At 32.7% G+C, this 72,089-nt stretch overlaps 1 protein-coding gene and 1 pseudogene across 1 annotated transcript; both read right to left on the bottom strand.

The window, feature by feature from the left end:
• Positions 1-3,139: 3,139 nt before the first annotated feature.
• Positions 3,140-3,565, bottom strand: LOC142335550 (E3 ubiquitin-protein ligase MIB1 pseudogene; annotated as a pseudogene).
• A 10,651-nt stretch (positions 3,566-14,216) lies between these two features.
• Positions 14,217-58,922, bottom strand: LOC142355520 (uncharacterized). Its single transcript, XM_075407655.1, has 6 exons — positions 58,551-58,922; positions 53,023-53,341; positions 49,195-49,644; positions 43,155-43,949; positions 41,074-41,299; positions 14,217-15,495 (listed from the first exon to the last, which is right to left on the bottom strand). Exons 1-6 carry the CDS (start codon positions 58,899-58,901, stop codon positions 14,436-14,438), a joined length of 3,201 nt encoding a protein of 1,066 aa, XP_075263770.1. The 5' UTR covers positions 58,902-58,922; the 3' UTR covers positions 14,217-14,435.
• Positions 58,923-72,089: the final 13,167 nt, after the last annotated feature.

Raw genomic sequence — 72,089 nt, 5'->3', positions numbered from 1 at the left:
AGAAGAGAAAAACCTAATGAAAAAAAGATTTTTGTACACAAACAATTTCAAAGTGCAAACTATTTTTTGATGTCATTCGTTCTGATGGAGCTCAACATACTGCTGTTTCTTAGTAAGACAACACAGGGGCTAATATAAATACAATAAGCATTAGAGATGGTAACTAAGAACAAAGTTCGAGTAACGGGCATCTAAAAATGGCTTTATGGGTTTATCCCGCTTCTATTTCTTATTTCGTTTTTTATACTGATTCTGTTCATTTCGAACTGCTTTGCTAAGCGACTGCTGTCTAAAAACACTTTTAGCAGAATGAGATGAGGGAAACTAGCCTAGAGAAGTCAAAAAGATTTCATGCAAAATGCTGAAACTGTGAATTAAGGTAAAGCAGAAAAATTTTAGCATGACGAAGTAAAAAACATAGCAAGAGAAGTCCTGACGTACAAATCCAAAATTTTTTTTTATTGACTGAACAAAAAATAGTCACAGAACGGACCATGAGTGAATTGGAAAAACCATTTCCAAAAAATCAGATAAAAATTTGAAATTGCCGCATGTGAACAAAAAAACCAATAGCGAGAAAGAGAGAATTGTCTCAAAGAAAAAACTAGTCCCAGAAAGATCTATTAATGGATTGGCAAAATCATTTAGAAAAAATTTGATATAAAAAATCAAAGTGAAATTGCCGCATGTGAACAAAAAACCACTAGCGAGAAAGCGAATTTTTGTTCAAACACCCTTTTCTCACTCTACTTTAAATTAGAGCAAAAAAATTCACGCCGCAAAACCACTCGCTTTTTCGCTCTATTTAATGTTTCGGTGTGACCAAAAACAATACTCCAATTTGACTTCAAAAATCATGAAAATGTGTGAACAGATCTTAAAAACATAGCCGGAAGAATTCCGGAAACGACTCGAAGTTGAAATCCACTTAAACGCCATCCAACTACTCATCAGACAAAACGTACCTCCACTAATTTATGGTTATCTTGAAAACCGTTAAGCAAAAAAGTAAAAACAAGAAAATCAAATCTGTTAAAATATGATTAAAAAATCGGATCAAATTTTGTCATCAATTGAGATCGAGAAACCTATCTCTGTCAAAATTACTCCATCAAAACAACTAGTACCACTAAAATCACTTATGAAATTTTTTTAAACAAAAAATTGAAGCCAAATCATGAAACAATAAGCTCATACAAACAACTTGGACTAAAAAACTTGAGAAGGTTATTTTATTAAATACTAAAGCACATAAATCAAAAGAAAATTTCCTTTCAGCCAATAGGGTATCCAGACGCTTGCAAAACAACAGGCAAGGGATAATAGGCTAATAAACTTGTCTAAAAACAGAAAAAAATTAACAAAAACTGCAATAAAAAAGGTAAAAAAATTTAATTTCCGCCATTTTTGTCATTTTCAACAACCAAAAAATGCTTCAAATCCACAAAACTGTAACCACTTGTTATATAAAAATTGCTCGAGTAATAGGGGTCTTTTCAATACCCATTCTAGGCAGTAAAACAAAACAATTGTCAAAAATTAGCCCAAAAATCTGCAAAATAAATGAAAAACCTCCGAATTACCCTAAAATTAATATGAATTTCCAGAAACCTAACAAATCACTACCAAAACCAGCCTAAAATTAACACAAAATCATAACCAAACCTCTTAACCAAAAAGATGAAAAAAACTGCTTCAAAATGCTGCACGTGAATAAATTTTGCTCGCTTACAGAATTTTTTTTTCACACCTCAATTTTTCGCCCTCAACGATATGAAAACAGCGATATGAACAAAAAACCACTCTTTTCGCTCCACTCTTCATTTTCTTCAGCAACAAAATCACTCCAAATCCTTCACGTGTTTCATTTCCTGCTTCAAAATTCACTCCAATAAAAGTGATTTAAAAAAAAGGACTTCTCCAATACTCCTCTTCGAGTCGTGAAAAAATACACCGCTCCAATACAATTCAAATTCTTTGAATTGTAAAAAGACAGCGCCCAAATACAATTCAAGTTCTTTGAATTGTAAAATTTCTTTGAATTGTAATAAAAAACTAGGAGGGCTATAATAGCCGGCTGAGAAGCTGAGGCGGCTATTCAAAAATTTAACGATCCCAGTTCTTTTCCGTAATAAAATTGCGCCATAAAGCGAACTTGTTCTGCAAATCTTAAATTTAGAACATCCTCAATATCTCAGAATAATAAACCTCAAGTTACGGCATCTTACCTTGTTTCCATCGGTTTTATATCCCTGTTGAACATCGATTTTTTCCTGTAGTATATAAAAAGAACCAACAATGGAGTGCTCAAAAATCTAATCATTGGAAAGCTTTTTGTTATCATGACGCAACCACTAATGTTGAAAACTGAGATTTTCATCTTTTTCCATTGAACTCAGAAATTATTTCAGTACTATTTTGCAAGATTTCATAGACAAAAAAGCTAGATTTTTTTTGCGGATTTTCCACGTCTTTGTGAATTTCGAAGGATTACTCAAGTCTATTTTTCCGATATTTAAGTGGGAATCAAATGTGACAGAACAAAAAAGCCATAAGTTCCTCCCCTCATTAAATGAGGACAGATCAATCAACATAAATTGCAGTCCAACGAGCGCTTATATTAAGGGCGACTTTATCACGCTCAGTCTTCACCAGTTTGTCCCGCTTTTCAAGACCAACAATCAGGAGGTCCGCCGCTCCGGCCAAAAATCGCTTTAAAAAGTCCAATAGGACTGAAATAACTGGTGCTGAGCAAATTTCAATTTCAACTAAGATTGTTCTGTTTGAGCAAACTAATTGTGCTATTCAAAATTTTCTATTTAGTAGAACAAAAAGAGACCGCTGGCACAATTCCACGGCTAAAGGCATTAGAGAAAAAATGATCTCTTTGAGACAAATTTGAACTCCTGGGCATCAAATGAAGAGGGCCTCTTCTCTGGTTTTGAAGTGACGAAATATTAGTAGTCTGTACAGCAAGTGTCAGAAGACGCATTTAGAGATTCTCGATTTCGCGAGCTTAAGGCTAATTGCTGTAGCATTTCACCATTTTAGGCTTTCCAATAGAATGTTGCATTCTCGAATCAAACGCGAATAGAACCTATTTAGACCTAACCTCAAACGTCATAACTCAAACACTACTTCAATTACCAGCAGGTGCTGAGTCGTACACTCTGAGATCAAAAGCACCCCCACATCTGTAGTTAGCCGCAGTGCCATTGTCCCACACAACAACCACCTCCTCAGGTGACTCGAAACTGCGAACAGTTCCCAGATGCCCGTCTCCTCCGTCCTGTTTGCCCCACTTCCAGTCAGGACCACGCACTACCCGACAGCCGACGCCCTCCATGACGTCCCACTCTCAAGTGCCAACGATACAGTCTCGGTATAGTTATGATGATTTCGACTAATAGTTTGGTTTCTCTTTATAGTCAATAGAGAATAGCCGAAGCTGAACCAGAGTTCACTATAGTATCTGTCAGTTGATTAACAGAATTAACAAATGTTGATGTTTTCTACATGTTGAATGGAACAAATCATTGCACAACTAGAACAGCACAAAAAAGAAATGGTTGCCAAGAATAGATACACAAGCCAATTTTCCAAATCTTCCCGATGTTCCATCAAAACTTTCCCTGTGATCGCTAGAGATTATTCCCTCAATGAAACTGATCATTTCTGTACTTCACGAGGTTCTGAGCGTCAATAGACGAGGTTCTGAGCGTCACGAGGTTCTGAGCGTCAAATTCGTGAAGATTTATGTTACTTGCATCTTGAATGTTACCAGACAGAACAACCGTACCATTCAATCAGTTTTACTCTGTACCAAAAGTAAGCATTACAAAAACATAGCCGGCAGATTGCCGGAATAGCTGCGAAAGAATAGACCTGCGTGCCATATAATAGAGATAGAAACCGATACAGATCTAAATTGAGAAGAAAATCGACGCCTCTCAAAAAACTAAGTAAAAAAAATTCAGCGATAAATTAATAAAGCTTGTTAAAATTGATTCCGCAGAAGCCTCTTATTAGGGTCCTTTACTGCACAAATAAGTTCCTTTGACCTTTAGCAAATTCAAACTAAACTTAAGTTTTAAAGTGCAAAAGTCACTTTATTGAGTGAGGTAAGTCACGTATGATCAAAATCTAATCACGCAAAAAAGTTTTATTAGAGAGAGTGAGAAATGACGTCACGCGCACGAAAACCGTTAGTGAGAGGAAGACGTCATTCAGAAAATGTGACTTTTTTAGCTTTGCTGTGTGAACAAATGTAAAACGAAAAAGGGCGTCAGACGACAAAACAAAAACATAGCCGGAAGAATTCCGGAAGCGACTCGAAGCGTCAAAACTTCATTAACAAAACCATAATTGCACCGGAAGTCACTACCTTTTGTATTTAACCATTAACTCACTACCTCTCCAGGTCTGCTATAAAAATTGGTGAAACTTAAAGCACTGTCACCAAGAAACAAAATGCAGCAGAATTTTATCACATAGCTGGCAGATTGTCAGAAATGCGCCGCAATAGCTTCGTAGATCTGCAGTCTAAAAAACAGTAAAAAAAGGCAGACCAAAAAAATCGTCTTTTCATTGAAGGCTGATATGTATACTTTGATTAAAAATCTGTATAAGTTTTTGCTGCCTCTATTAGCTGCTCTCAAATAACCTTCATTTAGAGTGACACACACCCATTTGACCTTATCTATTTGAATTAAAGTAAATAAAAGTCAATTTCAAAGTGAGGAAGTCATTTTTGAGAGCGAGGTAAGTCAAGTGTGACCAAAAATTTAATCACGCCAATGAACAAAAACTCGCTCCACTAAGAGCGAAAAATGACGTCACAAACGCACTTAAGTTGAAATTGCATGAACGAATGAACAAAAAGCAGATTTGAAGTGGTTGTGACGTCATATGGTCGTAACAAAAATCATGCCGACGAAATAAAAAAAACAAGAGAAAGCCAATAGTAGCCCCAGCTATCGCTGTGCGGCTATTTATAATTGAAACCGTTTGGTAACGTTAAAAAAAGCGAAATAATCAAGGTGGTCAAAAAAGTGATAGTCTGAAAAAATTGGCAAGGTTATCAATTGCGCTCAAATAAACCATGATTCTACTCTGAAAAAGATCGCGAAAGCAAACCGCAGACAACAATCTTAGAACTAAGTTAAGTCTTTTCAAAACAAATATCAAATTTAAGAATCAGAATACACCTATACTTACACTTCTATTCACTGCAATTAAGACAAAAAACAAAACACATTTTTTCCTCGTTGTACATATGCTAGACAACATGATTTTAATACTAATTCGAAAATTAAATTGATCATAGAAAAGACATAAGCAGCAGAAGCATATTCAAAGGCAAAAAATCGTTTAAATTAATACCAAGGCCGGAAGAAAGTTGCAGTAAATAGTCATAAGTGGAAATTTTGGAAAAGGATGGCTATCAAACTCTCAGTACTGCCTTGTTGAATGAAATCAATTGCAAACCAAAGAAATGACGAAAATCTAAGAAAAAACCGGAATCATTCATTTTTAACAACTGAAAAAATCAATATACCGAAAATAAATGTAGGTTCCACGACAAAGATAGAATGATACTAACTAGAATGTGAAAAATATGGGCACAATGTAAGGAACACCGTAACAAAAAGACATTCTTGACTTTTGAAAGTTAAAAATCAATTTAAAAAATTCAAGAAAAACAAATACATTTCATTGTTCAGCATTCAAGACATAAAAAAGATAACTAGTCATCCGAAACAAAGATCTATCCTCCTGAAGAGAACAAAAAATAGGAAAAATCAGAATTCATAAATACGAAACATTAAAACATTTTGCAAAAAATGGTCAAAAAACTTTTAAGACTGCATTCATGAAAAAGTTTTAGCTTTTTTAAAAACCTAACGCCAAAAAATGATTGAATTTTTATTGAAACAAAATTAAATCCCTCAAGTTGCACAAAAAACTATTTCTAGCAATTACAACCCAAATACAAACGAAAAAATGACGAATATCGGAAAAAACTACTAAAATTGGATTAGCGTATGTACAATTTTTTAAAACAAAATTACATCGAGGTAGAAAGAGGCGGTGAGTATATGAATTATCAAAGAGAAGTTGCCATATTAACAGATTTTTGAAAAAAAGACGCTTAAAAATCCAGAAATCAAGGTATTAATAGAAAAAAAGCCAAGAATTAAATACAAAATCAAGAAATATATGCCAATTTTCAACATGAAACGCATTTTCAGTCTCTGCAAAACACTGTGGCATCGATTTCCGAGGTTGACATTTCAATATAGTATCGAATAAACTTTATTTCTAAAAGAAACCCAATTAAAAGCAAAAAAATTGGGCCACTTAGACAAAAAAACGGCTAAACACGGTTATCTATATGCGCCATTCAGTCAAAAATTACTTTTCAAAGTCAAAAAGTCATTCACTGAACGCAGCGCATGACCAAAAAACTTCTCTCGCTTAGCGAAAATCTGTTCACCAAGACAGCTTTTCTCGTTTTTGCTTCTAGGTCAAAATGTCGCGTGAACCAATCTACTTCCTGTAAAAAACATAGCCGGCAGATTCCCGGAATAGCTGCGAAACAATAGACCTGCGTGCCATATAATAGAGAAAGAACCAGATACAGACCTAAATTGAAAAAGAGACGCCGCTCAAAAAAACTAGGTAAAAAACATTCAGCGATAAATTAACAAAACTTGTTAAAAATCATTCCACAGAAGCCTCTTATTAGGGACATTCACTGCACAAATGATTTCCTTTGATCTGAAACAAATTCAAACTAAACTTAAGTTTTAAAGTGCAAAAGTCATATTATTGAGTGAGGTAAGTCACGTATGATCAAAATCTAATCACGCTAATAACCTAAAAATTTTTGCTGAAGCGAGTCAGAAATGACGTCACGCGAGCAAATTACGTTAGTGAGAGGAAGGAGTCATTCAGAAAATTTGACTTTTTCAGCTTTGCCGTGTGAACAAATGTAAAACGAAAAAAAGGCGTCAGAGGACGAAACAAAAAACAGCCGGAAGAATTCCGGAAGCGACTCGAAGCGTCAGAACTTCACTAACCAAACCGTAATTGCAGCGGAAGCCCCTACCTTTTGTATTAAACCATTAACTCACTACCTCCCCAGGTCTGCTCTAAAAATTGGTGAAACTTAAACCACTGTCAACAAGAGAAAAAATGCAGCAAAAATTATTAGATCATTGAAAACGTTTGGTAACGTTAAAAATCCAAAATAATTGAGGTGGTCAAAAACCTGATAGTCTGAAAAAAATGACAAGGTTATCAATAGACCTCAAATAATTCATGATTATAATCTGAAAAAGATCGCGAAAGCAAACGGCAGATAATAATCTTAGAAACTACGTTAAATCTTTTCAAAAAAAGCTCAAATTTAAGAATAAGAAAACACCTATAATTATACTTCTAATCACTGCGATTAAGACAAAAAAAACACACACCTGTTCCTTCTTGTACATAAGCTAGATAACATGATTTCATACTAAATCAAAAATAAAATTGATCAAAGAAAAGACATAGGCAGCAGAATAATCAAAGGCAAAAAATTCTTTTAAAAAAAACCAAGGCCGAAAGAGAGCTGTAGTAATTAGTCTTAAGTGGAATTTTTGGAAAAAGCTTGCTATCAAAAGCTCAGTACTGCCTTATGTTGAAAGAAATCAATCGCAAACCAAATAAATGACGAAAATCTAGGAAAAAACTGAAATCATTCATTTTTTACAACTGAAAAAAATCAAAAGACCGAAAATAAATGTAGGTGCCAGGACAAAGCTAGGATGATACTAACTAGAATGTAAATATGGGCACAATGTAAGGAACACCGTAACAAAGACTTTCTTGATTTTTGAAAGTTGAAAATCAATTTAAAAAATTCAAGAAAATCGAATACATTTCATTGTTCAGCATTCAAGACATAGAAAATGTAACCAGTCATCAAAGACCTATCCTCCTGAAAAGAACAAAAAATAGGAAAAATCAGAATTCATAAATACGAAACATTGAAACATTTTGCAAAAAAATGGTCAAAGAGTTTTAAGTTAAGACTGCATTTATGAAAAAGTTTTAACAGTTTTATCAGAACTTAACGCCAAAAAATGATTGAATTTTTATTGAAACAAAATTAAATTTCCTCATGTTGCACAAAAAAACTTTCTAGCAATTACAACCAAAATACAAACGAAAAACTGACGAATATCGGAAAAAAACTACTAAAATTGGATTAGCGTATGTACAATTTTATAAAACAAAATTACATCGAGGTAGAAAGAGGCGGTGACTATATGAATTATCAAAGACAAGTTGCCATATTAACTGATTTTTGAAAAAAAGACGCTTAAAAATCCAGAAATCAAGATATTAATAGAAAAAAAGCCAAAAATTAAATACAAAATCAAGAAATATATGCCAATTTTCAACATGAAACGCATTTTCAGTCTCTGCAAAACACTGGCATCAATTTCCGAGGTTGACATTTCAATATAGTATCGAATAAACTTTATTTCTACAAGAAACCAAATTAAAAGCAAAAAAATTGGGCCACTTAGACGAAAAAACGGCTAAACACGGTTATCTATGTGCCATTCAGTCAAAAACTACTTTCCAAAGTCAAAAAGTCATTCACTAAACGCAGCGTATGATCAAAAAATTTCTCTCACTTAGCGAAAATCTGTTCACCAAGACAGCTTTTCTCACTTTCCCTTTTAGGTCAAAATGCCGCGTGAACAAATCTACTTCCTGTAAAAAAAACATAGCCGGAAGAATTCCGGAAGCCACTCGAAGCCTCAGAACTTCACTAACAAAACCGTAATTTCAACGGAAGCCACTACCTTTTGTATTAAACCACTAAACCACTACCTCAGGTCTGCTCTAAAAACTGGTGAAACTTAAACCACTGTCAACAAGAGAAACAAAATGCAGCAAAATTATTAGATCATTGAAAACGTTTGGTAACGTTAAAAAATCCAAAATAATTGAGGTGGTCAGAAATCTGATAGTCTGAAAAAGCTGACAAGGTTATCAATAGCCCTCAAATAATTCATGATTCTAATCTGAAAAAGATCGCGAAAGCAAACGGCAGATACTAATCTTATAAACTAAGTTAAATCTTTTCAAAAAAGAAAGCTCAAATTTAAGAATAAGAAAACACCTATAATTACACTTCTAATCACTGCGATTAAGACAAAAAACAACACACACCTGTTCCTTCTTGTACATAAGCTAGATAACATGATTTCATACTAAATCAAAAATAAAATTGATCAAAGAAAAGACATAGGCAGCAGAATAATCAAAGGCAAAAAATTCTTTTAAAAAAAACCAAGGCCGAAAGAGAGCTGTAGTAATTAGTCTTAAGTGGAATTTTTGGAAAAAGCTTGCTATCAAAAGCTCAGTACTGCCTTATGTTGAAAGAAATCAATCGCAAACCAAATAAATGACGAAAATCTAGGAAAAAACTGAAATCATTCATTTTTTACAACTGAAAAAAATCAAAAGACCGAAAATAAATGTAAGTGCCAGGACAAAGCTAGGATGATACTAACTAGAATGTAAATATGGGCACAATGTAAGGAACACCGTAACAAAGACTTTCTTGATTTTTGAAAGTTGAAAATCAATTTAAAAAATTCAAGAAAATCGAATACATTTCATTGTTCAGCATTCAAGACATAGAAAATGTAACCAGTCATCAAAGACCTATCCTCCTGAAAAGAACAAAAAATAGGAAAAATCAGAATTCATAAATACGAAACATTGAAACATTTTGCAAAAAAATGGTCAAAGAGTTTTAAGTTAAGACTGCATTTATGAAAAAGTTTTAACAGTTTTATCAGAACTTAACGCCAAAAAATGATTGAATTTTTATTGAAACAAAATTAAATTTCCTCATGTTGCACAAAAAAACTTTCTAGCAATTACAGCCAAAATACAAACTAAAAACTGACGAATATCGGAAAAAAACTACTAAAATTGGATTAGCGTATGTACAATTTTATAAAACAAAATTAATCGAGGTAGAAAGAGGCGGTGAGTATATGGATTATCAAAGAGAAGTTGCCATATTAACTGATTTTTGATAAAAAGACGCTTAAAAATCCAGAAATCAAGATATTAATAGAAAAAAGCCAAAAATTAAATACAAAATCGAGAAATATATGCCAGTTTTCAACATGAAACGCATTTTCAGTCTCTGCAAAACACTGTGGCATCAATTTCCGAGGTTGACATTTCAATATAGTATCAAATAAACTTTATTTCTACAAGAAACCAAATTAAAAGCAAAAAAATTGGGCCACTTAGACGAAAAAACGGCTAAACACGGTTATCTATATGTGCCATTCAGTCAAAAACTACTTTCCAAAGTCAAAAAGTCATTCACTAAACGCAGCGTATGATCAAAAAATTTCTCTCACTTAGCGAAAATCTGTTCACCAAGACAACTTTTCTCACTTTCCCTTTTAGGTCAAAATGCCGCGTGAACAAATCTACTTCCTGTAAAAAAACATAGCCGGAAGAATTCCGGAAGCCACTCGAAGCCTCAGAACTTCACTAACAAAACCGTAATTTCAACGGAAGCCACTACCTTTTGTATTAAACCATTAAACCACTACCTCAGGTCTGCTCTAAAAATTGGTGAAACTTAAACCACTGTCAACAAGAGAAACAAAATGCAGCAAAATTATTAGATCATTGAAAACGTTTGGTAACGTTAAAAAATCCAAAATAATTGAGGTGGTCAAAAATCTGATAGTCTGAAAAAGCTGACAAGGTTATCAATAGCCGTCAAATAATTCATGATTCTAATCTGAAAAAGATCGCGAAAGCAAACGGCAGATAATAATCTAATAAACTAAGTTAAATCTTTTCAAAAAAGAAAGCTCAAATTTAAGAATAAGAAAACACCTATAATTACACTTCTAATCACTGCGATTAAGACAAAAAACAACACACACCTGTTCCTTCTTGTAAATAAGCTAGACAACATGATTTCATACTAAATCAAAAATAAAATTGATCAAGAAAAGACATAGGCAGCAGACTAATCAAAGGCAAAAAATCGTTTTAAATAAAACCAAGGCCGAAAGAAAGCTGTAGTAATTAGTCATAAGTGGAATCTTTGGAAAAAGCTTGCTATCAAGCTCTCAGTACTGTCTTATGTTGAATGAAATTAATTGCAAACCAAATAAATGACGAAAATCTAGGAAAAAACTGAAATCATTCATTTTTTACAACTGAAAAAAATCAAAAGACCGAAAATAAATGTAGGTGCCAGGACAAAGCTAGGATGATACTAACTAGAATGTTAATATGGGCACAAAGTAAGGAACACCGTAACAAAAAGACTTTCTTGATTTTTGAAAGTTGACAATCAATTTAAAAAATTCAAGAAATCGAATACATTTCATTGTTCAGCATTCAAGACATAGAAAAGGTAACTAGTCATCAAAGACCTATCCTCCTGAAGAGAACAAAAAATAGGAAAAATCAGAATTCATAAATACGAAACATTGAAACATTTTGCAAAAAAATGGTCAAAGAAGTTAAGACTGCATTTATGAAAAAGTTTTAACTGTTTTTTCAGAACTTAACGCCAAAAAATGATTGAATTTTTATTGAAACAAAATTAAAGTCCCTCATGTTGCACAAAAAACTATTTCTAGCAAGTACAACCAAAACACAAACGAAAAACTGACGAATATCGGAAAAAAAACTACCAAAATTGGATTAGCATGTGTACAATTTTATGAAACAAAAGACGGTTAATAGATCCAAAAATGAAGAAACTAATATCAAAAAGGCAAAAATTAGTTAAAAAATCAGGAATTATGTGCCAGTTTTCAACTTGAAACGCATTTTCAGGCTCTGTAAAACACTGGTATCAATTTCCGAGGTTGACATTTCAATATAGTATCGAATAAAACTTATTTCTACAAGAAACCAAATTAAAAGCAAAAAAAATGACCACTTTAACGAAAAACGGCTAAAAACGGTCATCTATATGTGCAATTCAGTCAAAAACTACTTTCCAAAGTCAAAAAGTCATTCACTAAACGCAGCGTATGATCAAAAAATTTCTCTCGCTGAGCGAAAATCTGTTCACCAAGACAGCTTTTCTCACTTTCGCTTTTAGGTCAAAATGCCGCGTGAACAAATCTACTTCCTGTAAAAAAAACATAGCCGGAAGAATTCCGGAAGCGACTCGAAGCCTCAGAACTTCACTAACAAAACCGTAATTTCAGCGGAAGCCACTACCTTTTGTATTAAACCATTAAACCACTACCTCAGGTCTGCTCTAAAAATTGGTGAAACTTAAACCACCGTCAACAAGAGAAACAAAATGCAGCAAAATTATTAGATCATTGAAAACGTTTGGTAACGTTAAAAAATCCAAAAGAATCGAGGTGGTCAAAAATCTAATAGTCTGAAAAAGCTGACAAGGTTATCAATAGCCCTGAAATAATTCACGATTTTAATCTGAAAAAGATCGCGAAAGCAAACGGCAGATAATAATCTTAGAAACTAAGTTAAATCTTTTCAAAAAAGAAAGCTCAAATTTAAGAATAAGAAAATACCTATAATTACACTTCTAATCACTGCGATTAAGACAAAAAACAAAACACAACTGTTCCTTCTTGTACATAAGCTAGACAACATGATTTCATACTAAATCAAAAATAAAATCGAGCATAGAAAAGGCATAAGCAGCAGAATATTCAAAGGCAAAAAATCGTTTTAATTAACACCAAGGCCAAAAGAAAGCTGTAGTAATTAATCATAAGTGGAATTTTTGGAAAAAGCTTGCTATCAAACTCTCAGTACTGCCTTATGTTGAATGAAATCAATTGCAAACCAAAGAAATGACGAAAATCTAGGAAAAAACTGAAATCATTCATTTTTTACAACTGAAAAAATCAAAAGACCGAAAATAAATGTAGGTGCCAGGACAAAGCTAGGATGATACTAACTAGAATGTAAATAAGGGCACAATGTAAGGAACACCGTAACAAAAAGCCATTCTTGATTTTTAAAAGTTGAAAATCAATTTAAAGAATTCAAGAAAAACGAATACATTTCATTGTTCAGCATTCAAGACATAGAAAAGATAACTAGTCATCCGATAGAAAGATCTATCCTCCTGAAGAGAACAAAAAATAGGAAAAAGCAGAATTCATAAATGCGAAACATTGAAACATTTTGCAAAAGAATGGTCAAAGAACTTTTAAGTTAAGACGAGCATTATGAAAAAGTTATAACTGTTTTTTCAAAACCTAACGCCAAAAAATGATTGAATTTTTATTGAAACGAAATTAAAGTCCCTCATGTTGCACAAAAAAACTGTTTCTAGCAGTTACAACCAAAATACAAACGAAAAACTGACGAAAATCGGAAAAAACTACCAAAATCGGATTAGCATGTGTACAATTTTATGAAACAAAATTACGTAGAGGTAGAAAGAGGCGTTGAGTATAGGAAATATCAAAGAGAAGTTACCATATTAACTGATTTTTGACAAAAAGACAGTTAATAGATCAAAAAATGAAGAAATTAATATTAAACAAAAGCCAAAAATTAGTTAAAAAATCAAGAATTATGTGACAATTTTTAACTTGAAACGCATTTTCAGGCTCTGCAAAACACTGTGACATCAATTTCCGAGGTTGAAATTTCAATATAGTATCGAATAAAATTTATTCCTACAAGGAACCAAATTAAAAGCAAAAAATGGGGCCATTTAGACGAAAAAACGGCTAAAAACGGTTATCTATATGTGTAATTCAGTCAAAAACTACTGTTCAAAGTCAAAAAGTCATTCACTAAACGCAGCGCATGATCAAAAAACTTCTCTCGCTTAGCGAAAATCTGTTCACCAAGACAGCTTCTCTCACTTTCGCTTTTAGGTCAAAATGCCGCGTGAACAAATCTACTTCCTGTAAAAAAAACCGAGAGAAAACCAATACTCCTCTTCGAGTCGTGAAAACCAAGAGAAAACCAATACTCCTCTTCGAGTCGTAAAAAAAACCAAGAGCACCGCAATATAGCTTCGCTCAGCTTATAGCTTCGCAGCTATAAAAACAATACATCAAATTTTAAATATATTATTCTTCCTCAAACAACTCGGATTGCCTTTCAACGAACAGCAAACACAACAGTCTCCAATCTGTCTACGAGTAGAAAAAAATCAGTCATGAATAAAATTAACTTGGAAAAGAAAGAAGAGCCGTGAACAAAGTTTTAATGACAGAAACATTTGTCAAATTCTGATCTTACTCTAATATATCAACATCGATTGTTCTCTCGCACATCTCGCTGATTCTACTGCTCTTAGGCATAACCAACATGGCCAAAGCCCCACAAACACTTCGTGATTGTTTCACAAGTACAACTCATTTCCTCTTCATTCTTCACCGACTGGATTCACTTTGAGGAGTTACTATTTGCCCACTTGTTCCCCGGGTGTTAGCTGACGTGCTTCCGGTAGTCGAGCCCGTTCCCTTTCTCGAGTTGCCTCCATGAACCACAATTCGTCTCCAATTCCCACCACACTGGCACACGCTTTGCCACACTGCCTCCCACAGAGGCCACCTGAACTGCTTTTTGGCCCTCAATCCCTGTCGCATCCCACATCGCGTGCACTGTTTAAAATCAGTCACAGGTCGAACACCCATCTTCACAAAGCGAACATCGTCAAGAATCATTGATTCCGAATGACTGCTCGGGAACCCTCTGGAAGGCTTGCTGACATCATCACATGAGAAAATCATTTGCTTGCCCCCTCTATTGTACAAATAACAGACGCCTGATACAAGACACTTGGGTTCGAAACTAACCGGCCTAAACATTTTGAGAAAAGTCACAATCTCTCTGTAAACTTGTCGCCCAGCGTCGCTTGGTGGTTGATTCTCGGTTGCCGATTGTGCTAATACAACGCTCAATACTTGACAAATCAGGGTGAAAAATTTCTTCACATCTAGCGACTGAACATACTTTTCAAAAACTGGGTGATGCTTGACTCGAACCGTCGATTGATTTATCCACAAAGTTTGCAAAAACAGCAACTTTTTCAATATTTGCAAAATTTTAGCGAAATTGACCAAATAAACGTGCTTGCGCTCACAAATTAATCTGAAGACGAGAAAAACTTGATCATACACTGCTTGTATAATCGGCAATAAAAGCATAAATTCAGATTCCTTCAATTGGAAAACTTCAAACTGGGCAATATTTTGTGAATCATCGAATTGAATGTTGGAATTGTCCATCAAATTGTCCAGCTCACTCCATTTATGTTTGCCGAGAGACTTGAACATGAGATGGTAAAAAGTCTCAATTCTACTCAGTTTCAGTTCAAGGTTGAAGCCGAACGAACAAACAACTGATCCCATTGTTTCATTGAGGGGTCTTGAGGACAAGAGGGCGCAGAAAGCAAGAGCTTTTTCGTACTGACAATTGTCGCACCAATTCCTGAAAGAATGTAAATCCATTCAATGCAGTTCTTTGCAGATAATAGTGTTCATGCTTAAACACCTTTTGTTTCCCAACAGTGGCAGTGAATTTTATTTTACTAAGTCCTTTGTTTGTTAGTATTAGAGTCACTCTGCCCTGTTTAATTTAAAATGGGATTTTTGGGCTTTTAGCGTCAAAAAGGTGACGATATGTTTATAAAGACTTCAGTATATAGTCACGAGTATTAATGACTTACACGTAAAAATTAAATGGAAAAGCGGCCATTTTGAAAAATGATTTTGCGCTCTAATTTCTTTTTGTCTTTGTAGGGTGATGGGGTCTGCTGACAATAATCAAAGTCTATTCACAAATAAAAGTCTATTGACATTTATTTCTTCATCAGCACCACGCATGCCATGTCGGATATGCTGTCACAGAAATCATTGCAACTATATTACATGGCTTTTGTCCATTATCTTATTAACTGCCTCTATACTGTTAGTGCCACCAAAAATCTTTATCATAAGTTTTTAAATTAACATCTGACTGTTCTGCGATTATTTTAAACGGAACTCTTGATCGTGCACATCGTCATTCTTTCTTCCAAATTTTCACAGGATGACTGTTTTGCAAGGAAAAACTTTTATTTTCTGTCGCTTACAAAAGAGCCTAACAAGATCACCGTTTGTAAAATATAGCGTAAAAGTAGTGGAAAGGTGCTATTCCGCCACTTATTCCTATTCCTAAACGCTATTCCTAATCGGAAGATGACTAAATACCACCTTTTTCCCACTACTCTATATATCTACTACTTGCTTATACCCCCAATTTTACTCACTACTATATATTAGCTTGTTTTATCCACTACTACATATTACCTTTATATTCACTCAAAATCTATCATATCTTGTCTCACTTAGTGCAATCCACTAGTACAGAGTTAAGCTGGTAGTTGTCCATTATCAGACGGATAGTTCGGGTTCTATCAGTGAAACTGCTTCGCAGATCCCCACTGACTCCAGTGGACGTCCCCAGATACTAGTATAAAACTAGTGAGACCGTGTAAAAAGCACGTAAAACCAACTTGCGAAAAAACTTGAACAAAAAAAACTTGAACAAAAATTGAAAGAAATATTAAAATAATAAAAATTTTCATATATCCCCTAATCAATATTTAATCAACTTAAAACTAAAACTTTCTGTCTCACTTGGCGTAGTGGTTAAATCATCGAGTCTAGTTAAGTTGCTTTAGCAAACGGAAGGTTTGGGGTTCCTTCCTCACTGACTCTAGTGAACGTCCCCCGATCGGCGATGCCGCCTTTCAGGATTTGATGAAATACTATAAAACTAAGTGAGATAAAAAACGAAATTCACAGTTCTTAAAAAGGATGATCCCTGCTGTGAGACTGTATATGGGACACACTGTGATGGGTATACAGTCAAAAACACTGAGATCGGTGGAAACACGGTGATCAGTGTTTTTCAGTGTAACTTGAACAAAAAAAACCAGCTTAACTATTTTGTAAATTTTAAATTTTGATAATATTTATATAATATTAAGATCCTTGTTTTTATTTACTACTTGGTCAAGTCATAACCCAAAGTAATAGCAAAATATAATAATTTAATAAAAAGAAATAAAGCAAATTTCAAAATAAGAGCGAAATCCCTCTTTTAAGAGTGAATCACTCTTTAAGAGCGATTCACTCTTATTCGGGGTGATCCCTCAGTAGAAAGACCGCTCTTTTTCGCTCTTAAAGAGTGATTCCCTCTTTTTTTGATATTTTTTATATTTTTTTATACTTTTATTTCAAATTATCTATACTCTTCAATAAATTTATATTTGCTTTTAGTTTTTCTATATTTAACCCATTGTTAATAAGAAATGATACAAAATTATAATATTTACACGAACAACTTTCCTCAGTTTGGCTAATAACTAAAGGACTTACAGTCTTGCTTTGCCAATTAGGATTAATTGTTTTCTCACTCAAATCAGGGAACCTGCTTCGCAGATTTCTACTAAATCCTCTAATTAATTCTACATTTGTCCATCAAATTGTCCGGCTCACTCCATTTATGTTTGCCGAGAGACTTGAACATGAGATGGTAAAAAGTCTCAATTCTACTCAGTTTCAGTTTAACGTTGAAGCCGAATGAACAAACAACTGATCCCATTGTTTCATTGAGGGGTCTTGAGGACAAGAGGGCGCAGAAAGCAAGAGATTTTTCGTACTGACAATTGTCGCACCAATTCCTGAAAGAATATAAATCCATTCAATGCAGTTCTTTGCAGATAATAGTGTTCATGCTTAAACACCTTTTGTTTCCCAACAGTGGCGTGAATTTTATTTTACTAAATCCTTTGTTTGTTGGTATTAGAGTCACTCTGCCCCGTTTAATTTAAAATGGGATTTTTGGGCTTTTAGCGTCAAAAAGGTGACGATATGTTTATAACGATTTCAGTATATAGTCACGAGTATTAATGACTTACACGTACAAATTAAATGGAAAAGCGGCCATTTTGAAATGGGCGATTCACTCTTATTCGGGGTGATCCCTCAGTAGAAAGATCGCTCTTTTTCGCTCTTAAAGAGTGATTCCCTCTTTTTTTGATATTTTTTATATTTTTTTATACTTTTTTTTCAAATTATCTATACTATTCAATAAATTTATATTTGCTTTTAGTTTTTCTATGTTTAACCCATTATTAATGAGAAATGATACAAAATTATAATATTTACACGAACAACTTTCCTCAGTTTGGCTAATAACTAAAGGACTTACAGTCTTGCTTTGCCAATTAGGATTAATTGTTTTCTCACTCAAATCAGGGAACCTGCTTCGCAGATTTCTACTAAATCCTCTAATTAATTCTACATTTGTCTATCAAATTGTCCGGCTCACTCCATTTATGTTTGCCGAGAGACTTGAACATGAGATGGTAAAAAGTCTCAATTCTACTCAGTTTCAGTTTAACGTTGAAGCCGAATGAACAAACAACTGATCCCATTGTTACATTGAGGGGTCTTGAGGACAAGAGGGCGCAGAAAGCAAGAGCTTTTTCGTACTGACAATTGTCGCACCAATTCCTGAAAGAATATAAATCCATTCAATGCAGTTCTTTGCAGATAATAGTGTTCATGCTTAAACACCTTTTGTTTCCCAACAGTGGCGTGAATTTTATTTTACTAAATCCTTTGTTTGTTAGTATTAGAGTCACTCTGCCCCGTTTAATTTAAAATGGGATTTTGGGCTTTTAGCGTCAAAAAGGTGACGATATGTTTATAACGATTTCAGTATATAGTCACGAGTATTAATGACTTACACGTAAAAATTAAATGGAAAAGCGGCCATTTTGAAAATTGATTTTGCGCTCTAATTTCTTTTTGTCTTTGTAGGGTGATGGGGTCTGCTGACAATAATCAAAGTCTATTCACAAATAAAAGTCTATTGACATTCATTTCTTCATCAGCACCACACATGCCATGTCGGATATGCTGTCACAGAAATCATTGCAACTTTATTACATGGCTTTTGTCCATTATCTTATTAACTGCCTCTATACTGTTAGTGCCACCAAAAATCTTTATCGTAAGTTTTTAAATTAACATCTGACTGTTCTGCGATTATTTTAAACGGAACTCTTGATCGTGCACATCGTCATTCTTTCTTCCAAATTTTCACAGGATGACTGTTTTGCAAGGAACACCTTTTATTTTCTGTCGCTTACAAAAGAGCCTAACAAGATCACCGTTTGTAAAATATAGCGTGAAAGTAGTGGAAAGGTGCTATTCCGCCACTTCCTAATCGGAAGATGACTAAATACCACCTTTTTCCCACTACTCTATATATCTACCACTTGCTTATACCCCCAATTTTACTCACTACTATATATTAGCTTGTTTTATCCACTACTACATATTACCTTTATATTCACTCAAAATCTATCATATCTTGTCTCACTTAGTGCAATCCACTAGTACAGAGTTAAGCTGGTAATTGTCAATTATCAGACGGATAGTTCGGGTTCTATCAGTGGAACTGCTTCGCAGATCCCCACTGACTCCAGTGGACGTCCCCAGATACTAGTATAAAACTAGTGAGACCGTGTAAAAAGCACGTAAAACCAACTTGCGAAAAAACTTGAACAAAAAAAAACTTGAACAAAAATTGAAAGAAATATTAAAATAATAAAAATTTTCATATATCACCTAATCAATATTTAATCAATTTAAAACTAAAACTTTCTGTCTCACTTGGCGTAGTGGTTAAATCATCGAGTCTAGTTAGGTTGCTTTAGCAAACGGAAGGTTTGGGGTTCCTTCCTCACTGACTCTAGTGAACGTCCCCCGATCGGCGATGCCGCCTTTCAGGATTTGATGAAATACTATAAAACTAAGTGAGATAAAAAACGAAATTCACAGTTCTTAAAAAGGATGATCCCTGCTGTGAGACTGTATATGGGACACACTGTGATGGGTATACAGTCAAAAACACTGAGATCGGTGGAAACACGGTGATCAGTGTTTTTCAGTGTAACTTGAACAAAAAAAACCAGCTTAACTATTTTGTAAATTTTAAATTTTGATAATATTTATATAATATTAAGATCCTTGTTTTTATTTACTACTTGGTCAAGTCATAACCCAAAGTAATAGCAAAATATAATAATTTAATAAAAAGAAATAAAGCAAATTTCAAAATAAGAGCGAAATCCCTCTTTTAAGAGTGAATCACTCTTTAAGAGCGATTCACTCTTATTCGGGGTGATCCCTCAGTAGAAAGACCGCTCTTTTTCGCTCTTAAAGAGTGATTCCCTCTTTTTTTGATATTTTTTATATTTTTTTATACTTTTATTTCAAATTATCTATACTCTTCAATAAATTTATATTTGCTTTTAGTTTTTCTATATTTAACCCATTATTAGTAAGAAATGATACAAAAAATTATAATATTTACACGAACAACTTTCCTCAGTTTGGCTAATAACTAAGAGACTTACAGTCTTGCTTTGCCAACTAGGATTAATTGTTTTCTCACTCAAATCAGGGAATCTGCTTCGCAGATTTCTACTAAATCCTCTAGTTAATTCTACATTTGTCCATCAAATTGTCCAGCTCACTCCATTTATGTTTGCCGAGAGACTTGAACATGAGATGGTAAAAGTCTCAATTCTACTCAGTTTCAGTTCAAGGTTGAAGCCGAATGAACAAACAACTGATCCCATTGTTTCATTGAGGGGTCTTGAGGACAAGAGAGCGCAGAAAGCAAGAGCTTTTTCGTACTGACAATTGTCGCACCAATTCCTGAAAGAATATAAATCCATTCAATGCAGTTCTTTGCAGATAATAGTGTTCATGCTTAAACACCTTTTGTTTCCCAACAGTGGCAGTGAATTTTATTTTACCAAATCCTTTGTTTGTTAGTATTAGAGTCACTCTGCCCTGTTTAATTTAAAATGGGATTTTTGGGCTTTTAGCGTCAAAAAGGTGACGATATGTTTATAAAGATTTCAGTATATAGTCACGAGTATTAATGACTTACACGTAAAAATTAAATGGAAAAGCGGCCATTTTGAAAATTGATTTTGCGCTCTAATTTCTTTTTGTCTTTGTAGGGTGATGGGGTCTGCTGACAATAATCAAAGTCTATTCACAAATAAAAGTCTATTGACATTTATTTCTTCATCAGCACCACACATGCCATGTCGGATATGCTGTCACAGAAATCATTGCAACTTTATTACATAGCTTTTGTCCATTATCTTATTAACTGCCTCTATACTGTTAGTGCCACCAAAAATCTTTATCATAAGTTTTTAAATTAACATCTGACTGTTCTGCGATTATTTTTAAACGGAACTCTTGATCGTGCACATCGTCATTCTTTCTTCCAAATTTTCACAGGATGACTGTTTTGCAAGGAAAAACTTTTATTTTTGTCGCTTCCAAAAGAGCCTAACAAGATCACCGTTTGTAAAATATAATGTAAAAGTAGTGGAAAGGTGCTATTCCGCCACTTCCTAATCAGAAGATGACTAAATACCACCTTTTTCCCACTACTCTATATATCTACTACTTGCTTATACCCCCAATTTTACTCACTACTATATATTAGCTTGTTTTATCCACTACTACAGATTACCTTTATATTCACTCAAAATCTATCATATCTTGTCTCACTTAGTGCAATCCACTAGTACAGAGTTAAGCTGGTAATTGTCCATTATCAGACGGATAGTTCGGGTTCTATCAGTGAAACTGCTTCGCAGATCCCCACTGACTCCAGTGGACGTCCCCAGATACTAGTAAAAAACTAGTGAGACCGTGTAAAAAGCACGTAAAACCAACTTGCGAAAAAACTTGAACAAAAAAAACGAACAAAAATTGAAAGAAATATTAAAATAATAAAAATTTTCATATATCCACTAATCAATATTTAATCAATTTAAAACTAAAACTTTCTGTCTCACTTGGCGAAGTGGTTAAATCATCGAGTCTAGTTAAGTTGCTTTAGCAAACGGAAGGTTTGGGGTTCCTTCCTCACTGACTCTAGTGAACGTCCCCCGATCGGCGATGCCGCCTTTCAGGATTTGATGAAACACTATAAAACTAAGTGAGATAAAAAAAACGAAATTCACAGTTCTTAAAAAGGATGATCCCTGCTGTGAGACTGTATATGGGACACACTGTGATGGGTATACAGTCAAAAACACTGAGATCGGTGGAAACACGGTGATCAGTGTTTTTCAGTGTAACTTGAACAAAAAAAACCAGCTTAACTCTTTTGTAAATTTTAAATTTTGATAATATTCATATAATATTAAGATCCTTGTTTTTATTTACTACTTGGTCAAGTCATAACCCAAAGTAATAGCAAAATTTAATAATTTTTTAAAAAAAAAATAAAGCAAATTTAAAAATAAGAGCGAAATCCCTCTTTTAAGAGTGAATCACTCTTTAAGAGCGATTCACTCTTATTCGGGCTGATCCCTCAGTAGAAAGATCGCTCTTTTTTGCTCTTAAAGAGTGATTCCCTCTTTTTTTGATATTTTTTTAATTTTTTTATACTTTTAATTCAAATTATCTATACTCTTCAATAAATTTATATTTGCTTTTAGTTTTTCTATATTTAACCCATTATTAATAAGAAATGATACAAAATTATAATATTTACACGAACAACTTTCCTCAGTTTGGCTAATAACTAACGGACTTACAGTCTTGCTTTGCCAACTAGGATTAATTGTTTTCTCACTCAAATCAGGGAACCTGCTTCGCAGATTTCTACTAAATCCTCTAGTTAATTCTACATCTGGATGTTGTTTCTTTACATGAGCCCGTATCCCATCATATCTCAGAACAGAAGCACAATATGGACAATTAACTTTAGCTGAAGTACAACTTCTACATGTATACTTACTCTCATCAAAATCAGTTAGTGGTTTTACATAATTACATTTATTACAACTTCTAATTAAGACTTCTGGGCTAAGGTTAAGGTTAGGGTTAAGGTTAGGGTTGGGGTTAGGGTCTGAGTTAGAGTTAGAGTCATAGATAGAACTAGAACCAGAACTAGAGCTAGCACTAGAGCTAGAACTAGATTCATTTTTTAAAGAACAACCCCATGGAGAAAAATTATTAGCACAAATACCACTTAGTATTATATTACCAGACATACATTTATCAGTTTTATCTTTATGACATGATTCATAATGATATTTTAAGACAGCAATGTTTCCATATTTATAGTTACACTCTAAACATTTTAAAAGCATTTATAATAGGGTAAACTTAAATATTTACGTAATCATTTCGCAGATCGGTGTAACCGCTTCACGGATAGGACTTTGCCCCTGTTTCACCATCGTTGTAACCGCTTCGCAGATAATATTTAACCATGATTTCAATTAAATCTTTAGTAATATCTTTAGATGTGATACACTCTGCTAAATATTTATTTCCTAACGTATTGAGTGTATTAGTTTTACGTCTCTTATCTAAAATCAATTCAAGGTCTAAATCTTTTTTATCTCGAACAAAATTTATAATACCTTCTCTAAATTCTTCATTATTTCCATATAGTCTGGTTAAAAACTTTCCCCCCTTTCTATTCAAAATTACCATCTCTTCATTTATATATTCTTCTTGTAGTTTTAATAAGGGTGTAATAAGTTTACGTGCCTCAATAACTAAACTATTTTTTAGATCAGTGAACGAACTTTAATCATGGTTTACCAAACTGCTTCGCAGATAGGACTTTGTCCATGTTTCACTATCGGTATAATCACTTCCCATATAGGACTTTGTCCATGTTTCTCTATCGGTATAATCATTTCCCAACCTGCTTGGCATATCTTCTCCATATCCAACGTTAACCAAAGTGTCTGCTCTATTCAACATATTGCTTGCACCCATTGCCACGGCTCCAACAGTTTTTATTATTGAATCAGGATAAATATAACTAGTTATAACTAAACCCCAACTTATAATTCCACCAATATTTGATAATTGTTTAAACCTTTTGCTTTAACCATCTCTTTTGTTAAAACATCATTCTGAATTTTAATACTATTTAAAGTAAGAAGTTCATTAAAATAAAACTGATAATTATCATGATTAATGGTATTTCTATCTGTTGCATTTATCATGAGTGGTTTCATATATGCTATAAGTTTATTTATATCTTCTCTTTCTAATTCATCTTTTAAACTAAGAGCTTTTAAATCAAGGAAACCAACTCCTGAATCATATATCATTGTTCTATTACTATTAGTAATGATAAAAGTATTTTCCTTCTTATTATATTTAATTATACCATAACGAAGTTCAGCTGACATTCCATCTGTACGATTATAATGTTTACTACTTAACTCACTAATTATTTTTACTAAAGTCATGTTCACATTTATATCTCATTAAAGTTTTTAAATAGATCAGGTCCATTATAAGTTAATAAAATAAATAGTATCACAGCTCATTCTTGCTGTATTAATTATTTGAACTGGTTTATGACACATTACAATCATTTGAATATTATAATGTCTTCCTTCTGTGAAATAACAAGCTATATCCTTATTTAACCTATCACCCATATCATCAAGTACTATTACACAATTTTGAAATTTATGCATATTATTTTTTGTGATCATATTTATATCACATTTATTAAACCCAGTATAAAACTTATTAGACTCAGGATCTATCCAGTCTCTATCATCTTTACACACTATAACTATATTTTTAGCTTGGTCTTGGTTTTGGTCCCGGTTTTGGTTTGATCAATGAAACTGCTTCGCAGATCTTGGTTTTGAACTGAATATAATTTTAAGTATTGTCTAATAAAATATGTTTTCCCTGTGCCAGTTCCACCATAAACAGTATGTAATGGTGACTTTTGATATTAAAATCTAACTAGACTCCCATTCATAAATCCACCAAAACAAAGCTTTCTTCTAGTTTTGTATATTTACTTGGTATTGAATCATATATTATATATCAAATTCCAATTAGGAAAATAAAAATTATAACTACATTACCCGTCTCCATTTTTATATATAAAATAGAGACTTGATTTAGAATTAGACCTAGACTTATTAAATTTATATATAAAATTGCTTATCCTAACTTTTGAGGAATTCACTAATAAATTTAATATTGATAATAGTGATATGAGCGATATCAGAATAAAAGATATAGGAAAAGATATAAGTCTAACACCAATTGAAATAGTGATGAGAGATCAAAGTCCTAAAACAATCAGGGAACCTGCTTGGGGAACCAAGGGCAAAGCCCCTTCGCAGATCTATGAACCTAACTTCAACATTATTGTGAATCTACATCCAACTGATGGTACACATTGGGTTTTAGTTATAAAAAGAGAAGGTGGTCCTGTGTATTACTTAGATAGTTTTGGTGTAGAAACCCCACCATTATTCCTAGAAGAATATGTTGATCTAGGCTCTAATGAAAGAATACAACAATATGATGAATCTTATTGTGGGGCTTATTGTTTATATATGATCTATCTTATTGATAGAGGATTTAGAATTAAAAGTGCTTTGAATATTCTAGTTAATCAATGTAAATATCCAGGAATATATAATGAGTATTTTTGCTTAAGTTGTAATGTTAATGTTTATGTTAATGTTAATGATGTTATTGATAATGTTAATGAAAATGTCATTGATAATGATAATGATAAAGATATTGTTAATGATAATGATAATGCTAATGATAATGTTAATGATAATGATAATGTTAATGATCTACTAAGTAGCTTTGCTAATAATATTAATGATAATGATAATGTTAAGGATAAAGATAATGATAATGTTAATGATAATCAGGGAACCTGCTTCGCAGATGATAATGTTAATGATAGTGATAATGATAATGTTAATGATAATGATGATTTTATGTATCTATTGGATGAAAAACATGGTGAAACGTGGCAAGCCAAGCCCCATCAAAAGGGTAAACCCAACAATAAAGAATGTCCTACTAATACTATCTCTATAAACATAAATGATGATCTACAACCATGGCTAAATGATGATGATATAATTACTGAAGCTGAATTCCCAGATAACTTTAGATGTATAATATTTGGTCCTAGTGAATGTGGTAAGACAATCTTATTAAAAAAACTAATTCTGGCTAGTATATATTTTGATAAGTTATACATCATTGGACCTACTGGTGATCAATATGAAGGTGTAGAGAGTTATATAATCGACGAAGTCGCAACTCTGTTGACCCAAAAGCAGATATTGAGTTCATTAAAAACATAAAAGATTTACCCTCTCCTGATAAACTACCAAAAGACTTAAAGAAACTAATGATATTTGATGATGTTAGAACCAAAGAACCAGTTATTAATGAATTCTTTTGTAGGGGTAGACATAATTGTAATATGATTTATCTTAATCAAAACCTGTTCTCTCTGGATAGGCAGAGTGTTAGAGAGAACTGTAATCTATTTATTTTATTTGAACAGAGAGGTAAAGTCCTAGCATCGACATATCAAGATTTCTTTAATAATGTTGAAATTAGTTATAATGATTTTGCTAATATATGTAATAAGGTATGGAAAGAGCCTTATAATTATATTGTCATTGATATAACTAAAAATAAAAATATCAATGGTAAACTAAGAATTAATTGGGATCGGAGAGTTTTATAATTAAGTATAGGTAAAAGTATGAGTATCAGGGAACCTGCTTCGCAAATAAGTCTACGTAAAGTGTAAGTGTAAGTCTGAGTCTATGGTTATCAGGAACTGCTTCTGACCATGACTAAGTCTATATCTATGACTAACTATAAGTCTAAATCAAAAGTAAAGTAAAACTTAATACATCACCATTAAAGTCTATAGGTCTTCCATGCTCATCTTTAATATGAAATTCTATATATTCTATTCTATTTTTAGTTACATTTTGATACAAGATATTAGTTGGTATAATATTTATCAAGTAACCTGGTGGTTCTGTTAGAGTAAAAGTATATAGTATTTCTGTGTTATTCCCATTATCTTTAACCCCAGATATCACATTACAATGAATGTTAATAGTACTAAAACCCATAATATCAACAATTTTCTGAGATGTATATTTACCTTTTTTAAAAACTATTTTTCTAAATCCTAGTAATGGGGCTATTGAATTTTCTATGTCAAAGTTAATTGCACCTTGTTTTATTTCCATTAAACTTTTCATTGTATTCTTATCAGGTTCTATTATAACATTATCATTAGTTTCTTCTTTTATTAATTCTGCTATTTCGATTAATTCATATGCACCTGGTATTACAGCTAAAATACGGGTATCTGACCATGTTGGGGAACCAGGGCCGTAGGCCCCTTCACCTTGGGTATCATATAAGAATTGATTGTTCCTTCTATTCACATTAAAATTATAAACAGATAATCTAATTAAACCTAACTTTGTTGTATTAGTATAGGTTCACTAAAGTTAAACTTTTCTGTTGGTTTTATCATTCTAAAGTTAAGTGTATGCTCTTCTTTAGTTTTAGTTAAAGCTTCATATATTTTTTGTAGTTCCCATAAGATTAATAAACTGTCTGTCATTTTTTGACTTATAAAAATGGACTTTAATTTGGATACAACTTATGGTTATAATAATGATATACACAAAATTAAGATTATAAAATATAAACCAAATAATCTGGCAACAATGAATACTATCAATACTAACATTAATATCATTCTCAATAGAGAAGAGAATCACTTAAATTTGCGTGATTCATATCTAGAGATAGAGTTTGTTGAATCAGATGAAGCTGGTGTATTTGCTAATGATGCTAATATCAGATTAGTTAATTATGGTATGATGGCATTGTCTAGTTCAATTAAGCTTGAAATTAGTGGTGGTAGGACTATTGAATATATAGATCATTGCCATACTAATCTATTGATGTTTAAGTTATTAACTAGTACTGTTGATTAATACGAGAATGGTTTTGTTAGAAATCAGGGTAATAGAGATAGTCAACTTAAAGGTGACCATATTGCTGCACAACGAGGTCATATGTATATGATGATTAAGATGAGTGACCTATTTGGTTTCGTAAATGATTTAGAAAAGATTATATATGGTTTAGGATTTAAACTAATATTAAAAAGAAATAATAATGATAGAGCTCTATTTAGAGTTAATGCTAATCCTGGTGCAGTTGCTAATGATGGTAATATAGATATTAGAGATATATCACGGTGTGTGCCCAGTATTGATCCTAGTAATGACAATAGCATTATTGTGCAAAAGGGTTTAAGTAAAAAGAATAATGTAGACTTTAGCTATTATGAAAGAAAGACATTTTATAAGAATGTACCCAATAATACTAACTTCTTGTTTGATCTAGGTATGGAAAGTGGGATGGAAAGACCACAATATATAATAGTTGGTTTGGAAAATAATAACGTTAATGAACAAACTCATGATGCAAGTACATTTGATATAATGAATGTAACTGAATGTTATTGTAAGATTGGTAGTGAGTTTTATCCCGAGGATAGAATGAATATTAATTATGGTACCAATAATTATAATTAGGCTTTTGAAGAGATTGTTAGCTTTAAAAAAGATTATAATGGGCAACCACATAAAAACCATATATAAATCATAGAACATTCAAAAGTAATTATAGAATATATGTATTCGATACTGGATATCAAAGTGATCATAGAGGCCCACAAGTTAATTTTAAATTTAGTGCTGCAGTTGCTGATGTTATACGTCATGCATTAGTATTAACTAGAAAGATTATTAGTGTTAATAGTGATGGTAATAAGATGGCTGATACAATCTCGTAGAGATTAATAACCGAAGGTCTATTATATCATAGACATGGTCTTAGTTATAAATAAGTCATAGTTATAATAAATGATATATTTATTGACTTAACCAATGACTAAACAATGACTAAATCAATGATAATCAAACTATTTCCTACTAGTCTTAACAAAACCTTTCGCATAAATAGTATCCAGTTTCTTTTTATTATCTAGAGTCAATCCCTTAGCTTCAAGTTCAATTTTAGGCTTCGAGCTTTGCTCGCGGGTGGAACCCGTAGGCTTAATAACAACAAGGGATTATACTTTTTAACTTCCATTATTTTTTATATATAGAAATGAGTCTTTTAAATAAGTTCAAAACTAATTCGTATTGTGTTGGTGGTAGACATTATAGTGGTACTAATAATATAAGTGGAGCTATCACTTTAAAAGGTACTAAAATCTTAAGAGGATCCTGCACTAAATGTAGAAGGAATAAATCAATGAGTATCTGATGCAACAATAGAAGCTGAGGGATTGAAAGATTTCTTCAAAAGTGTTGGTAGAGCTACGGTTAACTTTGGGAAGAAAGTTGCTAATAATCCAGTAAGAGCATTAGAAATAGCAAGTAAAATAGGAAGTGCAGCTGCAAGTAGAAACCCTAAAGCAGCTCTAGCGGCTACACCTAATTTAATTAAATTTGCAACTACTGGTGAAGGTATAAAGGTAGTACAAAAAGGAAGAGGGTTATAATTAGGTACTAAGAAGAGATAATTATTTGATTATGGTCATGATTAAATTTATGATTATGTTTATATTTATGTTTCTGATTATATTATATTTATGATTATGATTATATTTATATTATGTTTATGATTATCGATAAATATTAATACTAATATTATCATTACTAAATACATTATTATAACTAAACACTAACAACTTTAGTTTAAAAAAACACTCAGCTTGTTTTTCTTGTTCTTCTTATAATCCTCATATACCTTAACTAATTATGATTATATGATTATTATACATTATTATAACTAAACACTAACAACTTTAGTTTAAAAAAAACACTCAGCCTGTTTTTCTTGTTCTTCTTATAATCCTCGTATACCTTAACTAATTCATTATACTCATCATTAACTATTTTATTATCATTCATTGATTTAGTATATAGTCTATTAAACTTGTCGCTAAACTGTTTACTTAAAATATACATTTGTGAATACTTCATAATTTTATTTCTTATTTTAGTATTAATTGCTTTTGATAATGAACCAAAGACAGTTGCCGTAGCAAAAGCTGTTGGTATAGAATAAGGTAATCCAATACCTGTTAATGAAACTGATGTTGTTGTTGTTGCAGTTGTTGCTATAGATGATAATACTATTTCTGTTATCTCAGCTACGTTAATATAATTTTTATATCTACTTAACTTCTTATTATAGTTATTAGTTTCAGTTTCATAATAATTTATAATATCTTTTATAATGTTAATATTATTATTAAATTTATTATTGGCTTGAATCTTTTCATTTATCAGTCTTTCTGATACTGATGACAAATCTGGGTAAAGTAATCTCTCACTAGGAGCTGTTGGGTTAGCCATAGTTTCGGTTATGTTAATTAGTAAAAATTCTTTATTTCTTTCGTTATATCTTCTTGTTTAAAACTATAATGCTTCTCTAGTCTTTCTTGTTCTTTATTATCAACAAACGTACTTCGTAAAAGTATAGCAATTATATATTGTACTACTCTCTTTTTATTCTTTAAAAGGGCTTCATCTATAAAAGAATAAGTCTTTTTACTAACTTCTTTAAATTCTTTTAGCCCAGTAGTAAACATTTCATATAATTGTATGTTAGTGATATTCTGATTAAACACATTATTATCAAATTCTTGTTTTAATTGATTATATTTAGAGATAGTATCAGCAGCAACTTTATTACAAAACTTGTGACGTCATTTGCTGATTCAATAAACTCATTAATTAGTTCCTCATTAACTTGTGCTTCATTTAGTTGTAATGTTTTAGTTGTAACTTTATCAAAGTCACCCTTTCTTAATTCAGTTATGTTTCTACTTAAAATGTCTATTTTATTAGAAGAGGATAATAAGTTATTGTCACAATACTCTTTATTAACAACATATTTTTCATCTATCGGAGGATGTACATTTGTAATTTTATAGGTATCCTTCATATCAATATTATCATTATCTTCTAGGAATAACCCACGAGCCTTACTTAGTGTTAAGTTGTTTGTTGATGTTGATCCGAGAAGCGGGTTCCCCGATTGGTGTTTAGCCTGATTGAATCTGTTTCTTGTCATCTTTGTATTTGTTTACAGAAATTACAGAATTATACCTAATGATTCTAAAACTTTATTATTAGATTCAAAGTCAAACTCGGATTTTAATAATTCCTGTTTGTAATATTTACATTCTATGATCTCTCCATTCATATCTTCTATCTTATAAGTTGGTGGTTGTGTTTTTAAAATCTCATTAACTTTAAACAACTCTCTATTCCAATTAAAAGTGTAACCTTTAGAGAAGATATTACGCTTATCTGCATTTCTAACATAATCACCAACTTTAAGTTTAGGTTTAATATTCCTATAAATAAATGAGTATTTAACCTTATCGGGATTAAAAGAAGCATCAACAAGTGTCATATTAATTGTTGAATGAATGTTATTGTTATATGTTACAGCAGCATCATTTAATATATTTACCCAATTACCATCACCATTGATGAACATAGGTTTATTTATTATGTGTAATAATGTTCTATTGAATCTCTCTATAAACACAGCCTTTAAATCACTATAGGTAGAATATAGTTTTATTTCTTATTCTTTAAGTAAAGATTTAATGTTTTATTGTAAAACTCACTACCTCTATCTACCCATAACTTTTCTGGTTTTTTACTTTTACCTAATACTATTTTAAAACCATTAGTTATAGATAAACCAGATTTATTCTTCAATGGAATAGCCCATGCATATTTTGTGAATATATCTATAACAGTTAATATAAACTTATAATTATTATTGTGTTTACTTAGAGATGACTTATCAATTAAATCAGCTGACCATGTTTCATCTTTATATAATGGTATTATTCTTTCTCTTCTAAACTTTGTTATTTGAGGACTGAACACTTCTTTAGCTAGTATTTGTTGTTTAGTTTTAATTGTGTCTTGTTTACTTGTGGATATAGTCATCTGCGATGCGGGTTCCCTGATCTGTGATACAGCTTCCTTGATAGCTTTGTTCATTTTTGTTTATTTACCATAGTTAAAAACAAAAATTATCTAGTTGCTCTTGATTAATAGTATCCATAGACAATAGTTGTTTAGATATATCTAGCATTTCATCATATAATCCATCATGACCCGTTTTGTTTCTAGTATTAATAATTCTAGTCTTTCTACTAAACCATTGACGAAGTCACAGCTACGCTGATTTAAATGGCATCTTCGTTGATTATTTGGGTTAGGGTTGCTATTTAAACCCCTGCCAAATACATCATCTTTTACCCCCATTATATGTTTTATTGTTCTATATCTAGTGCTTTTCTTATCCCCTTTTCCTAAATCATATCTCATATCCTTTAAAAACCTTTTAATTTTGTTTTCATCTTCCTCGATTTCACCATGTTATATATTAGGGTTAGTAAGAAAGTTTATAAACTCATCTGACAATTCATATATATTATCCTTAACTATAAATGAATTTTCTTGGTAAATTAGTTTAACACCGTTCATTTCAAATTCACCAATATCTAAATTTACGAACTTTAACTTTAATTGGGGATTAGACTGAACTGACATTAAATTAATAATTTGAGCCGTGTCTTTATCTACTAACATTCCTGGTTTATCTCGACCTTTCTCCACAGCTTTGTCGTTGGACTTCATTAATGCTTCACCATTGGACCTCATTAATGCTTCATTAAACTGGGAGCCAGCTTGCTGGATCATCTTAGTTTGTTTATCTAACTCTTGATTTTGCCAATCTATTGCTCTTAATGTTTGTTCACTTAATGCTAGATTGTGTTCACTGTTCACATTTAAAGTTTTAGTTAAAGGATCAAATAACTCTTCTATTTCAAGATAATATTCTTGTTGTTTTAATTTATCTTCAAATCTTTTCCTTCTCCTTTGTTTTTCTAGATTGTTTAATTCTATGAGTGTTTCTAGTTTAGTCATTTTTATAAAAAATAATTATCCCAATTCCTTATAAAACCTAATAGCGGCTTCAATAAACTTTCTATCATCACTAATTGTTATTTCTTTAATATTGTTTATCAGTGCTGGGTTTGCCATGGGCGAAGTCTGTTGGCTGATTTTAATTACTAGATCTCTTTTGAATAGATACATGTTCTCATCTAGGGGATAACTTTTTATATTATTTACATAAAATCTTTTATCATCAAAATTACTTAAACTTCTTTTACTTATCTTAATTGTGGCCATACAACTTCCTACTTTTTGAATCCTGCTTTCCTCTACTATCCTTTCCTTATTATCTATTAGAGCACTATAATATTCTTCGTGCTTTCCATTACTTTCTTTCTTTTTTCCTTTCTCTTTTGCCCCATAGTTCTTTATACTATATGTTTTGGGCTTTAATACCACGAATTCTTCTTTAACCTTACTACCTAATTCGTGTTTAAATTTTCCCGGTATCTTATTATTAGTTTTTATTGGTTTATCTAGAATACTCAGATCCATGTGCTCATTGTCGACATTGCCCTCGCTAAAACTTAACACGAAGCTATCCGTGTCCATGTAGTGTAACATTAAATCTTTAAGCGAGGGATTTAATACATTATAATAGAATTTATACACATGAAGCTCACTGAGCTCTAGTACTGTAGATCCTAAATAAATCGGCTTATCATATTGTATTGCCTTTTTATATAATTCTATTAGAGTATAGTTTTCATATCTAATTACATCTTTACATGTTGGTTTACTAACAGCTTTAAGTATTTCATAATCATTGGTTAGAATCTTAGCTTCTAGATACTTTAATGGATTCTCACAACTTTTACCAAACAATGAATTATTCATTAACTTAAATATATCTTTCTCAGGTTCAGTTTTAGCTTCAGCTCTCATTTTAGTATTAAGTTCAATGTAGTCTCTAATTATATAATCTTGTTTAAAATTAATTATTCTATGGGCTTCAGTAACCTTTATACCCATCATAACAACAAACTTTAACATCCAATAGTGTATTGGGTATTCATATTTATTATGCTGATCTAATATTAGTTTCTTGCTTTTGATGAAGTTGGGGGTCTTTGTTTGTATCCCAGTTCATTATTCTCTACTTCTCTTCCATGGGGTAGTAGTTGGAAGTTGCTAGTTCTCTCTTTGCATTTATTAGTATATTCTAAATCACAGATAAGCCAATAGCCATAATCACTATCATCTGAAGTATTTAATACTTCATCTAGAGTTGTTTTGGAGTACAAAATCTTTATAAGGTAGCTTTTGCATTAGTGCATAACCGTATAAGTTATTGGCATCGATGTATCAGATGGACCTTCGGTCATGCTTCGCCATGGATCTTTGACTCTGACTCTAACTCTGACTTTTAATATATCTGTTACCCATAACACCACATATGCCACCTCTCATTGCACTAATGAAGTCTTTGTGTTTGCTCATCTTGTATTGTGTCTAATTCAACTTTGCTTAGTTTTAGGAAACATTAGAAGCTGTAGCTTGGTAGACTAAAATAATGTAGAGGATTGAGTTTATATGTATTCATGTTTAACTTAACAAATAGATTGAAGCAATGTCCTAATATGAATATATCATTTTCCATATATTCTAATGTTAATTTTTTACCTGTTTTATTTCTATTAGAATTATTAAAATCATCCACTTCATCTTGAGTTGGTACCTTAGTCGTTAGTGCTGATCTAAAGTCTTGAATTGATAGATTACCTAGTTCATTATTATAGCTATTCTCATCCTTAAAGTATTCATAAGGATAAAATGTTTTATTTTTTATGTTGTAAACCTTTGCTATTTTATCAAGAGACATTGTCAAGAAACTGTAACTATCTATAAACTTTAATATACCCACTCTAAACATTCTAGCTTTACCATTAGTACTAGGTAAGATATCAATTCTTCTCCTGCTATTATTCTGTTTAAATTTCTCATTAAATAATAGATTGAAGTCATAGCCTTTACCATTATGAAATATTTCTGGAATGAAGTTTTGATGTTTATAGTTTAAGTTACAAATATTACATTCTGGACCTCTATATCTACCTGTTTGGTGACAGTGATCTCTAACTTTATTAACACAGTTTTTATTACAAATGTGGCATATATCATTAGCCTCATGATACAATTTATCTTCTGTAATTATCATTGCTTTGTTTATCTTAAAACTATGTTAGGTTTCTATTTCTAATAAATCTCTAACATAATCTTTGATGCAGTCTAGACCAAAGTATGATCTGCAAAGCAGGTTCCCTGATCTGTTATATACTTCATCTTTGCTAAGCACTTCATCTTTGCTATGCCAACTATAGCCAATAGCAATAGGTACATTTTCAGATATCTTATATGTATTGCTACCAATCTTTTCATCTGTTCCTTTCATGTAACATTCAATATCACTAAATATAACATTGTTCACTTCTTGTTGTCTATGTTGATTCTTGAATTTAGTTTGTTTTAACTTAGGGCAAACAATCTTTGGTTTGATTTGGACACAGCATTCATGGGTTTCATATTTATGTTGAGAACAAAACCAATAGGTACAATTATGACAAAACCAGTACTTGGTATGTTTGGTGTTAGGTCTTTCTAGTAATACTACATTTTTAATTAGGGCACAGTGGTCATTCCATGCTAGTATTCTTACATTATGTCTACCTTTTACAAAGTTAGAACATTTCTCTAAGCGTTCTACTTTGGCTATGTTACTATCTTGAGCAGGCCTGTGATGAAGCACGACCGTAGGTCTGTAAAACCAAATACTGATATTATAATTATTTTTGATTTTTGTTATATAATCATATGCAGTTTCCTTATATTCCCAGTCATCGACTAGATTATTATTATACTTATTTTCTCTAGTTGCATGTTCCGTTACAGGATGCAATGCAGCTGTAATACATAATCGTAGACAGTTAAATTTATTACTTCTAATATTTAAAATCGGTTTTGTTTTATCTCTTAGACCTGGTGGCAAATCAGTATAAGATCCTAATGATGGTTTAGTCCTTTCTATATTTATTTGCATGTCTGTTATTCCAATAAACTCATAATCGTAGCCCTAACCCTCATACGTTTCTCTAACATGATCAAGCCATTGGTTTAGATTCAGTCGATGATCTTTATCCATATATTCATCGGTTCTAAAGTTTATATTAGCAGTCTTTTCTTCTTCTGAGTGTCTCTTCTTATATAAGCAATTGGCGGTAACTTTATATGATTTAAAAGGTTTAAATTCGTCTAATATGTAATCTACTGGTTCATTTACATCCTTGATAAAACTACCACTAGATTTAGTAAAATATAACTGCCTTTGATCATCTTAGTTTGTTTATCTAACTCTTGATTTTGCCAATCTATTGCTCTTAATGTTTGTTCACTTAATGCTAGATTGTGTTCACTGTTCACATTTAAAGTTTTAGTTAAAGGATCAAATAACTCTTCTATTTTAAGATAATATTCTTGTTGTTTTAATTTATCTTCAAATCTTTTCCTTCTCCTTTGTTTTTCTAGATTGTTTAATTCTATGTGTTTCTAGTTTAGTCATTTTATAAAAATAATTATCACAATTCCTTATATAACCTAATAGCGGCTTCAATAAACTTTCTATCATCATTAATTGTTATTTCTTTAATATTGTTTATCAGTGCTGGGTTTGCCATGGGCGAAGTCTGTTGGCTGATTTTAATTACTAGATCTCTTTTGATTAGATACATGTTCTCATCTAGGGGACAACTTTTTATATTATTTACATAAAATCTTTTATCATCAAAATTACTTAAACTTCTTTTACTTATCTTAATTGTGGCCACACAACTTCCTACTTTTTGAATCCTGCTTTCCTCTACTATCCTTTCCTTATTATCTATTAGAGCACTATAATATTCTTCGTGCTTTCCATTACTTTCTTTTTTCCTTTCTCTTTTGCCCCATAGTTCTTTATACTATATGTTTTGGGTTTTAATACCACGAATTTTTCTTTTAACTTACTACCTTATTCGTGTTTAAATTTTCCCGGTATCTTATTATTAGTTTTTATTGGTTTATCTAGAATACTCAGATCCTTGTGCTCATTGTCGACATTGCCCTCGCTAAAACTTAACACGAAGCTATCCGTGTCCATGTAGTGTAACATTAGATCTTTAAGCGAGGGATTTAATACATTATAATAGAATTTATACACATGAAGCTTACTGAGCTCTAGTACTGTAGATCCTAAATAAATCGGCTTATCATATTGTATTGCCTTTTTATAGAATTCTATTAGAGTATAGTTTTCATATCTAATTACATCTTTACATGTTGGCTTACTAACAGCTTTAAGTATTTCATAATCATCGGTTAGAATCTTAGCTTCTAGATACTTTAATGGATTCTCACAACTTTAACCAAACAATGAATTATTCATTAACTTAAATATATCTTTCTCAGGTTCAGTTTTAGCTTCAGCTCTCATTTTAGTATTAAGTTCAATGTAGTCTCTTATTATATAATCTTGTTTAAATTTAATTATTCTATGGGCTTCAGTAACCTTTATACCCATCTTAAAAACAAACTTTAACATCCAATAGTGTATTGGGTATTCATATTTATTATTCTGATCTAAAATTAGTTTCTTGCTTTTTGATGAAGTTGGGGGTCTTTGTTTGTATCCCAGTTCATTATTCTCTACTTCTCTTCCATGGGGTAGTAGTTGGAAGTTGCTAGTTCTCTCTTTACATTTATTAGTATATTCTAAATCACAGATAAGCCAATAGCCATAATCACTATCATCTGAAGTATTTAATACTTCATCTAGAGTTGTATTGGAGTACAAAATCTTTATAAGGTAGCTTTTGCATTAGTGCATAACCGTATAAGTTATTGGCATCAATGTACCAGATGGACCTTCGGTCATGCTTCGCCATGGATCTTTGACTCTGACTCTAACTCTGACTTTTAATATATCTGTTACCCATAACACCACATATGCCACCTCTCATTGCACTAATGAAGTCTTTCAGTGTTTGCTCATCTTGTATTGTGTCTAATTCAACTTTGCTTAGTTTTAGGAAACAATCGAAGCTGTAGCTTGGTAGACTAATATAATGTAGAGGATTGAGTTTATATGTATTCATGTTTAACTTAACAAATAGATTGAAGCAATGTCCTAATATGAATATATCATTTTCCATATATTCTAATGTTAATTTTTTACCTGTTTTATTTCTATTAGAATTATTAAAATCATCCACTTCATCTTGAGTTGGTACCTTAGTCGTTAGTGCTGATCTAAAGTCTTGAATTGATAGATTACCTAGTTCATTATTATAGCTATTCTCATCCTTAAAGTATTCATAAGGATAAAATGTTTCATTTTTTATGTTGTAAACCTTTGCTATTTTATCAAGAGACATTGTCAAGAAACTGTAACTATCTATAAACTTTAATATACCCACTCTAAACATTCTAGCTTTACCATTAGTACTAGGTAAGATATCAATTCTTCTCCTGCTATTATTCTGTTTAAATTTCTCATTAAATAATAGATTGAAGTCATAGCCTTTACCATTATGAAATATTACTGGAATGAAGTTTTGATGTTTATAGTTTAAGTTACAAATATTACATTCTGGACCTCTATATCTACCTGTTTGGTGACAGTGATCTCTAACTTTACTAACAAAGTTTTTATTACAAATGTGGCATATATCATTAGCCTCATGATACAATTTATCTTCTGTAATTATCATTGCTTTGTTTATCTTAAAACTAGGTTAGGTTTCTATTTCTAATAAATCTCTAACATAATCTTTGATGCAGTCTAGACCAAAGTATGATCTGCAAAGCAGGTTCCCTGATCTGTTATATACTTCATCTTTGCTAAGCACTTCATCTTTGCTATGCCAACTATAGCCAATAGCAATAGGTACATTTTAAGATATCTTATATGTATTGCTACCAATCTTTTCATCTGTTCCTTTCATGTAACATTCAATATCACTAAATATAACATTGTTCACTTCTTGTTGTCTATGTTGATTCTTGAATTTAGTTTGTTTTAACTTAGGGCAAACAATCTTTGGTTTGATTTGGACACAGCATTCATGGGTTTCATATTTATGTTGAGAACAAAACCAATAGGTACAATTATCACAAAACCAGTACTTGGTATGTTTGGTGTTAGGTCTTTCTAGTAATACTACATTTTTAATTAGGGCACAGTGTTCATTCCATGCTAGTATTCTTACATTATGTCTACCTTTTACAAAGTTAGAACATTTCTCTAAACGTTCTACTTTGGCTATGTTACTATCTTGAGCAGGCCTGTGATGAAGCACGACCGTAGGTCTCTAAAACCAAATATTGATATTATATTTATTTTGGATTTTTGTTATATAATCATATGCAGTTTCCTTATATTCCCAGTCATCGACTAGATTATTATTATACTTATTTTCTCTAGTTGCATGTTCCGTTACAGGATGCAATGCAGCTGTAATACATAATCGTAGACAGTTAAATTTATTACTTCTAATATTTAAAATTGCTTTTGTTTTATCTCTTAGACCTGGTGGCAGTTCAGTATAAGATCCTAATGATGGTTTAGTCCTTTCTATATTTATTTGCATGTCTGTTATTCCAATAAACTCATAATCGTAGCCGTAACCCTCATACGTTTCTCTAACATGATCAAGCCATTGGTATTTATTCATCGGTTCTAAAGTTTATATTAGTAGTCTTTTCTTCTTCTGAGTCTCTCTTCTTATATAAGCAATTGGCGGTAACTTTATATTTATATGATTTAAATGGTTTAAATTCGTCTAATATGTAATCTACTGGTTCATTTATATCCTTGATAAAACTACCATTAGATTTAGTAAAATATAACTGCCTTTGATTTAAAGCTTGATTTATTATTATAATTATTAGCAAAGCTACTTCGTAGATCGTTTAAGATAACGTTTTCTCTCCAGTGTTTATTCATGTGAGTTGATAGACCTATCTGATTTTAAACTTATCGCCACAAACCCAGCATGGTTCAGTTTTAGTTTCAGTTTCAGTTTTAATAATATCCTTAGTTTTAATAGTATCCTTAGTTTTGGTCTTAGTTTTAATAATATAATCATCTTCATCCGACTTATACACCCTCTCCGAGATTTCTTCTTCTTCAGACTCGAACATTTTCTCCAATAGTTCCTTATGTTTGAGATCGTATGATTGATGCCTGTATAAACCCTTCTTTGATTCAAAGGATAGATTACAGACGTCGCAGAAGTTTATGACACTAGTATTAGTTGATGAGACATGATGTATTTATTTAGGGAAATTATCAAAAAATAATTTTTCGAAAAATGAAAATGAAATGCAATAAGTGTATAAATAAACCTTGGAAAGAATGTTGTAATAATTGTAAAGAATTAGAATATTCTTGTTAAGTATGAAAAAATATGGTTAAAGTGAAAGATTATATAGAACATTTGGGATATCATTTTTCTGATCCTGATCAATATCTAGTATGTAGTATGTGTAATGTTTATAAACATATATCACTATATAGATTAAGAAATAGGAAATGTAGACTATGTATTTATCTTCATAGATATAGATATGGTCATACTAGAAATCAATTCAGAGAGCATGTTTATAAGTATAATATTCAAGAAGCTAATTCTTCTTCTTTTAATTTATCTGTCATGTAGTTTTGGTTTTTATTGATATTAATTTTAGATTTAAACCTTTTTTCTTAATTAATACCAGATTTAGAATAAATAAAGAGTGAAAATCACTCTTAGAGTAATTCATAAAACAATGATTGATTTTGATTGATTTTTGATTGAATATAGAGCTAATATATAGTAGTGAATAAAATGGGGGTATAAGCAAGTAGTAGATATATAGAGTAGTGGGGAAAAAGGTGGTATTTAGTCATCTTTCGATTAAGAAGTGGCGGAATAGCACCTTTTTCCCACTACTCGTAAATCCTTGTTACATAACTTTCTGAATAAGTGTCAAAGCAAATCTTCAATCAATGCAAAAAAAATCAAAGGATAAAAAATGCTCACTTGGACAGTAGACTTGAGCAAAACGTCTTCATCATTTCAGGAGTGTTGGTCAGTTTGCTTTTCAGAACCAAAACCAGGTCCCAAGTGTCTTTGTTTGCTGATATAGCTGCTTTCACAATCGAAACAGCACTGCTTTCCAAAGTCCTGCTTCCTTCCACAGATTCGGGCTTGGTCTTTGAGAGCATTAATGTGTGAGGCATAAGCCATACTTCGACAGAGAGCACGCCTAAACAAAAAATACAGTAGAGCAAACATTGCCAATCACTATTAATTTTTGTGACGTATAATACATTTTTGGGAAACAATCTGCTACCAGGAAACTTTTTGCGACATTATTACAAACCAAAGAGATTATTACGAACTTCATTTGCGATCAATTAAAACCTAAAAAAAAATTAAGATCAACTTTTTTGCATAGGTTTCTTCTTCTTCAAAAACTACTTCAAATATAACTTACGAAGCAACGATACTACATAACTGACAACTACCTAAATATAGTATTGCGCTTTGAAGTTTTATGATTTCATTGTTTAAAGATGATAACAAAATTTATATGGCACAAACTTTAGCCAGTCAAATTTAGATTAAATTCTTTAAACATTTTTTTTTCTGCAAAATAGAAAAAAAATAATTGTGAACATAGGCAGAATTGCTCGAAACGACTATCATGAGCTCTACTCTATAGGAGCCTGCGTCCGTCAGTCGAGTGGAGGCAATCTGGAGAACTTGGATTGAATAAGAAGTTGCTTTGAATTTGAAGAAGGTGCTCCAAATCACGTCTTTAGATGTTATTGTATACAACTATTAAGATCTTAAGTAAAAAACGGCACCAATTGGCGCACATTTCATTTTGTTAATCAATAAACTGTCGCCAATTGAATTGAGCTGTTTAAAATTGTGAATAAGAGAGAAAATTAGATTACACAAAACGCTAACGCAAGAAAAGTGAAAGCACCCAAGCAAACATTTTGCATAAAAAAGACACGTTAACACGTTTGCAATAATTGCTGCTAGAGAGCAGTTAAAAACATAACCGACCGACTAAAGTCTGGCGAATTGCTCTCAAGCGACCGGCGATCGGTTGGCTTCGGTAGTACCCAGCTGGGGCTATGAGACGGTTGCATTGAGGGATCAAGCGATTTGGGGGGGGGGGGGGGGGTGGACAAGAAGGAGGTTCGAAACCACCAGGCAGAAGAGGCAGGGCTGGGGGTGTGTTGGAGGTGAGTAAGGGGGTGTGCTTGAATGGGGGAGGGGGGTGTGAATCAGTTTCTGGAGAATCGCATTCTTGGACACTGATTAGGCTAAATAGGTTACGAGAACTTAATGGCCGTTTTTGGGGACGAAAAGTGAAAAAGGGTCAGACGCGCCAATCGGTCGCGCGAAAATTGCATAAAAAGACAACAGGACTGATATAATTGCTACAGACTTCGTTTGAGAGCAACTCATAAACAGATGTGGGATTGGGTATACCATACTATGCCTATGCCTCGACAGTTTGAACCGACGACTTTCAATGACAAACGGCACATTTTGCATCTTTCAACTTAAATATGGGAGAAAAAATAGTATGTCTTATAAACTTATCTCTTGACATTATCCTTTACTGAGATGAAATTATCGCATTCGAGGAAAGTAGCTAAATAATTTTTAGAAATATGATTTTTATTTTTATAGAGGTTCTCAAAAATCAGCAATTGAATTAATTCTGTTCGGCAGTTTGACCTAAACACTTGTATTCACGAGAGGCATTATTCACTTTTACATCATGTTTCACATACACTTCACCAATTAAAAAACAAAGATCGCGATGACTCATCTTCGAGTCTTAAAAAAGAAAGTAGTAGGCTTTGAGTAAGACACTGATTTCAGATACTTGAAGCTGTCGCTTGAAAATAATTTAAAAAACTCAAAGCCAAGGACTCCAAAATCACACCAAAATTCAAACATTCGAGCGGAAAATTTGCATAAAAGAGACGCGCATGACTACAATAACTGCTTCAAACTTCATTCGATCGAGAACAATTAAATTAAGTAATTAGAACAGGAAAACCAGGCACTTAATTGGTACTATTAAAACTTACCTGGATTGAATGCGCATACTGCTGAGCTGAGAGGTGAACACGCCAAAAAGCGACCACCAAAACTTCTATTTCTTCCTCCACTTGTATCCTTCGAATCATTCCCACTAGGCAATATTTCCTTTAGCTCCGAACAATCAAACACGCGCACAGACGCATTCGAATCATAAACCATGATATGTTGCTCCTCATTCGAAAGTAAATAACAGTCATAGAGATATCTCAAGCTAGCCATAGCTGATGACGGAAAGATTGTCTCAGAAAAACAACCAAGTTCAAAGCTGTACTCTTCACCATTTTCATCCTCCTGTTTAGCTGAAGGTGAAGTTTCTGTTTTAACGGTCGCGTCCTTCGTTCCCGTTGTCACGGCTGGCGCATCTGTTTCCATTGTTGGTTCTTCATTATTAACATTCTCCACCTTAATCGCACTCGGATCAAATTTAGTCTCAATGACTTTTTTCGAACAAACATATTCGAAATTAATCAATCTTCTCTTTAAAACATTTTGTGAAACTGTTCCTTCAGTTTTCTCACCCAACTCCAATTTGATTTGTTTACTTTTCTGTTTATTTTCCAAATCTAATCCCTCTTCGTCGCTTGTTTCATCGTCGAATTTTGTATTTGTCGTTTCTTGAGATGCTGAAGCGAATCTTGCCTGTTTATTGATGTATTTGTCATTGGACTGGACCTGGACCGTAATAACATTCAAAGAGCTCTTGATAATTTCTTCAAGTGTGACGTCAAATGGTTTCGGATCCAAAGTTCTCAACAGTTCCACTTCAATCAGCAACTGTTCATCTAAAAGCAGAATTCACACCAATAATGCTACCTCCCTCATTGCGTTCTACGGGTAATTTCAATCTCATCTCTTGTTGATCTCTGTAAACGGTGTTTTTTTCCTATCTAAGTGCTTAATTTCGAAAAAGTCCAGTATTCTACTAAGATGTCAGTTTCAGAGGTATTGAAAACCATGAATGAAACTTTCTCAAGAACCCAATTTGTGCGGTACATTCATCTATTCTTTATTTATCAAATTTTATCCATTCGATTTCGCTCATAAACAATGAGTCTCATAAGCTTTTCTTGCAGTCGGTTTTTATGCTCGATAGCAGTGTACAAATTGCCTATGCGTAGATCATTGAGAAGCTACGCGATACCATTGCGAAATGAGGCTGCTCTATAACCTAGACAATTAACATAACCCACTAATATCGGGTGAATTGCTCTCAAACTACGGGCCAGCGGCTGTTTCGTCGGTACCTAGCTGTGTCAAAGACTAGCTTTAACTTAATTGAGGCTGCTGGGGTGAGCATGAAGTGAGGGGGTGAAGGAGAGGAAGTGGGTGAAGTGGTGGTGGGTGTGGGAGGAAGTGCAAACATAACCGACTAAACGTCGAAAGATTTGCTCTCGAAAGACCAGTGGGAGCTCTAATCCATTGCAGCCTGCTTCAGTCGGGGGGAGCCTAAATGGGACTAAGAAGTTCAATAGTGGGCTTTAAATAACCACATTAGAGGTTAACATCTAGGAGATTTAGATCACGGGAAACGCAAAAAGTCAAGGGCGTAAAAGTCACTCGAAAAGTCGAAACAGTCAAGCGAAAATTTTGCATAAATAGGACACACATTTACAGTAATTGCTTCTCTACGAGAGCAATTAATAATAGGGGTGGGGGTGAAACTCTAAAAACCACTCTTCACACAATGGATTTATTTCTCTGAAACCTAGCAGGACAAGTCACGAATTACAATACAAGGAACTGAATTAAGTAACAACTTGACATTAAGCATTTTTACAGCAACACCAAACTAAGACGGTCAAAAAGATCATTGCCCTATATTTGCAAAAATCAACAGAAAAATGTTGATTAAAAAACTCATGCCTCCAACATGAAGTGTTTTAAGAATCAATTAGACAAGGAACACTTTATGAAAACATTGACTTTACGCATTCCTAGAATGAGTACACAATACAACACCCGTTGTGTCAAAGACAGACAAGGCAAAAAGAGGCAAAAACACAAATTGGTGAATACCAGATGGCAAATTGTCAAATAACATTAAAAATCAGTGCGGTCTAGAAAAGATAACTTTATAACTATATGCCAAAATCATTAGCCAGAGCATACAAAAAAGTCTGCAAGTCAGAAATATCAAAAAGCAGTTCTAACGGCTGACAAAGGGATAATAGAACTACAAATGAAAGAAAAGATTCAAATATTTCATTGAACAGTTCGCATATAAACGGTATCTCCGTCAAAGAAAACGTTAGCTAAAAGTTTCCCAGCAGTACACGTAACTAGAGAGCCACAAGTAACTGTTATTTTGCAGACTAATCGATAATTACCACAAGGGCAACAAGAAAAACGCGCAAGACTAAAAATTCAGCTTTATTTCTGAAAACAATAGTTTAAAAATCATTAAAAAAGACTACTATAAATTCAAGCAACTAACTATCTTCACTTATTCGTTAGAAGCAACCAATGAAACCTGTCCATAATGAGACAGATTAATCGAGAAAAAGATTAACACATTTTTGCAAAACCATACCAACACTTTTTTGAAAACAATTGATGTACAGATCATAAAAAGCAATAGGTACGGACTGGCACAAATGTTTTGGCTGGAAAGATCCAAATAAGCAACTGTTGAGACAATTTATCATTGAATATAACAGTAAGTACAACAGTACTTATAATTGACAACAGTAAGTAAAACAAACACTAGCCAAAGTCTTCGAACAAGCAAAAATTCACAAACTTTTCGTTGAAAACAGCGTATAAGCCATAAACAATTAATTTGATCAATTCGAATATTATAAACAACAGATCAGACGACCTGACATTAATTAGATTAAATTATAAGTTATCAAAAACGACAAAAACTTGAAAAATCAAGAAATTCACTGATAATTTTAGAACAGAAACCAACTAATGAAGGAAGAACTGCTTTTGAACGACAGGCGATGCAAATTCATTCGGGTGCTGTAGCCCAGATAAATTTTTCTTTATGTTTGCCCAAATAGTTGCCCACGCCGGGATTCGAACCATGGACCTTGCGATCCCTTTCTAGAAGCACTGCCCACTCGGCTATCAGGCTCATGTTGTTGCTCTCATAGGCAGCAGATTGCCGTAAAGTAGCCTTGATAGACGCTTGTGGCCTAGCATAAATTGAATCAACAAAAAAAAGATTGAAAGATCAACCACCAGCTTTTTAATAGAACACTAGACCTTTTTTGGGTGAGATTCGGACTGTCATCTTTATGAGACACATTTGCTGTACAAGGTAAAAACAATGATGCAACATTTTCAAAATCATTATTCGATATTAAAACTCAAGACTATTACTCGGGAAAAAGGGCATATAAGTTTGGCACTACTTAGATGCACACTATTGACCTTTAATTATGTTCCTTTATTATACTATTGACCTTATGTTCCATAAGTGTGCTCAGAAGTCATTTTTTGAGTGAGGTAAGTCAAGCAATTGAACCAAAAGCAGACATGACGTCGCAAACACAAATTTTAATTGTAAAGCAGTAGAAATCACCGAAGTTATTGAATAGTTAATTCCAAGAAATCGGGGTAAAACGAAACAAAAATCTGTTAGAAGAAGTAAAAAAATTAGGAGCGCAATTATAGCCTCCTGGAATTGCTGACGGGGCTATTAACAAGCTTTAATTCGGAGTGAGAGCAATAGAGATCTTTTCTTAATGGGTGCAAAATAGAGTGTATTAATAATACATCAAAAATGAAACACTGAATACAGATGTCAAATTGCATTACATGAAGAAAGATTTGCTTTCAAAAAACGAAAATTTGTTCAAATAGCAATTTCTCACACCACTTTGAAGGTAAATTGAAAAAAAACCACTCTTGAAACCTGCTGCTTTTTTCACTCCCTCTACTACTCCAGGGTGATCAAAATCACCACTATGATTTGACTTCTACTTGTACGTGAAAAAGTCGAGAAAGTGTGAACAGATCTTAAGACAGCGCACCAATATAATCCAAATACATTGGATTGTAAACGGGACAAGACGGACAGTTAGTGGCTCACAAAATGGCATTAAAAAGACCAGCTGGACTAATATAAATGCTACAAACTTCGTTTGCGAGCGATCAAACATGACAAAATACCATCTCATGTCCTCCTTTATCATATATAAGATTTAGCAGGCTTTGTGTTGACTAGTTCTCTGCTTACAACATAAAATTACAACTGCTTACAACGTTAAACTCGAATATTTTCAGATCATCTACGATGAGTGATATTCAATCAATGTGATTCAGACCGTTAGCACATAAAAAAAAACGTTAATTCTCCAGGTAAATGCGAAACTCCATTAAAATGGGACAAATAATGTAAACATAAACCGACTAATGTCGGAAGAATTGTTCTCGAACGACAAGCGGGTGGAAAAACATTTGACCCCGCCGGGATTCGATCTCTGCCCTCCCGATCCATAACCAGATGCACTGCCCTCTGGGCTACCTTTCCCTTGTCTTTAATTTGCTGCAACGTCCTTTATATTAGAAACAAGCTTTACTTCGGAGTGAGAGCAGAGGTCATGATGAGGAACGAAAGCTTGAAAAAGTCACTTGTGAAGTCAGAGAATGTTCTAGAAGAAAAGAGCAAAATGGCCAGGCAAAAAAATTGCATAAAACATAGCCGGTAGAATATCCGAAACGACTCGAATCGTCGTGCAAAATAATCTCTACCTTAACTTGGACAAAATCAGAATATCGAAAAAGACACTAGAAATAACAAAAATAGTAGACCAATAAAACATAAAAAGCGTTAAAATTTTTTCAGTTAAGGGGTGTGGGTAGGTGCTGGTGGGGGGGGGGGGGGGGTTTGGTAGGTGGGGGTATAGTTAGGTGGGGTGGGGGGTAGGTACGTTGCGGGGGGGGGGGTGGTAGGTAGGTACGTGAGGGGGGGGGGGGTAGGGGGTAGGTAGGTACGAGAGGGGGGGGGGGGGGTAGGTAGGTGGGTCGGTAGATAGGGTGGGGAGGTGGGTAGTGCTGGGGTAGTTGGGGGGGGGGGGGGGTTAGGTGGGGGTAGCTAGGTGAAGGTAGGGTGTAGGGGTAGGTTGGGAGTAAGTTGCGGGGGCGGTGGGGGTGGGAGATAAGGGGGGGGGGTAGATAGGTGGTGGTGGGGGGGGGGGTTTGTGCGATGTAGTTTAGATAATTAGGGGTAGCTTATATAGGAACAAAAAATCTCAAAATGACCTCTTCACCGTTTAGCTTATATAGGAACAAAAAAATCTCAAAATGACCTCTTCAACAATCAAAAACGGAGGTGAAAGCTCGGATAGAAAGAAGTCAAAATTCAAGTCATGAACAAACTTGCTTTCTGCTAAAAAAACCTGTAGAATCTCAATACTCCTCTTCGAATCGTAAAAAGATCAACACGTTTACAATAATTGCTATAAACTTCGTTCAAGAGCAATTAAAAAGCTAACACAATAACACTCAGGGCAGTGCCATTTAAAGAGTGTTAATGGTTTTATAATGGCGCTTCATTTCGCTCATAAAATATACACGTTAGTAGCGAACACAACCATACTCGCAACATACAGCTACCCAAAAAGTTATCAAGCTCCGTATGCCCTTTTCCTCCACTTTCAAGGCACTAAGGCTCCTTCAAAAATTAATAATTGGAAAGTTAACAGTTTCTAACAATCAAGTCGGATCTGTACTGGTTTGAACAAACTAGACATTACTATTATTACAGTCAGGGTGGAAGAGTCAAATTACAGCGAGTAGATTTTGAACAAAACGGATGCTCTCTATTCTGCCATTCACCACCACCACCACCTCAAATATCCATAGAATCCTCAAAAAATAAATTTATGCGCCCCAGAAATCCGGGCAAAAACTTCTACGCCACCAATCAGTTTTTACACCATATGTGCTATAGACCTAGAGCTATAAAAACAAACCTAACTGTAACGGGGGGGACATAAACAACACTGGAAGAGGGCAGAATAGATCCAGAAATAGATACATCATGCGAAAAGAAGAGGAATAAGAAATTGCACTTACCACTGCAGCTGAAACTTGTATCGAGAAGTTGGAATCGATATTTGACTATCTTTATTTGACCATCACTTGCCAAGTAAGTGACATATCTTCCATTGCGATCCCAGTGAAACACTGCACGTTGTATCACGTCCCCCTCCTTCTCCATCCCACTTATTCTATTTTCCTCTTTAGCTTGTGAAAACTTGAACTTCCGCGAAGAACAAGTCTCCAGAATTCCGCACGCTTCGTTCACGAAGCTGCCATCGCTATCAAAAACTACAGACAGCAAGAACCCGTTCGAGGTCACAATACAAAAGCAGAAATTGTAACAGGCCTCGTTTAATTCGCTGAACGATTCTTCGGCGTCTTCTGAAGGTTGAGAGAACAAAGGCACCATTTTGGTGACATGTAATGTTGGATCATTTTCGGAAACCGCCTCAGTTTTCGTCACGTTATCAAACTGTTCTCTCTCTAAACATTACACCTCTGTCAAAAACGTGAGCGATTTTTTTCCTTGGTATTTTTTTATGTATCACCTCAGAACGATACCTACCCGCCGAAAAACAACGAGGAAACAGGGAAGAAACATATGCGAAAGTTCAAACAAAAATAATATAGCCGGCAGATTGCTGGATAAAAGCCGAGAAATGGTCCACTGAGACCACTGGTAATCAAGACAAACAGTGCTACTCAACAATCTGACTGAAAATTGTATCCATAATTTCAAATCAATTTCAAATAAACCAGCACATTGCCGCAATTGATTCCCATGATCCCCAAATGAAAAAAAATCCCATGATCAAAAAAAGAAAACATTCTTTTACAAAAAAAAAGATTTCGTCGTCAGGCCCACTCCTGTTTCTTAATGAGATGATGAAGGGATCAGTATCAATACCGATTACCATTAGACGTGCTATCTAAGACTAATAAGAACAAAGTTAAAATACAAGGCATCTAAAATTGTTCTTTATGGGTTTTTCTGTTTTGATTTTGTTTCAATAGTGACCATGTTCACTTCACATTGTTTTACTGAGTAACTGCTGACAAAATCACTTTGAGCAGATTGAGCAAAGAATGAAGCTGACCCAAAGAAATCAAAACTATTTGACGCACAAGTCCTGAACTGCAATTCAAAGAACACATTGAAACTAAGACCTAAACATAGACTTTATTAGGTGATCAGCAACCAACCATGTAGTCAACAAACCATGTACTAATAAAAGCAGGAAAATATACAAAAACCTTAAAAAAAAACGCATATCTCAGAAAACAGTCGTCAAAATTATTGCAACCAAGGTCAAGATCTTAACTGAAAATTTACATTGTGGTAGCTCAGGCACTAAAATGAAGAGATAATTTGCCCAAAATTGAAAATTCCGCGATTTATTTAAGAGTGGAAAGCAATTGAAACTTGTGACAAACATTTATGTTGGAACAATTAAATCAAACAGAAAACCAAAAAATATTTTAAAAATACAAAAATGGAACACTTAAAGTAACAAAAGAAGGCAACTTAGATTTCACTGAGAGTTTATGAAAACGGGAGATTGAAAAAAACCACTAGCAACACGCTGCAAACATTAAATAATTTAATACAAAAACAAACGAGAGCTGTAAATACAAAGATATCGAGACAATATATTAACAAGCGTGGTCAAAACTAGGAAAAACTATTTTAAAACAAACTGTATCAAAGACAATAAGACCATTAGCTACAAACTGAAACATTCAATTTTGTTCAACCAGGAAGTCTACACCTGAACTCATGAAGATTAAGTACCAAAACACTAAGAACCAGCACGCAGAAGTAACTGATTTTCTTTTAATACAAACAGTTTCAGAGTCGCCAGAACAAATATATATGAATTGAAAATTGTCAAATCAGTGAATGGAAAAAAGTGAACTGAAAATAGTCAGGATTAGTTATTCCTGAAAATTTGAAATTCAGAAATCCACAGCCAGATCAATACTAGCCTCGCTATCACCGAGTAATTGAAAAAATATTTCCTCAAAATTATGTCCATTGTTTATTATTCATATTTCAATGACCTTTGCGCTACTAATGCAAGTGGAACCAATAACGCGAAGAACAAATAAATAGTTGAACAGGCAATTCTTTCATTCCCCTGCAGTTGCAATTGAAACTTGAATATTTTTAACTGGTTAACATTTTCAAAATTTGTTCTTTCCGTAACTAAATAGAATCCAGCCAAACGATTCAGCAGCCCTTCATTATCTGCAAACTTTCATCGACAAAAATTTAAAGAAAAATAATGACAATCAGAGCAGAAGATCGATAGCTCCTCAAAAAACGCAATTCAAAAAATTCTCAAATGAAAATAATCTAGGCTTGATGGGCTCTCTAATGATACTACTCATACCTCTCATACACTCTAATGATACTACTCATACAACATTTTGTAAGATAAACCTTCTTTTTCTAATGGATAGAAGTTCAACAGTAGCAACAATAATTTTTGCTCCCAAGCAAGGAGTGAATATAAAACAGCAAACAGATAGCCAGAATAGCTGCGAAAGATTAGACCAGCGTGCGGTAGAGATAGAAACAGATACAATCTTAATTGACAAAAATCGATGCCGCTCAAAAAGCTAGGTAAAAAACATTCAGCGATAAATTAATAAAGCTTGTTAAAACTCATTCCACAGATACCTTTTTATTAGTTACCTTTACTGCACAGATGAGTTCATTTGACCTTAAACTAATTCAAATTAAACTTAAGTTTTAAAGCGCAAAAGTCATTTTTATTGAGTGAGGTAAGTCATGTATGATCAAAATCTAAGCACGCAAATTACGCAAAAACTTTTGCTAGAGCGAGTGAAAAATGACATCACGCGCGCAAGTGCCGTTAGTGAGAGGAAGACGTCATTCAGAAAACTTGACTTTTTTAGCTTTGCTGTATGAACAAATGTAAAACGAAAAAGAGCGTCAGACGACGAAGCAAAAAAACATAGCAGGACAAGTCCTGACGTACAATTCAAAGAACTTTCATTGACTTAACAAACAACTAGACCTAGAACGGACAATGAGTGAACTGGGAAAACCATTTCTAAAAAAAATCAGATGAAAACAAAAAAAAACAGAAAATCAATGTCAAAATGCTGCTAGGGAGAACAAAAAACCACTAGTGAGATATGTAATTTTGATTCTAACAAAAAACTAGGTCCAGAATAAGCTGTGAATGGATTGGGAAAACTATTTAGAAAAAAATCCGATCCAAAAAATCGAAAAAACAGTAAAAAACAGTAAAAAAATCGAAAAAACGGTTTTTGTTCAAACACCGTTTTCTCGCTCTACTTTAAAATTAGAGCGAAAAAAATTCACGCCGCAAAACCACTCGCTTTTTCGCTCCATTTCCTGTTTCGGCGTGCCCAAAATCACCACTCCAATTTGACTTCAAAAATCATGAAAATGTGTGAACAGATCTTTAAAAAAAGACAGCGCCCCAATACAATTCAAATTCTTTGAATTGTAAAAAACCAAGAACACCGCAATATAGGTCAGCTCACCTTACAGCTTCGCAGCTATAACAAAATATTCTGAAAATTAAAAGCACATTTAGAGTGCACACGAGCCAGGTCTGCAGAGAAGTTACCTCAACATCTACTTTCTGGCCGAGTTTATGTCGCATGAAACGAGCTAGTTTTAGTTATTGATAGCTCTGTCATCCATGTCGTCCGAATAATCTACACATTTAATTGTATTTTCAACCTTAAAAGAAACTGGGAAAGGTTAAGTCTAATAACAGCAGCTGACTTGACTATTGTCAACACTGTTTCACTGTTATCTCTAACGACCAGGAATACTATCAAGACAAAATAACTTCATACTTGCTAGGGACTGAAACTTGTGCTCAAATTCACAGTTGATCCACGATACTGCAATTGGGGCAATGTCCAATGTGGCCCTGATTCTGTTCAGCTGACACATCTCTTCAACCTCCGGCCAAGTGACCGTGAACAGAATATCCAAGTCATTCAGCTGCTGGGATGGTAAGTTAGTCCACACATCGAGAGTCATGTCATTTTGGACTGCTGCCAGGTAAGAGGCGTGAGGGTGCCACGACAAGTGAGAGTAGAATGAAGGCGCGGTCATTAACCACCCACTGGGTTCACCCGCGGAGGAACTTCGGCTATTTGCTCCTTGGTTCTGAAAACCAGATATAACATAAGAAGGCTCACATTTCTGCGCTTCTTTCCAGTCTTTTCCGGCATTCCACTAAGCAAGAATAGAAATGTGAACATCAATTATACCATTTTGGGGGCGATATGTAGATAAAAGAAATTCGAAATTAAGCAAATTTTCTCATTTTAGATAAACACTTAAATTTGAATTTCATTTTTATACCATCTGCGAGCAGCTACGTAACTCATGCTACATAAAACTTGACAAATACAGCCATTAGTTATATTGATGCACCCTTTATCAATTGCAAAAGTCATATCGAACAAAAGAAGATTACTCTTCAACCCAACATAAAAATTTTACTTTAAAATAAATCTTGAATCGAAATTCCTTCCGATATTTCCAAAACAATGTCCCTCTAGATTCATTCGGTAACTCTATTATATAAACTGTTTTTGTGTCTGAGAGATTGTAGCCTTAAAGAGGCACTAAAAATTAAATATTTTGCTAACTGCTCCATAAGTTTTATTTTTTTGCGATTTTCATTAATTTATTTTTTCTTTATTTTCCTCTTTTCTATACACTTGGAAAAATGCTACCAGAGGTTTGTTTGAGAGTTGGCTTTATTTTGTGTAAAAATATGAACCTCTAAAACCCCGTAGTTTACGAGATATCGCATTTTTTGTGTTTTTTAGCATTTTGGGCGGAAACGGAATTGAAAATACTTAGAAAATTTTCAAAAAATTTTAAAATTTTCGATCTTCAGGTTTAAATCCTAGTGAGCAGTACCATAAGATGAATGAAGACCTTGAAAAGCTGAGGTCGATCGGAATTTCAAATAAATAGTTATAGTTTTTTTCCCCGAGAACATTCACGTTTTTTTTAACTTATTTAATTCTTGATTGCAAGATTAGAGAGTCTCACTGGGGCAGGATTTGCGGGTACTAGTACCCCGTTACCTGTCCCCTTTTGGTTGCGGTAAAGAATTATTTTGTTTATTATTAGATGTAGATTTGTATTACCTGATCAAAGAAATATATTCTTTCTTTCTTTCTTTTATCTCAGAAAAGTGATAAACAATCGTCAGAAAATGAGCGGAACAAGATAGCCATAGAGGATTAAAAATCTGTCTATTTGAGAAAAAAAGGTTGAAAAAAATGTTTTTTTTTTGTCCACTTTTAAACATGCAAATCAGTTAAAATCAGTTTTTGATCAACTGTTAGCACAATAAGTCGTAATAAGATAGGCAAAACCGGAAGCTTTCTCTCAAATGTTTTATCTGTAAAAACAATTGTAATTTAAATACTTTTGTACTATAAAGTGCTTTGATATGCTGTGAATTGACTTGCATGTGATTCAGTGGTATTTAAGGATTTCACGTTTTCTGAACTTATCTTCTTTACCATTTCGACCCCAACATTTTCTTAGCTCTGAGAGTGTATTTTAAAACATAATTTTTAATGAGGTAATTATTTGGCCCCCCATCTTCGGGTTGTTTTGACATAACTGAAAAACACCTGGCACATAAAAAGATGTCATCTTAAATTTGGGATGTTGCTTTACCAAGAATTTGAATTCTTTGAAAATTTTGTGAACTTTTTTTTAAAAAATTAGGGCACAGATTAATTCGAACGAGGTGCAAGTGTGTTTGACTGTTTCATCCTTTCAGAAACCAATCGTTTTTCATTTTTGTGCGGCTAAATTTGCAAAAATGACAGTTTTTCGTGTTTTTGTCCTACACGAGAACAGCGAGTCCCGTTTTTTCTCCAAGAAAGTATTTTCGAAACATGGTTCCATTTAAAAAAATGTATCGTCGATAAGCTTTTGTAGTAAATTGCAAAAGGCGAGACTCTTTAATTTATTATCTACTACTCGATGAATTCACAACAAAAAATTTGCTCCAGCTAGAATATTGAACAAATTTGAAAGAATATCGACAATGAAAAATTACCATTATGTCGCCAATAAGGGCTTCGCTCGACTTCGTGTGAGCAAAGGCGAAAAACAGTTCTCTTCTTCACAAAAAATTTTAAAAATTTGAAAACATCTGGGTAATGGAAATGCGTTGCCAAGAAGGATGTTTTAATCTCGAACAGGGTTCTCAGACAAAACATTCGTTAATTTAAGGAACACTTCAAAATATATCAGTTCTCAATATGTTTCAAATCCTGCATCAAATTCAACATGAATGTCAAGCTACGTCTCGTTGACTTGGTCATTTTGAACTTTACGGAGTCCAAAATGATTAAGAATGAAAAATGAAGATCAATTAGATCTGAAAATCCATTTGGAGCATTTACGATTCCTTTTTCCAGGTACATTACAAAGTACCATATATTCCTCTTAAAACCAAAAGGTCCGAATTCTCTTATTGTCAAGCAGGTAGTAATACCTCAATAGAATGTTTCTATTGACAACCTAATCTTTGTCGAGAGCAACCTTTTTGGGCAATAATAACAATTTCCCAAAAGAAAACAAAGACTAACGTCGGATGATTTGGTGTCACACGAAAAACGCGGGGCATTCTAATTTAGGGGGTGTAGCTTAAATTTATTTACGGGTACAAAAAATCCGACCACAGTGAGGTTTGAACCCGCGACCTCCAGGACCGCAGTCTGACATCTTAGCAAGTCGACTTTAACGTCTTTACTTTAGCAATAAAGGAAACTTCGGCATAAGAGCAATTGAGATCACACACAAAGCCAAGCGCAAAAAAGTGCGCCAATTGGTTCTTAAATTCTGTGTTGAAAAGTTAACTCTAATACAAGAACGTGGAACAACTTAGGTCACACACCGTTCCATGCTGCAGCAATTTTTAACTATTTCTTGTCCTTCCAAAGCAATGTCTGACATTAGGTGGTTGTTTCGTTGTTCTTATTGGGAAACAACCACCCAATGTCAGACAAATTCCTTTCAAAAGACATAAGAGTTAATTAAAAATTGCTTCGGTATGGAACGGTGTGTGACCTAAGTTGTTCCACGTTCTTGTATTAGTGTCAACTTTACAACACAGAAATTAAGAACCAGATGGCGCACTCTATTGATTAAAATTTTGAATGCGAGCAATTTAACACAAAAAAAAATCAAGTAGTCAAGCGTGAAAATGTCACTTGAAAAAATGTCGGCTCAAAACGTACCAGAACACAAATCGGTAGTACGTATAATGTCGCAAAAAAGGCCAACTTCGTTTGAGAGAAACTGAAATCTTTTTCACGAAAAACAAACTGGTCCACAAACCGACCAAATGGAGCTTAATTGCGGTGTGTGATCTAGAGTGTCCTTCTAAAAGTCGCATCGTATGCAATTCAACGCTAAACTACAAGCAATTCAACGCTAAACTAGAATCAAAAATGAACAAAAGTTTCCAAAATTTTTGGAGAAAGGGTAAAAAATAAACAAGCGGACAAGCCTCGAAAAAAGTAACGTGTGCATCTTTTGTGCATCGCGGGTCGCCATTTGTTAGTAGTCGTACAAGGACCATAAATGATGTTATATTAAACATAGCATATTTCCTAGTTCAATCCTTCTATGACTTCAAGGAAATTTTCTGTATGATTATTTTAGGGTAAAATAATCATACAGAGGCTTTTTCCGAGGAGTTACGGAGGCATAAAAATGTGAATGTGAGCTTAACTTCCGTTGTTTTGTTCACACTTTTCGTATTTTTTGCTGAATTTTGATCCATTTTGACTAAAATACGATAAAATGGTGAACTATAGTCTCATTGGTTTTACGTTTAACGGCAGCAGAGAGTTGATGTATAGTCTGAATCAACAGTTTTCGCAAAATTTTGAGCTAAATTTTTTGAAAATTCAGCATCTTTTCTAAAAAGGCATCAAATATGCCTATTTGTTCCACTATGTCCAGTTTTATCGGTGAGGCAGACATCAGTCTGACACAATCGTCCTTTATTGAGCTGAAATTACTTCCAGTTCCAATGAAAATTCAATGGATAAAAGATTTTTGCGGTCTTTCGCAAATTTAAAACAGTATTTATTTAAAAAAAAATTAGGATACAAAGGATCAAATTTACATGCAAAGGGAGGCCGATTAACATGAACATTTTCAGCGCGCAGCACACGGTTTTTTTTCTTCACGATTTGCATAAACTTGTTCGTAAAATTTTGAGTTCTGCCGGTATTCAGCGATAATGTGCAGTCTTTCAACTTAGTCTTAAAAAAAGTGTACAAAATTGGTTTCCTAAGCAGTAGAAATCTAAAATATTTACAATTTCTAAGTCGAAAGCTTAAGGTTGTTATGCCGTACGCTTTTAATGGATTTATTTTTCAGAACAAACGGAAATTTGAAATTTGCGAATTTCAATCTTATTTCTGCAACTTTTCAGGGTAGAAAGAGAGAAGTTGCATTCTGTTTCAAATGAATCATAAAGCAGTCTACATTTTTTTAAATTTAAATAAAGGGTTTTTATCGTTGATACTACGAGTTTTCACGGCACATGTTTTCATGAAAATTCGCATATCGCATTCATGATTTCAATTGACAACTAATTGCTTTCATGACTTTGAATTTAATTAATTTCAAAAAGTGTCAACGTATTTTCCAATTTCGTCCGTTTTGTTTTCTGTGTACTTGTTAATTATTCGCAATAAAGACAGGTCCCATATCCTTTCTGGTGAAATGCGAGTCATTTGGTTTAGCCTAGTTTTTATGATGCTATTTTGAATTTCATCGCTGTTTTTTAAAAAAATAGATAGACATTGAGTTTTGGCCGTCAGTAATGCTCGTTGTCCAATTTGATTTTTTGTTTGTCTTGTCTCTTACTCCCTTATTGGTAGGTATCATTGACCATCTGAGCTATTGTTTCATTTGTATAGTGGTTAGAGCTTAAAGCGCTTTTCTAAATGGATACAGCAATTATTTTCGAACAAAAAGTGCATTTTTGAAAGTTTTCTATCACTTCCTCATTTGGCGGACAATTAAGTCAAAAACTTAGTTTAGCGGCGTTGGAAAATTATGTGCAAACACATATTAGCGAGCCTCCTGGTTATTATTAGGAAATCACATGATGCGAGCATGACAACCGAGAAATCAAACATGACCTTGTATGATTAGTAAGAATTAAATATGACCTAGTATAACTACTAATATTTTTTAATAATGGGCAACCCCAGATACTAGTGCATTTTAGAATCAAGTTATTTCGGAGTGTTCGCTTGCGTTTCAGCTTAAAGCCACGGCTCCTACCTTTCAACCTTGTGGCAGAAGAACGTACCTCATTTTGCTTACTATTGCTATCATCTTCTGAAACTCCACTGTCTTGCAAACGCTTCGATGCCGCCTCCGGAGCAGACAATATAGCGACTGCTTGCGGCTCATTACAATCAAACACAGCCGCCACGGGCTGGCGGATTGTTCCACCCCCAAACCCACTCGTGAGATCATTGGAGACATTGACAGAGCAAGCAATCAGACCAGAATGAGACCAGTCGACAAGTTGCAAAGACGGGTGGAGATGTTGAGGAACCAAGTCTAGCAGACTGTCATCGGTTGCTTTGTGGCCTTTTGCAATGATAGAATTGGTTCCGAGAGCTGAATGCAATTTGAGTGAGTACACATGCTCCATCTTGAAAACCAAAACAAAGTAACTCAACGTCTAGGGAACTAACAGCCGTCCTATTTTTTTTCAAATGTTGCCAATTTGTTGAAGCTAAGGCTCTCAGTTTTAGCCATTTCGATAATTTTTATGTTGAGCTTTAAGTGTTTGATCTCATTTAATTTTAACTTACTCATTTAGATTAAAATTTTGAATGAGATCAGGTGAGGCTTAGTGAGGGTGGTAGGACCTCATTCCCTCTCTTTTCCGAGTATGAATTGTATTTACTTGTAGCTTAATTTCAAGTCTTCAAGTCTTATCTGTTGGTTGTGTACTTATCTCCCTCACAGCAAAACTTCCTCTTTCATGAGCTTGTTAAAAACAACTTACACAGGACAATTCAGACTTAATTTGAGAACATTTAGTAAAATACAAAAAGATCAGCAAACAAACGCTGCCATCATAGCATGGGCTTGTCGTGACACGCGCACTTGGTAAAACGAAAATTGAGCGATAGAGATAAAATGAATAAACGAGAATCGCTCATTTAAAGCTTTATGAGTGAAAAACAGCTATCTTGTTCTGTGAAAATAGGTGACATTGTTTTGTAATTGTGATTTGTAGACAAAGGAAACCTAGAAAATCTGAGTAGCGCCCAAAAATTAGAGAAACTTATTAAACAACTGCCTATAAAACGTAGTTTTTCAATCAATCAATTATTTTCAGCATACAAATTTAAATTCTAAATTGAATTGACGGCAGGAACCATGTGAAAAAAACAGCTACTAACATCCGGCCAATTTTTCTGAAACGAAAAACGGGAATCCATTCTAATTGCCGCATGTTTCAGACATCACTTCATTAAAGTCTCTTAAAGGGGTGGGGTCAAACAGTAAGCAGCCCCTTTCAGATCATGAATTATATCTCATAAACTGATCAGTGAATCGCATAGTTAGATAATTAAGGAATAGTCAGCCAAAACGCACAAGAGAACTTAATGTACTCGACTCGGGCTTAAGCTGGTTATTCCGTTTTTGATTGACAATTCACAAGCTTCAGACCAGAAAATGGGTAAAGCAAAATCATAAATAGAGTGATATTTATTTATGCCAGCCTGTGAGGAGGGCGTGGGGGTAGATAGGTCAATTAAGGCGGTTTAGGGAGGAGGGTTTGGGTTAATAAGGGTAGGGAGTCTGGGGTGGGGTTTAGGTAGTTATGGGTGGGTTGTGGTCGGCGGGCGGGGGGTATGAAGGCAGGAAGTGGCGGGGCGATCAACAGGGAGGAGGGTCTGTTCTAGAAGTAAACTTCTCGAAATGACCTATCGACCTTGATTAATACTAGCAGTTCCTGATAGAAACTAAGCTACTGTCAAAGTCCAAATATCAGTGTCACTGTTCTAAATTAGAAATCAATGTGGGAAAACCAAGAAGTCAAAATTTGAGTCATAAACAAGTCTTCTTCAGAAAAAACCGATACTCCTTTTCGAGTCCTAAAAAAGACAATATAATTGCTTCAAACTTCAAAATAAAAGATTCTGAAAATCTTTTTTCTGTAAAAATTCAGAGACGAGTAGCCACACCAGCTTCAGCTTAATCAGCGTGTAAAACGTTTGATGGGCCGATTGGTTCATTTCTCTCCAGTGCCCTAATTGCACCATGACAGTCTTTTTTCCGTTGCATAGTGAAATCTAAAGTTTCAATCTAAATCTAAACTAATATGAAAATCATCTCAATCTAAAATAATCTGAAGTTTTTATCTAAACCTTCAATCTAAAATAATAAACAAAAGAGAAAATTGCAAACAGTTAAATTTATAAAGTATAAATAATTTCTAGCATTACTTCACTTAAACTGCAAATCAACCAACAGGCATTTGAAATGATACATATAAAAGCACAAATTTGTAAAAAGAGGAATGTTAGGAAGCAATATAGAAGACCGAAAGACAAAAACTCCATCCATTTACAAAAAGGAAGTCTCAATCAAATCTTGAATCAGATATTTGGATCACAAAAACCCGTGATATTTAGAAATTAGAAAATCGCTCGAGCGAATAAAAGTAAGGTTAAAAAATCAACCATAAAATAAATTTGATATGGAAGTTTAATTTAGCTATACTACATCTACTAAAGTGATTAATTTTGGGAGTTCATCTAGGAAACAGTTTCCTTAAAAAGGCACTGAGTGCACTTGTCTGATAAACCTCTCATAGCAAAAGTAGTAGATAAAACAAGGAAATCAACCACTAGCAAAATTTGGCCCGTTCTCCAATCGCTAATCGCGCATGTCGAATAGGGCCAAATTTTACTACTTGTTGATTTCCTTGTTTTATCTACTACTATGCATTCTCTCCATATTCGATCAAAAATCAATCAGAAATCAATTAAAATCAGAAATAAAACAAAAATCATAAAATCAAAGCAAAGTTTACATTTCACTCTCTAAGAGCGATTCACTCTTATTCGGGGTGATCCCCCAGTAGAAAGATCGCTCTTTTTCGCTCTTAAAGAGTGATTCCCTCTTTTTTGATACTTTTTTTATTTTATACTTTTATTTCAAATTATCTATACTCTTCAATAAATTTATATTTTCTTTTACTTTTTCTATATTTAACCCATTATTAATAAGAAATGATACAAAATTATAATATTACCACGAACAACTTTCCCCAGTTTGGGTAATAACAGATCTGCGAACCAGCTCCACTGATCTTTCAGTTAAATTTCTACTAAATCCTTTAGGTATATCTACATCTGGATGTTGTTTCTTTACATGAGCCCGTATCAAATCATATCTCACAACAGAAGCACAATATGGACAATTAACTTTAGCTGAAGCACAACTTCTACATGTATACTTACTCTCATCAAAATCAGTTAGTGGTTTTATATAATTGCATTTATTACAACTTCTTATTAAGACTTCTGGGTTGGGGTTAAGGTTAGGGTTAAGGTTAGAGTTAAGGTTAGGATTGGGGTTGGGGTTAGGGTTAAGGTTAGGGTTAGGGTCTGAGTTAGAGTCATAGATAGAACTAGAACCAGAACTAGAGCTAAAACTAGAACTAGATTCATTTTTTAAAGAACAACCCCATGGAGAAAAATCATTAGCACAAATACCACTTAGTATTAGATTACCACACATACATTTATCAGTTTTATCTTTATGACATGATTCATAATGATATTTTAAACAAGCAATGTTTCCATATTTATAGTTACACTCTAAACATTTTAAAAGCAATTATAATAAGGTAAACTATAATATTTACCTAATCATTTCGCAGATGACTTTGTCCACGTTTCACCATCGGTGTAACTGCTTCGCGGATAATATTTAGCCATGATTTCAATTAAATCTTTAGTATTATCTTTAGATGTGATACACTCTGCTAAATATTTATTTCCTAACGTATTGAGTGTATTAGTTTTACATCTCTTATCTAAAATCAATTCAAGGTCTGATTCTTTTTTATCTCTAACAAAATTTATAATCTCTTCTCTAAATTCTTCATTATTTCCATATAGTCTGGTTAAAAACTTTCCTCCCTTTCTATTCAAAATTCCATCTCTTCATTTATAAATTATTCTTGTAGTTTTTCTAAGGTTGTAACAAGTTTACGTGCCCCATTAACTAAACTATTTTTTAGATCGGTGAAACCGCTTCGCGGATAGGACTTTGTCCATGTTTCACTATCGGTATAATCACTTTGTGTATTAGCAAAGCTACTTCGTAAATCAGTATAATCTCTTTGCAAATAGGACTTTGTCCATGTTTCACCATCAGTATAATCACTTTGCATATTAGCAAAGCTACTTCGTAGATCAGTATAATCATTTCCCATATCAGGGAACCTGATTGGTAGATCTTCTCCACATCCAACGTTAACCAAAGTGTTTGCTCTATTCAACATATTGCTTGCACTCATTGCCACGGCTCCAACAGTTTTTATTATTGAATCAGGATCAATATACCTAGTTATAACTAAACCCCAACCTATAATTCCACCAATATTTGATAATTGTTTTAAACATTTTTCTATAGCCATCTCTTTTGTAAAAACATCATTCTGAATTTTAATATTATTTAAAGTAAGAAGTTCATTAAAAAAACTGATAATTATCATGATTAATGGTATTTCTATCTGTTGCATTTATCATGAGTGGTTTCTTATATGCTATAATTTTATTTATATCTTCTCTTTCTAATTCATCTTTTAAACTAAGAGCTTTTAAATCAAGGACACCAACTCTTGAATCATAAATCATTGTTCTATTACTATTAATAATAAAAGTATTTTCCTTCTTATTATATTTAATTATACCACAACGAAGTTCATTTGACATTCCATCTGTACGATTATAATGTTTACTATTTAACTCACTAATTATTTTACTAAAGTCATGTTCACATGCATATATCTCATTAAAGTTTTTAAATAGATCAGGTTCATTATAAGTTGTTAAATAAATAGTATCACAACTCATTCTTGCTGTATTAAATATTTGAGCTGGTTTATGACACATTACAATCATTTGAAGATTATAATGTCTACCTTCAGTAAAAAAAAATAAGCTATATCCTTATTTAACCTATCACCCATATCATCAAGTACTATAACACAATTTTGAAATTCATGCATATTATTTTTTGTGATCATATTTATATCACATTTATTAAAAACCAGTATAAAACTTATTAGACTCAGGATCTATCCAAGCTCTGTCATCTTTACACACAATAACTATATTTTTAGCTTGGTCTTGGTTTCGGTCTTGGTTTTGGTCTTGGTTTTGGTCTTGGTTTTGGTCTTGGTTTTGGACGGAGTATAATTTTAAGTATTGTCTAATAAAATATGTTTTCCCTGTACCAGTTCAACCATAAGCAATAGTATGTAATGGTGACTTTTCATATTCAAATCTAACTAGACTCCTATTCATAAATCCACCAAAGCTTTCATCTAGTTTTGTGTATTTACTCGGTATTGAATCATATATTAAAAAAAAATATAAATATTAAAAATAAAATAAAAACTACACTACCCGTCTCCATTCTTATATATAAAATATAGACTTGATTTAGAATTAAACTTATTAAATTTATCATAAAAAAACGCTTATCCTAACTTTTGAGGAATTCAATAATAAATTTAATATTGATAATAGTGCTATGAGTGATATCAGAATAAAATATATAGGTAAATATGTAAGTCTAACACCAATTGAAATAGTAATGAGAGATCAAACTCCAGATAACACAAGTAAAACTAACTCAAACATTATTGTGAATCTACATCCAACTGAAGGTACACATTGGGTTTTAGTTATAAGAAGAGAAGGTGGTCCTGTGTATTACCTTGATAGTTTTGGTGTAGAAACCCCACCATTATCTTCAGAAGAATATGTTGATCTAGGCTCTAATGAAAGAATACAACAATATGATGAATCTTACTGTGGGGCTTACTGTTTATATATGATCTATCTTATTGATAGAGGATTTAGAATCAAAAGTGCTTTGAATATTCTAGTTAATGAATGTAGATATCCAGCAATAAATAATGAGTGTTTTTGTTTAGGATGTAATGTTAATCAGGGAACCTGCTTCTCAGATGATAATGATAATGTTAATGTTCATCTTAATATTAATGATAATGTTAATGATAATGATAATGTTAATGATAGTAAAAATGATAATGATAGTGTTTATGATAATATTAAAGATAATGATAAAGATAAGGTTAATGATAATGTTAATGATAAAGACAATTATATATATCTATTTGATGAAAAACATGGCGAAGCATCGGTGGAATGGGTTGCCGGATGGACGAAGTCCCATCAAAAGGGTAAACCTAACAATATTACCCCTAATAGTGACATCTCTGTTAATATAAATGAAGATCTACAATCATGGCTAAATGATGATGATATAATTACTGAAGCCGCATTCCCAGATAACTTTAGATGTATAATATCGGGTCCTAGTGAAAGTGGTAAGACATTCTTATTAAAAAAAACTAATTCTAGCTAGTATATATTTTGATAAGCTATACATCATTGGTCCTACTGATGATCAATACAATGGATTAGAGAGATTAAACCCCAAACGCAGATGTTGAGTTTATTAAAGATATAAAAGATTTACCATCTCCTGATAAACTACCCAAAGACTTAAAGAAACTAATGATATTTGATGATGTTAGAGCCAAAGAACCAGTCACTAATGGATACTTTTGTAGGGGTAGACATAATAATTGCAATATGCTATATCTTAATCAAAACCTGTTCTCTCTGGATGGGCAGAGTGTTAGAGAACTGTAATCTATTTATTTTATTTGAACAGAGAGGTAAAGTCCTAGCATCGATATATCAAGATTTCTTTAATAATGTTGAACTTAGTTATAATGATTTTGCTAATATATGTAATAAGGTATGGAAAGAGCCTTATAATTATATTGTCATTGATATAACTAAAAATAAAAATATTAACGGTAAACTAAGAAGTAATTGGGATCGGAGAGTAATATAAATTAATTATTATTATACAATTTGATGTTTCACTTGGTCCCCATGCTTCATTTGGTTTCCATGCTTCACTTGGTTTCTTTCTCCTAAACCTTTCTTTGTCACATAGCCTACAATAGAATTGTTTGAACCTATATTTAGAAATATGTTTATACAATTTACATACTCTACATGTTAGATATTGATTAGGATTATTATAATGTTCTAGTAAATGATCATGTTTATCTCTAAATGTTATAACTCTATTACACACAAAACATTGATATGGTTTACCCTGACACCAATTACAACTTTGAGCCCAGGACTTATTTTTACATACATCACATTTAATACTAAACATTATTAAGGAAAAATACTTTTTCAAATATGTTATGATTATAATGAAACAAAGCTTTGCCTAGCTGTTACACTAAATCAACGAAGTTGCTGACTACGTCAGATCAGCGAAGTTGTTAACACAAATGGGTCTTCGACCTGCTAACTATGTTAGATGCAAAGTAAAACCTAATACATCGCCATTAAAGTCTATAGGTCTTCCATGCTCATATTTAATATGAAATTCTAAATATTCTATTCTATCTTTAGTTACATTTTGATACAAGATATTAGTTGGTATAATATTTATCAAGTAACCTGGGGGTTCTGTTAGAGTAAAAGTATATACTATGTCTGTGTTATTCCCATTATCTTTAACACCAGATATCACATTACAATGAATGTTAATAGCACTAAAACCCATAATATCAACAATTTTCTGAGATGTATATTTACCTTTTTTATAAACTACTTTCCTAAATCCTAGTAATGAGGCTATTGAGTTTTCTACATCAAAGCTAGGTGCTCCTTGTTTGATTTCCGTTCTAGATTTCATTGTATTTTTATCAGGTTCTATTATAACATTACCATCACTTTCTTCTTTTATTAATTCTGCTATGTCAGTTAACTCATATGCTCCCGGTGTAAAAGTTGAATATAATAATGGGATTCCTATATAATTATAATTAAGAACTGATGTAATGTTAGAACTATTGATAGAGTTGGTGTTGGAATTAGAATTAGAGCTAAGATTTTCCATAGGAGTTTCTTCACCATGGGGCTCCGCCCATCCGCGAAGCGTTTCCACCGATGCTTCGCTATCTATAACCGTACTAGCATATAAAAATTGATCATTACTTCTATTCACATTAAACACTGAGTTATAGACTGATAATCTAATTAAACCCAATTTTGTTGTATTAAGTATAGGTTCACAAAAGTTGAACTTTTCTGTTGACCTTATCATTCTGAAGTTAAGTGTGTGTTCTGGTTTAGTTTTAGTTAAAGCTTCATGTATATTTTCTAGTTCATAAAGAATTAAGTTGTCAGTCATTTTTTATCTAATAAAAATGGATTTTAATTTGGATACAACTTATGGTTATAATAATGATATACACAAAAGTAAGATTAAAAAATATAAATCAAATAATCTGGCAACAATGAATACAATTAATACTAATATTAATATCATACTTAAAAGAGAAGAGAATCATTTAAATTTGCATGATTCATATCTAGAGATAGAGTTTGTTCTATCAGATGATGCTGGTGGTGTATTTGCTAATGATGCCAATTCAGATTAGTTAATTATGGTATGATGGCATTGTTTAGTTCAATTAAGCTTGAAACTAGTGGTGACAGGACTATTGAATATATAGATCCTTGTCATCCTAATCTATTGATGTATAAGTTATTAATTAGTACTGATGATGAATATGAGAGTGGTTTTGTTAGAAATCAAGGCAATAGAGATAGTCAACTTAAAGGTGACCATATTGCTGCACAACGAGGTCATATGTTTATGATGATTAAGATGAGTGATCTATTTGGTTTCGTAAATGATTTAGAAAAGATTATATATGGTTTAGGATTTAAACTAACATTTAAAAGAAATAATAATGATAGAGCTCTATTTAGAGTTAATGATAATCCTGGTGCAATTGTTAATGATGGTATTATAGATATTAGAGATATATCATCGTGTGTGCTCAGTATTGATCCTAGTAATGACAACAGAATTATTGTAGAAAGGATTAAATAAAAAGAATAATATTGATTTTAGTTACTATGAAAAGAAAACATTTTATAGGAAGGTACCCAATGCTACTAACTTCTTGTTTGATCTAGGTATGGAAAGTGGTATGGAAAGACCACAATATATAATAGTTGGTTTTGAAAATAATAATGTTAATGATCAAACTCATGATGCAAGTACATTTCATATAATGAATGTTACTGAATGTTATTGTAAGATTGGTAGCGAGTTTTATCCTGAGGATAGAATGAATATAAATTATGATACCAATAATTATAATGAGGCTTTTAAAGAGATTGTTAATTTTAATAAAGATTATAATGGATTACCTCAATATTAAACCATATATAAATCATAGGACATTCAAAAGTAGTTATAGAATATATGTATTCGATACGAGATATCAAGGTGATCATATAGGACCACAACCAATACAACTTAATTTTAAATTTAAAGCTGCAGTTGCAGATGTTTTTTGTCATGCATTAGTATTAACGAAAAAGGTTATTAGTCTGAATAGTGATGGTAATAAGATGGTTGATATTGTATCATAATTATAATTATGGTGAAACATGGGCGAAACCCCATAGTTAATGGCATAATCAATGTCTAAATCAATGACTAAATCAATGACTAAATCAATGACTGAATCAATGATCATCAAACTATTTCCTACTAGTCTTAACAAAACCTTTCGCATAAATAGTATCCAGTTTCTTTTTATTATCTAAAGTCAATCCCTTAGCTTCAAGTTCAGTTTTAGGCTTCGAGCTTCGCTCGCGGGTGGAACCCATTGGCTTAATCTTAGCCCTAGGTAATGGTTTAGCCTTAGGCTTAAGCTTAATAACAACAAAAGGATTATACTTTTTAACTTCCATTATTTTTTATATATAGCAATGAGTCTTTTAAACAAGTTCAAAAGTAATTCATATTGTGTTGGTGGCAGACATTATAGTGGTACTAATAATATTCATGGGTTTATCTCAGTTAAAGGAACTAAGATGTTAAGAGGATCCTGCACTAAATGTAGAAGGAATAAATCAATGACTGTCAGTGATGCAACAATAGAAGCAGAGGGATTGAAAGATTTCTTTAAAAAAGTTGGTAGAGCTACGGTTAATTTTGGAAAGAAAGTTGCTAATAATCCAGTAAGAGCATTAGAAATAGCAAGTAAAATAGGAAGTGCAGCTGCAAGTAGAAACCCTAGAGCTGCTTTATCAGCCACACCTGATTTAATTAAATTTGCAACTACTGGTGAAGGTATAAAGGTAGTACAAAAAGGAAGAAGTTTATACTTAGGTACAAAGAGAAGATAATTATTTGATTATAGTCATGATTAAATTTATGATTATGTTTATGATTATATTATGTTTATGATTATGATTATATTTATATTATGTTTATGATTATCGATAAGTATTAATACTAATATTACTATTGTTAAACATACTATTATTACTTAACAATATTAACTTTAATCTAAAAAAATACTCAGCTTGTTCTTCTTGTTCTTCTTATATTCTTCATATACCTTGACCAATTCATTATATTCATCATTATCTATTATATTATCATTCATTGATTTAGTACATAGTCTATTAAACTTATCACTAAACTGTTTACTTAAAATATACATTTGTGAATATTTTATAATTTTATATCTGATTTTAGTATTAATTGTTTTTGATAATGAACCACAAACAGTTGCCGTAGCAAAAGCTGTTGGTATAGAATAAGGTAATCCTTTACCTGTCAATGCAACTGATGTTGCAATTGATGATAATACTATTTCTGTTATCTCAGCTACGTTAATATAATTTTTATATCTACTTAACTTTTTATTATAATTATTAGTTTCAGTTTCATAATAATTTCTAATATCTTTTATAATGTTAATATTGTTGTTAAACTTATTATTAGCTAAGATCTTTTCATTTATCAATCTTTCTGATACAGATGATAGATCTGGGTAAACTAATCTCTCACTCGGTGCTGTTGGATTGGTCATATTTTCGGTTATTTTAATTAGTAAAAATTCTTTCTATTTCTTTCGTTATATCTTCTTGTTTAAAACCATAATGCTTCTCTAGTCTTTCTTGTTCTTTATTATCAATTGACGTACTTCGTAAAAGTATAGCAATTATATATTGTACTATTGTCCTTTTATTCTTTAAAAGGGCTTCATCTATAAAAGAATTAGTCTTTTTATTAATTTCTTTATATTCTTTTAGACCCGTAGTAAACATATCATCTAGTTGTACGTTAGTGATATTCCGATTAAACTTATTATTATCAAATTCTTGTTTTAATTGACTATATTGAGAGATAGTATCAGCAGCAACTTTATTACAAAACTTAACAGAATTTGTGACTTCATTTGTTGATTCAATAAACTCATTAATTAGTTCATCATTAACTTGTGTTTCATTAAGTTGTAATGTTTTAGTTGTAACTTTATCAAAGTCACCCTTTCTTATGTCTATTTTATTAGGAGAGGATAATACGTTATTGTCAAAAATACTCTTTATTAACAACATCTTTTTCATCTATCGGAGGATGTACATTCATAATTTTATAGGTATCCTTCATATCAATATTATCATTATCTTCTAGGAATCACTCACGAGCCTTACTTAGTGTTAAGTTGTTTCCATTCCCCATATGATGCTTCGCTTGGTTAAACCTATTTCTTATCATTATTCATATTAAGAAATAAATCCGGCTTGCCGGCTTAGGACCCTAGGTCTATCTGCGAAGCAGGTTCCCTGATCTACTTCGTAGCTGACCGTAAGTCTATATTTAATGATTCTAAAACTATTATCAGATTCAAAGTCAAACTCAGATTTTAATAGTTCCTGTTCATAATACTTACCTTCTATTATCTCACCATTAATATCTTCCATTTTATATGTTGGTGGTTGCGAAGTGTATCCCTTAGAGAAGATATTACGTTTATCTGCATTTCTAAAATAATCATCAACTTTAAGTTTAGGTTTAATATTCCAATGAGTATTTAACCTTATCAGGATTATTAGAAGCATCAACTGGTGTCATATTTATTGTTGAATGAATGTTATTGTTATATGTTACAACAGCATCATTTAATATATTTACCCAATTACCATCACTATTGATGAACATTGGTTTATTTATTATGTGTAATAATGTTCTATTGAATCTCTCTATAAACACAGCCTTTAAATCATTGTATGTAGAATATAGTTTTGTTTCATATTCTTTAAGTGAAGATTTAAATCTTTTATTGTAAAACTCACTGCCTCTATCTACCCATAACTTTTCTGGTTTTCTACTTTCACTTAATACTATTTTAAAACCATTAGTAATAGATAAACCAGATATATTCTTAAATGGAATAGCCCATGCATATTTTGTGAATATATCTATAACAGTTAATATAACTTATAATTATTATTGTATTTACTTAGAGATGACTTATCAATTAAATCAGCTGACCATGTTTCATCTTTATATAATGGTATTATTCTTTCTCTTCTAAACTTTGTTATTTGAGGACTGAATACTTCTTTAGCTAATAGTTGTTGTTGTTTTTCAATCATTATTTATTTACCATAGTTAAACACAAAATTATCTAGTTGCTCTTGATAAATAATATTCATAGATAATAGTTGCTTAGATATATCTAGCATTTCATCATATAATCCATCATGACCAGCTTTTTGTTTCTAGTATTAATAATTCTAATCTTTCTAATAAACTATTTGGGTTGGCTTTGCTATTTAATCCACTACCATATACATCATCTTTTACCCCTATTATACGTTTTATTGCTCTATATCTAGCACTTTTCTTATCCCCTTCTCCTAAATCATATCCAATATCAAATAAAAACCTTTTAATTTTGTTTTCACCTTCCTCGATTTCACCATATTTTATATTTGGGTTAGTAAGAAAGTTTATAAACACATCTGAAAATTCGTATATATTATCCTTAACTATAAATGCATTTTCTTGGTAAATTTGTTTAACACCGTTAGTTTCAAATTCACCAATATTTAAATTTCCGAACCTTAACTTTAATTGAGGGTTAGATTGAACGGACATTAAATTAATAATTTGAGCTGTGTCTTTATCTACTAAAATTCCTGGTTTATCTCGAGCTTTCTCAAGAGCTTTGTCGTTGGACTTCATGAATGCTTCATTAAACTGGGAGCCAGCTTGCTCGATCATCTTAGTTTGTTTATCTAACTCTTGATTTTGCCAACCTATTGCTCTTAATGTTTGTTCACTTAATGCTAGATTGTGTTCATTATGAGCTAGCCATGTTTCATTGTTTGAATTTAGTGTTTTAGTTAAAGGATCAAATAACTCTTCTATTTCACCATAATATTCCTGTTGTTTTAATTTATCTTCTAATCTATTTCTTCTGTTTTGTTTTTCTAGATTATTTAATTCTATAAGTATTTCTAGTTTAGTCATTTTTTTATAATTACAATAAATCATTATATAGTGAAATGGCGGCAAGGATTAACTTTCTTTCATCATTGATGGTTAATTCTTTAATATTATTTATGAACGATTCTAATGACTCTTTACGTACATCTAACCCTAATTTTATTAATAGCTCTATTGGAGTAGTATTAATCAG

Source organism: Convolutriloba macropyga, chromosome 2 (genome assembly GCF_964194025.1).
Source record: "Convolutriloba macropyga chromosome 2, txConMacr16.3, whole genome shotgun sequence".
NCBI classification, from domain to species: domain Eukaryota; kingdom Metazoa; phylum Xenacoelomorpha; order Acoela; family Convolutidae; genus Convolutriloba; species Convolutriloba macropyga.
The sequence above is the reverse complement of the archived record's forward strand: the minus strand, read 5'-3'. Positions and strand labels throughout refer to the sequence as shown.

What these genes read in the sequence shown, in the direction of transcription:
- LOC142355520 (XM_075407655.1), bottom strand. Translation starts at nt 58,901, where the DNA reads ATGGAGCATGTGTACTCACTCAAATTGCATTCAGCTCTCGGAACCAAT. An exon ending in GCAATAGTAAGCAAAATGAG is followed by an intron (nt 53,342 to 58,550) that starts GTACGTTCTTCT and finishes TCTGGTTTTCAG; the next exon opens with AACCAAGGAGCAAATAGCCG. An exon ending in TGCTCAAGTCTACTGTCCAA is followed by an intron (nt 15,496 to 41,073) that starts GTGAGCATTTTT and finishes ACATTCTTTCAG; the next exon opens with GAATTGGTGCGACAATTGTC.